We start from the raw sequence: 72,089 nt of genomic DNA on the forward strand, positions 1-72,089 counted from the left end.
TGTTTCAGTACGTAACCCAGACATCTTGGTCATCATCTCATTCATCATATTAGCTGGCTTTGCAGGATTTGATCTATAATTGACTTTTGTGACTGATCCATCTTTGCCTGCCATTCTGTTGTATTCTTAGTAAATCTTCTTGCATTTCTTCTTTAATTGATCAAGCTTGGCCTCCATGGCTCTACTTCGTGTGTGATAAGGATTGGAGTTCTTACTTGCCAGAATCGTCTGTCACATAACCCTTCGGAAATTAATTTTATTGTTCTTTTAAATTCGAATGCATATTATTGGTAATGTGCTATAAATGATATTTTTATTGGTGATGCATTATAAATGATGAATATACTTATGCATAATGAATGATGCAAGTATGAAATGCAAATAAAAGGCGTTGACCCAAGCAGTAACCATTCGGAAATACTTTCATTGGATAAAAAGTTTCACTCATTACAAAGGAGTTCTATTACATATAAGGCCTAGCCCTCAGACTCAGCTCTACAATTTCATTCATATGGCGATGATCTCCCTTGTATATTCAGAAACCGGATTTGTGCGCAGTTGGATGATCTCCGCTCTATTGGCTAATTCGTTCATGTACCGAGCCACTTCACCCATTGAGCAATAGCTTCCCCCATCATGCGCTCGCGCTCTTCTACTAAGGATCGATAATGCTCGTATGTATTTTCCCATCCCTTATTGATGCGTTGATTTCTTTTTCTAACTGGTAATATGAATTCGGCATTTCTGGAGTTCACCTTTCAATTCTCTGATTTCCTTCTGGAAGGATTTGTTTCTTCGAGAGCAACTCTTAGGTCCACTGAAGCGGGGAACTTGCACTTGCAGAAGGGATTGCTCGAGGTTCGATACATGACTTTTGAGCTCATCATTCATAGCTCGAGATTGGTTCATCTCATGTTCGAATCTCATCTGTAATTCTCCCATTTCTCCCGTGAGCTCATCTACTTGCTGACTTTTTGTCGAGAATCTCTGCATCCACGATCCAATCTCTGCCTGCTTTCTATCGAGGAATCGATTCCATCCCTGTCTCTCAGACCACTCTCTTCTTTTTTGCTTCTTCTTCTTCGAGCTCTAAAATTCTTCGATCTTTGTCCTCAAAGTCCTCAATTATACTGTTCATCTCAGTTTTTAACCCCTGGACTTGATTCTTTTCTTCTTCTAATTCTTTCAAGCTGACTTCTTTTTCTTCATTGAGTTTTTGAGCTTTACGAGCCTCAGCTTTACTGCTTGATCAATTCCTTTTTATCGGCCTCTAGCTCGCATACTTTTGCTTTTCCAGCTTCTTTTTCTTGATCTGACACTTGTTCTCAATTTCCAGACTTTTGATTCGCCGTCTTGCAGCTGCTAATTCTCTGGATCCAAGTCTCTTTCACTTGCTGTACCATTCGATAATCCTTTTTTAAATCTTCTAAATCGGCTTCCACCTCCTCTTTCCGTTCTCTCATCATTATAAACTGTCTGGCATGAAATTCAGCCTCGATAGTCAACATGAAGTTTTCTCTCTCCATCTCTTCTATTTCTTGGAATCTTTAGCCTTTTCCATTTCAAACTCAATTCTTTGGATTTCCAGATTCGAAGGGATATTTCTGATTTGTTCTTCTATCGACCTTGATCCCTCTCCAGATGTAAAGGTATTTTATCATTTACCCTCCTAATTCTCCAGGCTTCATAATCGGGCGTCAAGATAACATCCGCTCCAATTACTTTAGTCCTAAAAGTCATCCTCCAGGAATCAGCCACATCTTTGATTTTCTTCTATAATTGCCTTCTTTATAATCAAATTCAGCACCAGTCAACCCATGAGTCACGGGAACAAACTGTCGGGCACCGTACTGTCTCAATATCAACAAAGGAGCGTATCCCACTCCTCCCCACAGTCCCAGTAATATAATCCAGTCCAAATCTCCACACTTGAACAAGATTTGTGTATGCATCAGCCACGGGGTTCGCCATGCTATGTTTGACTCTGTAGATTCCGGAAGAAATCAATCCATTGATCTTTCTGAGATACTTCGCCATTCCTTCGTGAGGTACTCAGCAACAGGAGAATAATCTTTCAAAAAACGGTTATAGTGACTTTTTCTTCCTTCCAGAAATGGCTTCTGATCCACACAGTAAGCAATTGAGCACAGCCCATAAAACGACCTCCCCCAACCTTCTACATATATTCAAAGATCGAAAGTTTCAGCAAGAATGCATGGACTGGATTCATCTCTCTTCCTAATTTCTCAACCAAATCGACTACTGCTAGCTCGATCAATCCCAAACATTTTGGAAGATTACCAGACCATATATACCCAAAGCAAATACATCTCTACGCACGTTTTCATCTACATGTGCTTCAGCTATCTTTTGTAAGTGAGACCACGGCACTCCCTCACTTTCTCCCTTGCGTTGCAAGCGATCATTCACCCATTTGTCGCTTGTGCCCGAGATCTTTGCAAGCTTTGACTTAAAGGAAGGCCCTTTTATCGACCGGGAGTAAACTTTGTCCACTTTAACGCTTGTCAAATTCAAACAGAAATTGGTATTCCTCGAGGGTTGGAGTCATGTCCTCTCGGTTGAATGTGAAACAACTATAGGCCGGATTCCAAAACTGTATTATGCTTCGTATGAGAACCGGGTCTACCTTCACGTATATCAGATGAAATATATCCCCATAAGTCTGCTGAAAAGCTTGCCTCTCAATAAGATTCCAACTTTCCCAAATGGTTTTCAATCCCTGAAGCTCATTCTGTTTTAAAGAAGCTGGCGTATAATCAGACAGATCCGACACGTAGTTCCCTGATAGACTATCTCCCTGCTCTTTCTGCTTGGCCTCGGACCAGTTCCTTACATCTGCTGGATTCACTTCTCTGTTTAGGAAACTCCTTTCCATCGTGAAAGTCTTTCCACTTTATCGCTACTCACAGATCATCGCCTTTTCTAATGATATGTCTATGCAGTATGAGAAAATAAACAAACAAACAAAACAGTTAGTCAAAACATTGTATAAATTTAACATAAAAATATAAGTAAAACAGGAAATAATCTATTCTATTTATGCATTATCTACCTGAATAATATTCCTCAAAAAGGGTCCTACCCAAACATGCTCTCTACCCTCCTAAATTAATTAATTCTAACTGCACCTAAATTCTATTTCATGCTTTAACAGAATAAAATCTATTCTACATACTCAAAAATAAATAAAAATAAAAAGGTTAGAGGGTTTCTCCATTGTGTACGCCTATTTTGGGTACCTATTGACGGACAGAGGTTCAGTATGACTCTACCTAGTGACCGTTCTTGGTTCACTATATGCATGGTTTCAGCTCTAACAGGAAACAAGGAACTCGAATTGTCCTTGATGTCAGTGCCCCCTTGGGCTACCAAACCCTCAATCCTCACCCATTACAGGTTTCAAACGGACCGAGTTCAATTCGAGGGGATTCACTGCCTTATACCCATACGAGGAATAAATTCCTACGAAGGTATAAGGTATGTTCCATGGGTTATTTGCTAAAACTCATACGAAGAATAAATTCTTACGAGAGTAAAGCAATACCCTAACTAATTTGGATCGAAACTCATGTCTAGAGCTCATGTTATGCTAATGAGAGTGATGTGTGTGAGGAGAAACAAACAAACCTTGACTCAAAAAACAGAAAAAAAACACTCAACGAGAACTAAAAATCTGAAAAAATGAAAACAATTAAAATGTTAGTATATAAAAATCAATAAAAATTCAATACGTAGATCATAGTTTTACTAAAGATTCGAACTTATAATTTCCACCATAACGACCATATATAAGCGACCGACAGCCTGACTCTCATTTCCCCAGCAGAGTCGCCAAGCTGTCATAACCATTTTTTAGGTAAAACAATTTAATATTATTTTAAAAAACGATTATGACTTTAATTTGGAAAATTTGGTGATTTTGAAGGGATTTGAATAAAATTGAAAAGAGTCGCCATCGACCTTTGGGTTAGGTAGGTCAAATACCTAAAAACGTCTTTTAAAAACAATTTTAAGAAAAATAATTTTATAAGACAAAAATTTGGTCTACGTTACCAATGATTCATTTAAAACAGGTTCGGGAGTCGGTTACGTGTGGGGAAGGGTAAACACCCCTCACAACGCCCAAAATCGGTACTTAGTCACTTATATATAGTCGTAAATGGTGGAACTTAGAATTTGAAGCAGAAGAAAAAAAATATGATCTATTTATTGAAATTTTTTTTATAATAGAAATACTTCAATTGGTAAGAAATCTCAAGATTTGCAATCCTCCAACGGGAAAGCTATCTCATCTATTTCTTATCTATAAAGTATATTCCATCTTTGAATTACCACTAAATAATATTGACATGAGTAGAAAATAAAATATGCTTAATTTGTCTAAAACATGTATCGTTAATATTAATATAACAACCATTAATACGATAAGAAGAATAAGAATAGAATAATAAATAAATTATGATCTATTTATTGAATATTAGTTAAAATAAAAAACCTTTTCTTGACAAGAAATCCCGAGATTTGCAATCCTCCGTCGGGAAAGCTACCTCGTCTATTTCTTATCGATAAAGAATATTTTCTCTTTAAATTAAAGAATAATATCGAAAATTGACATAAAATGCATTTTATTTTCCAAAACATACATCACTCATATTAAGATTCAATGAAGAAATAATAATAAAGATTAAAATTTAAATATTAAACAATATGACCATCAAATAAATTAATCAAACAATAAAAACAATAAAAATAATTTCTATAAGCTTGTAAAAGGAAGAATTTGCATTTTTTTTATTCAGTTTGAACGTCGTATCGGATTGTACCACTTCGATCCAGTGATACTTTCCACGCCCGTTCTATAAATATGTGTTCTTGAAATTATTCGAATAATATACAATAGAGAAATACAATGGAAATAAATATAAATAAAATATGCGAACTAGAATCTTTACATTAAATGAAACAAACACATTATTTACATAATACAAATAACCAAATAATAATTCATATATAATGACTACAATGAAATAAGTAAATATTATAAACCAAGATAAAATGATCAAAAAGCAAGTACAAAGGACTAGAATAACAAACACATAAACTCAAAGAGCCAAAATGGTAAAATCAGAAATTTAAAGGACTACAATGAAAGAAACAGAAAATAAAAACTAAAATAGCAATTTCATATAAATCAGAGTCCATACTAAAAAAACTAAATAGCATATGTACTAAGCTAAAAATAGCCCATAAATCACGTATAGGACTAAAATGAAATAAAACAGGAACATAAGGATACAACAGCAGTTAAACCAAGTTTCATACGGTGATTAAATTACAATACTTACAAATGTCGTGACCAAAATCGAATGTTAACAGAAATGTCATAACAAACCATAACGGTACTAGATTATAAGTTCTGAAAACTTATTGCTCGAAATCAAAGAAATTAACATTTCATTTAATGGTTTAACATATGATTACAAGACCCTAGGGACTAAAAGTGTAGTTAACCCCACGAGGAAAATACAGAACCCTTTCCCTAAAACACGGTCGTTTCACAGGAGACATTAAAGCCCTAAACGGGATGGCTTCCTCATTCCCTCATTCTCTACTTCTTCCCTTCTTAAAACAGAGAGCAAAAGAATGCTCTCAAAGTTCTCTCCTTCCCCGCCTCTGTCTCCGCCGTGGAGAAAAAATAAAAAGGCCACGCCGCCGCAGCCAGCGGCGATGGCTTGAGAAATCAAACCATGACCACCCTCCTCTCTTCCTTTGAACAATAACCCCTCTCCTACCCCAAGCAAAAACCGAAACCTCTGTTCGAAAACCTAGATCCAACATAAGGGAAAGTTTACCTTCAATACGGCCTTCTCTGCTCTGGCTAGCTACGACGACGAGGCTTTCTACAAGGGTAAGATCTCCCTCACTTTGTTTTTTTTCTCTCTATATTTTCTCTGGTTTTTTTCTTTTTCTTTCATTTTTTTTTCTGTTTCGAAATCTCCCTCCCTTTTGGATTACTCTTCTTTTTCTTTTATCCTTGCTTGCATGTGGATTTCCAATGAGATGATGATGATATCTAGGTAGATAGGATTTGATTTCTCTGATTTGGGTGAATAAAATCCAGATTTTTCGGGATTTTCGGGTGTTATTTTAATGGGTTTTTAGATTTGGGGTAAGCTTAGGCCACTGTTCTTTGATTTGGTTACTGTTTTTACAGGGACCGGTCACTGTTGGATGGATGAATTCCTCACAGCTCCGATGACAGCGGCGGTGAGGGAAGCAGCCAGCTTGAACGGCTGGGAAAATGAAGGTCAAACGGCTGTGGCGGCTGAGTAGGGGATTAGGGTTTGAAACCCTAATCTGTTTTAGGGTTTGAAACCCTAAATTGTTTTAGGGTTTGAAACCCTAAATTGTTTTAGGGTTTGAAACCCTAATCTGACGGGTTGCTGGGCTCCGGGATTGGGCCAATTCTGAGTTGGGCTTCGGGTTGTTGGGCTCCGGGATTGGGCCTTTTGGGCTTCGGGTTGTTGGGCTCCGGGATTGGGCCCTTTGTAATCTGAATTGGGCTTAGGGATTAGGCCTGCAAAAATTGTAATAATAAATAATAATAAAATAATAAGATAACGATAATAATAATAATAATAATAATAAAATAACGGAAAAAAAACCCGGACAAAAACGGGTGTCTACAAAAGCAAGAAGAAAGTCACATTCCAAGGCATCAGACTCTAACCCATATATGCATAACACACATCAGATTGAGTTATATCATCCGTAAACACCATCCATCTTGATTCTCATACATTGTTTTCTTTCTTTCCGATTTCTTGTTATCATATATGGGAGAGCAGAGGCAACCTTTTCGTTTTCGACTCCCGTGGCTGTCATCAGCTGCCACTACCCGTCCTGTAGCTGCTCCACGTCCTGCAGCTCAAACTGAAGCCCCTTCTCAGCCGAACACTACAGTCTCTGTCCAACGACCACCATTTCGGCCTGCGGGGACTGCCCCACGACAGACCTCTTCAACCCATGCTCAAACACACACACCAAAAAAAGAACCTCAGCCAGTATCACCATCTCGGGTACCCACACAAGCAAGTGCTGTCTCTGTCCCTCAATCTCCATCACGTATTGTTTCCCAGCCTCAATCAACAGAACAGGCAGTCTCCAAGCAACAATCCTCATCGCATTTGACCTCTCAGCCAACAGGCCAAACATCTCTGTGGTCCGCTTCTCCATCACATCGAGCCACTCAAGCGCAACCATTGTCTCCAACAGCTATACAAGAAAGGTTCCAAACTCCAAGTTCCAGTCGATCCCCACCATCTGCCTCACCATACTAAACCATCTGGTGTTGCAGTAACGCCTTCACAGGCATCAGCTGAGATAAAGAAGTTGCACCAATTACCGGCTCAAATACGGAAACGCCTTCAGCATCATTAAAGCCAAAAGAAAGGGAAGAAAGGAAGACTGCTATTGAAAAACGCAGGAAAGAAACAGCAGAGGCTTCAACTCATGAAGAGTCCAAGCAGAGAACAGTTGCTAAACTCCTTCCTGAAGCAAAAGATGCTGGGAAGAAAACCAGAGAGCAATTGGAGGCTGCCCCGGAGATAGGAAAACGACACCAGCAAAAGCAAGAAGGAATTGGAACAAAGAAGAGATTGACAACATCAAGCACTGATGAAAAACAAATGAAAACTATGCTGAATCCAAAAAATGAGAGCACGCCAAATAAAGCTCATCAAAAGCATGTGTCTTCAAATTGGGAACAAGTTCCCTTGCATGAAGAGATCAGGAAAGATATTTCTAAGTTTGTTCATAAGCTCACCACAGGGCAACCACAGCTGCATACAGAACAACAATCGATCAGTGTTCTAACCCTAGCAGGTGAAAATAGAGGAGCAACTTTTCACTTGGGTTCAGAATCAAGCAAAAAGGATGGATTAGTGCACATTCACCGGGGTTATAAGATCAACCCAGATGACAGCCCTGATGCTACCACTGATGGAGAAGGAAGCTCGAGGGTAAGGACGCCTAAGGATTCAGCAACCAAAGAAAATCCAGCATCAAGAGCTTATGTCAATAATAACATACAAAGCATCAATAATTCAATTGTGTCTGAAAGTTCTGTGAATGCACGAAATCCAGGTGTTCATCTTGAACTTTTACACAATTTAGCAGAATTAATCAAGTCCAGTACAAAGGCAGAGCATGCAGAGCCACGCAAGGCTGAATTTAATATTACATCAGCAGAGAAGCTTACACATGAGCCTACGGTACGAAGAAGATGCCTCAGAGCGCTCTTTGCAGAATCAAGTGACTCAGACCCAGATAATCCCAAAAAACCTCGACGACATGGTTGCCGCTACAGCTGTGAGGAGAAGAACAAACAAAAGGAGAAAGGGGTTCTATGGTAACATAAATCGCAACTTTGTAATAATTACTTACCAGTTTGCAGACAGAATATGCAAACAAGATATAGAGAATGACTATGATACACACAATAAATATGTCATATTGTCCACAATCAAGCTCCAGACCCATAATGTCTTCTGTGTTTTTCATGATTTATTGTTATTTACAGCAAAATGTACTATGTAATCCAATCTGCAAGTAAATACCCCCGGGGGGGGGGGCTTTGTCATACACTATTTCCCTTGGATATTTCATAACATTAAATATAAAAGCTGTAGAATGTGATAAAGCCATATGCTCAGAGGGGATGTCTGGAGTTTGCCTTCCAAAAATATATACAGATCCTCAAACTTGCATATGTTTGTAGCCCTAATTACAGAATTGCATAGTAACAAAGGCAAGTTGCCTATGAAATGGCTAGCCTAAAGTACAACCAAAGAGAATATTACAAATTACAACCAAATTGTAGTGAACTCTAGCATGATCGTGCCAGTAGAAGGAACAAGATCACTGTTATTCACATACAGGTTTTGTGTCAAAGCTGCTTAAGCAGATTGCAAAGGCTTGGAAGGCAGAGAGTGGGTAACGATAATCCATGGTGAAAATGTCCTTGCCAATCTTCCCGAATTGCAGAATCACGTTTTCTTGTTCAGCCAGTGTAACATTTTGACTTCGCTCCACAGCAGCAACCAACTGGAAATTCTTTACAGAGGCCACCGTAACTCGTCCTTTAAAATTTAGGCACCAACACTGCAACTGTTCATGCCATCTAGGAGCTTTATTTTTCAAGACTAAGGGTGCATATGCCATTGACTTCAGGGTTGTACGATTTCCAGTTGAATCGTATCCAACTTGAGGCCTTATTCCTGTTGAATCTAACAAGTAAGAAGAATGCTCAAGGTGATTTGTAAATGCCATAGGTGTAGGAGCAGTTTCTCTTTCTTCAATGGTGGAGATGGGGATCGAGTGCATGGTACACTGCATTCGCCTTGGGCCTCTCGTGCGTTAGAACATTGAGCTGATAAGATATCTTGGCAGTGTTATAGTTACTCATAGTTTCCCTCGAAGGCACCTTTTCCAGAAGAGTTTTTTGACATGATCGACAACAGGAGCGGACTATAGGATCTTCCGGAGGTTGACTGTCAAAAATGTTGAACTTGGTCCCCAGGAAATTAGATCTGTTAAAAGCTTCACTCTTAAAATTTAACAAAAGAAAGGACCAACCAATCCTTAAGAAAATAACAGTTTCACACATGTAAAAGCTTACCTGAGTTTTCCAACATACTTGTTGCTTGATCTAGAGAAATCATCCCCAACTAAAGATATAACAAAATCAATACCAGTAGCCCTTCTGACCTTTTTTGCTGCTAGTAACAGTTTACTCAACTCACCTGAAAGAGCTGTAAATTCGTAACATACAAATAAATACCAGTTATGAACAAATTACTATGCTAAAATCTATAGTTTAAAGAACCAAAAAAACATATTTTCAAGAAAAAAAATTACCTGGACTGAGACCCATATACAATCGAAATATTGAAGTTGCTCTATCCCTTCTAATAAGCATTGAATCGGCGTATCCCTTGGTCCAGGCTTAAAACAATACGCAAAACACTTAAAGAGCCGTTTTTTTTCAAAAATAAAGGGCGAAAAAAGATATAAAATTTACCTGCTTTAAAGAGATTGGGAAAGTTAAGAAGCCACAATGTTCAGGTGTCTTAACAATGTCTTTAGTAATTTCCCTCCATGAGCGACAAACTGAAGCACAAGCAACCACATCTCTCCTTCCAGGCCAACATCGTTCCCTTGATTCCACTCTTTGAATGATATCTAAGAGTAATTCTGGAGGCAAATTTTCCCACTGCCGCTGCTCGACTTGTACAGTTGAAGAACCAGGTGAAGAAGAGAGAGAAACTTCTGGAGTAATATGGGCTCGACACCGCCGAAGCTTATGTATCGTCCCTGATTTTTTCTTTGACATCTTTCCAATCTCCCGAACAAAGCATTTTAATGGCATTTTCAAAGCTAAACACACGAACAGTGAATCATAGGCCAATAAATGTAAATATATAAATAACTTTTTGGGTTTTGAAAGTTTACCTGAAAGATTGGGGTTTGGAAAATTTATCAGGAATATGCAGAACGGGGAGACAAATTCATTGGAAGACTCGAAAAATGAGACGTACACATTCTCCCATCAAAGTGGGAATCTAATGGGATGAGAAACCTAGAAAAAATTGAACTACTGCTTTGAAGCAGTTTGATTGTTCATTGTTTTTTCTCTAGCTCCTCCCAACTCCGTCTCCGTCGTTGCTAACACCGGAAGCTACTTTGCTATTGCGAGGATCACCACACAATGAATGTTTGCTTTTTCTCCTTCTCTTTCGTTGATTATAATTTAAACACAACTCTGGTTTCGGTTTTTTTTTTTTGGTTAATTTTTAATTGGCGGGCTTTTACATGTTTATTAATTGTTCACACAGTCAGTAGAAAATTGTAGCGGGACCCACCATTTTGAAAAGAATTTATGTTTCTGATTTAATTAATTCGTTTTAATTCATAATTTTCATATAAAAATATTTTTTTAAATATTTTTTTTTATTTTTAAAGGATTTAGAATATTTAAAATGTACTAAGTGTAAAAACCCTAAAATTATATTAAAAATACATTTTCATATTTTATGGCTTGGACTATATTTTTCTTATGTTCAATATATTTTAAAATTTATTAAATTCACTAAATAATATAAAAAATCATAAAAACTGATAGAAGTCCCGTGAGACTAATGGTCGAGTCGTTCAAAAAATAAATATTAGATTGTTTTAGAGTTTTTCACATTTCTATGATTTTTTAAAAAAAAAATCTTTTAAAATAATTTTAACATTTTTATTTATTTTTATAACACGTGCAGACTCTTATCAAACAATATAAAAATTTTAAGGATAAACAATACCAGTTACCACTTAATTATCGTCTTCTTTTAATTTAATATAGATTTTTTAATTTTATCAATCAGAATACTTAATTATTTAAGCATTTGCCGATTGAAGCAAACTTGTTAATCATTCAATTTTCATCTGAGAATTAATTGAATGGGGTTTTAGAAATGGATGTTAGCATGTTGAAAATAAACCTATTATAATAAAATGTTGGCTGCTTAGTTTCCAAACCCCTTAAATTCAGCTTGTGTAAGATTTCAATTTGGATTCATTTGAATAATGAGCCACTAGATATGGACCAAAACACATAGCTTTGTTACGTTGCAAGTGCAATCGAAACTCCAGTTTACCTGGATATAATTTTGATCTAAGTTTGGTATCGATACCAAATAGATAGTTTAAGGATTTAGTATACCAAATTGATAGTTTAAGGATTTAGTATACCAAATTGATATCAATGTTTTCCATGCATATCGATAGTATTTTTATATAATATCAATACTCATAAATTGATATTGATGTCAACCGTTCAAATTAACTAAATTATTCATATCGTCCCTCTATCAGATAAAGTTTGTGATATGACCTTGTAACTTGATGTGATTATATGAATTATTTTTTCAATCACCAATAATAAATTCTCTACATATCAGTTAAATCATAAAATTGATTAATTGTCTATCCAATAATCCAATTAAGGCTAACAGTGTTATCATCATAGTTTCAAACAGTTAACGTGTCATCGTCCATATGGTTCGCAACTTGATCAATTAGAAACGTTAACGTTCCTAATATGGTTTTCACGTTATCTTTGTCAACATAGAGTAAAATAAATTTGATTTTTATTTTAGAAATAATTATTAGATAAGATTCGTGAGGAAAGGGAAAGCTTAATGTAGGGGCCAGCATGATAGTTAAAGCTTAATGTAGGGGCCGGCATGATAGTTTAACTTTTAAAACTTTAAACCCTTGACTGCTGTTTCAATAAATTAGACCCCAATAATAATTTTATTAATGTTATTAGTATTATCAAATTTCGAAGAATTACCCGATGTCGAGATACGACGTCGTAGCTAAAAGTGGTTCCTTGGAACATTCAAGAAGTGTGCGTGATGATGTCGACCCACTCTGTGTTTCCGGTGAGTGGATCGAGTTAATGTTGGAAGAGTAGCTGGGATGACTTGGAACTCATGAGTTTAAGTGTATACTTCTTTCACGTAAAATATTTTTCGAAAAATAAGTTAGTTGTTGTAAATATTTTTCTGGATAATAAATTTAAAAAAAATAATAATTTACAGTCAGATTTTTTTGTAAATTATTTGTCTAATTTTTCACTTTAAAGTATAAATTATCAAAATAATATTATTTTATATATTTAATATTAATACTATATTTTAGTATCATTTTAATAAAAAATATTAATCATTAAAGTATTTAAAATATATTAATTAATATTTTTAATATTATAATAATATACTCAGTTATATTATAATAATATATAATATTATATTCTTATTTTAATAATATATAAAAATTATTAATAAAATTTATATTATTTATGAATTTCCTAACAATAATATTTTTAAATTATTAATAATGAATAATATTTTAATTAAAATACTTATAATATATTTATTAATAATTTCAAAAATATAATATACTATTTTTATTTTAATAAATATTTAATATAATTTATAATATTTTATTTTAATACACTATATTAGTATTAATACTTTTATTTATAAAGTTGTAGAAATAATGTTTTAATAATAATATTGACATAAATAATATTAAACAAGTTATACAAAAGTTTTGTTGGAACTATAGATGGTGGTGTATTTGATGTATTAATAGTTTATAATTTTATATATTATCATCAAATTAAGTAATAATATATTATCAATAAACTTAAATATTTTTATTTTTTTATAATATATCATGATTCCATTCCTTGATTGTGCATAGAGTTATATAGTATTAATGTATTAAATAATAATCTATTAAAACTCATCTAGTGATCTCGATGACAAAATAAATTGTTTTCTTAGAGGTCTGAATTTGAATAATTACATCTTAGGTGCGTGTATTGTAAATAAGTTAAAAAAATTAGACAATATATTATAATTACATCAAACTATTAAAAAAATAATCTATTACAAAGGGTTAGGTAAACTCGTTGGTTTAAAGTTAAGTTACTATAGTTCATGTTATTTAATTTATAAAACTCTTGTATGATTTTAAGTTTTTAGTTATTTCAAGTTCGATTATTTTGAGTTTAATTATTTGAATATATTATTTAAGACTTTTTTGGGTCTAAGTTACTTTAAAGTTGGTCACTTTGATTTAGTTTTTTCTTGGACAATTTCTATCAAGTGACAGAGTCAAAATTAAATATTGACAGAGATCGAAATATTAAATTATTTAAAAAAATATAAAGACTTATTAGATATTTAAACTCGAAATTCAGCATGAACAAGCGACCTTAGTGATTAAGGAGATTGTTGTTATCTTTGAAGTCCCGAGTTCAAGTACTACTTATGTAGGGGTATGAGCGTTCATTGTCAATTAGTTGAAATTCTTTGTACATATACTACCTTGTATTTACCTTAAATTTATAATAAAAAACTCAAAATTCACAAGACAACTTCTAATTTGTCTAATATTTAAATTTACAATGACCTAAATTGTAATTAGACTAAAAATTTGAGAACACATACTTATCATTATTTAGTTCGACCACTACTTGATTAAATATTTAATAAATTTTTATATTTTTATATTTTTTAAATTTAAATATTTATTTTTACATGAATCAAAATACTATTAAGCCAAAATTATATCAAATACACAAATTTTAACAGTGGTCGGGGCCCCTTGGGCCCTAAAGGAGCTTCGTCCCTGTTTCTATATAAGAAGAAAGAGAAAAGAATTTAGCTCTTAATGGATAAGGGTGAGCTAAACTCGATTCGACTCTAAAAAATTTCAAGTTCAAATCGAGTTGTAAAATACAATTCAAAAATCTTAAATAACTCAAAAATTTTAGTAATTAATAAATTGATTTTTAAATTTGAGACGAAGTATGAGTTGAGTCGCTCAACTTTATATGGTATATATAAATTATATATGAAAAAATACGAAAAAATATATATGTATTGTATATGGTTATAAAATAACATTTAAATTGGAATAAAATAATGTCATAATATTTTAAATATTCACAATTAAATTTAAATAGAAATTTTAAATTTTGATTCGACTCAAAAATATTTCATGTCAACTCCGAGTTATAAAATATGACTTGTCAACTCGAATAACTCGAAATTTTTTTACTCGACTCGATCAAACGCTAACACCTACTAATGAATATTAAATTTACAATTTAAGAGAGAAGAGAGGTATTGACTGAGAGCTTTTAATCATATTCTCTAAAGAATATCGACTTGATTTAGTTATTTCTATTATTACGAGTTCAAATCATTTTAGGGTTGTTATTTTAAATTATTATTAGAACTTGACTCTAAAGTTTACATTATTTGAAATTTTAATTATTTTAAGTTTAAATTGAATAAGTCCATGTTATTAACATTTTGCAACTAGATGGGATTAGAATAAAGTTTGTTGCTACTTTAAAAAATAGAACACCCAAACACAAGGGTCCACTCACCAAAAGGCGAAGCTAGATGCACTAGAGGCGACCCTTGACCTGACAGCTGAAAACTGCTGGTAGTGATCTCTAAATACTATTACTCGATATGAATTAATAAAGTTCGGAAGAAGTTATGTTATTGGTAGTGGGGTTTACATTGCTGGCGATGTAAGTGTATACAGTTTGATTCAAGTTTTTGTTTAAATGTAATCGTAAATATTTATAAGATAATCATACGATTTGATTCTAATTTAAAATATTTTTATAAGTGTATACAGTATATATATCTTCATATTTTTTATAAGTTATTCGAGTTATGTTTTATAATTCGACTAACATTTAAATTTTTTTAGAATTGAGTCGAGTTTTGCTAAATATACTTGATTCAAACTACTACTAGATTCTGCATATAATTTATTGGAATATGAAACTGAAAGTGGTCGTCCATGCTCGACAACTACAATGAGCACCGTAGTTTCCAATGGTTTGAAGCTAATTAAAGTGATGGGTTAGGTGGCTGTCTCCGTTCCTACGTTGTAAAGGAAAAGGAAACTGTTATGCTTCAGTTGTGAACCTTGTAGTTTTGGGATATGAAAACAAATGAATGGGGACGAGGTTTAGAATGTGGTCAAGTAGAAGCAAAACAAAATATTAATGTTTTAAATGAACCCATGATCCTTGGGGAACTGAAATGTGGACCCTTTTTCGTTTTTAACTCTTTTCTTGGTGCATCAAGTGTATGGCATTACCATTTGGTGATTTTGCAGTTTGGAAGTTTGCCAACAAGTAGGATGGATGCCCACGTGGACATGATGTGGGTGCTTTGTCCACAACACATTAACTTGATCGGACCAGGATTAGACGAGGCTGTTAGTCTAGGCTCATAACAATATTGATCATGAATTTTGGGCATGTCAACCGCTAATTAGTTCAAAACTCATCTCTGCTACCAAATTATAGCCCCTACTTTACCTAATGTCTTTGATTGAATTCTACTATACGAAACATAATACAAGTAGAAATAAATATATAATCAAAAGATATTAAAACTTAGGGTAAATTATGTATTTAGTCATCCAACTATTTATATAGTTTTGTTTTGATTACTCATATTTTTTTCAAAATCATATATAATATTACGTTTTAGTTTCATTTTGGTCACTCATCATTAAAAAAATAACGGTGATATTGATTTGTTATCATAAGGTCATGTCATGTCATCATTGAAAAAATAACACGTTAGTAGTTCTATTAATTTTGTAGCAGTGAGTGGTAAAAATGAAACTAAAATATAACATTAAGTATGTATTTTTTAAAAATAATTAGATTATGAAAATCAAACCACATAAATAATTGAGTGGCTAAATATATAATTTATCCTAAAATTTAATGCTAAAAACTTTAAAGCAGAAAATTCACGAAGAGAGGTTTTTTTTTTTACTAATATACAAAATAATAAGAATATAAAAAGATTGCTACTATGCAATGGGCTAACTCCTAATCCTAACTTTATTATATATTTAGAAAGACGCAGTCTCGAATAATAAAACTTCGGGGGATATTTAAAGAGAGACAACATTAGCTTGAGTCATCAACAGCGTCCCAGGAAAATGAGAATAGCTGGCTGGTTGACGGATTGTGACAATAGCCCACAGAAAATGACTTGCTGTTGAACCTACTGCGTTATTAGTGCTGAAATTCTGATGGAGTTAGAATTTTGGGCCACACTCGTTCCATGATGTAGTCCAGTACATATTCATGGAAATGAAGATGATCAACGTTTCTAATTTTCCATTTCCTAATCACACTCAAGAATGCAAGAGAGGTTATGATATTGTCTTCCAATGACAGATTTTCATGCTGTAGGCAATGGATAAAAGAGAGCAAGGGGCAAAGAGTTGTTCAATAAGACATCAAATTCACGAAGGTCACTAATTATTAACAGTCAAGAGATCGACCATGATGAGCAGCTAAATACAAGGGTTTTGTAATGAAAAAACAATGATAAACGGTTTGTTTGTTTGTATTTGCTTCAGTAGCATCCACTGAGGCTAAATGCAAATGGAAATTGCACAGTTTTTATGCAACTTGGTGCAAAACCTATGACCTTTGTAAACAATGTAGATGAAACTGTTGAATTAGATATTTTCACTAGCTTTTTTTTAAATAAACTACAAGTTTGACCCCTTTCGTTTTTATTTTATCTAATTTTAATCATGAATTTTTAAAAAGTTATATTTCAATCTTACGTTATCAATTTGTTATATTTTGATCATTGAGTCGTTAGCTCTCGTTACTTTAATGACGTGACATATTAAAAATGATTAAATTTTAATTTGATTTCTGAAATTTAAATAAAATATCAATTTGATCCTAGAATTCGGTCAAAGTCTCCTATCATTGATCATTGTTTGCCACCATCGTCAGCCATTGTTGACTGTCATCGTCTGTAGCGATTGACCTAAAAGTTTTAAGGGTAAATTGTATCCTTGATTACTTAACTATGGATAAATTTTATTTTGACCATCGATCTTTTAATTTTATCAATAAGATCAAGTCACCAATCGTTAACATTTAATAGAGAAACTAACGTGGTAAAAAAAATTAACGGAAAAGAAGTAGGTACCGAAGAAAATCAAACCAAAGTTTTAAGGAGAAGATTCAACAAGCCTAAACTATAGGGTAAAGTACATAAAAGGTCCTATAATCATCAAATTAAGTTTTTTTTTTTTAATTTAAGTAATGAGATTAGCTCCTGGATTTACTGTATTAGGCATCTAGACGATTTTTAGACTAGGTACAATTTATAATTACAATTGTTATAACAGTTGATTTATTAGTTGTAATCTTGGTTGTTAATGCTACAGATTTCTAGCCTAAATTCACATTTTGTGTTGGATTTTTCAGCCTGTAAATATCAAGGCCTTTTGTAATTTTAAACCCATCCAAAAATATTATTTTTCTCTCTCTAGTATTTCTTCTCAGTTCTGATTTTTTTCTTCTTAATTTTCGAGTTTAAAGAGGGGAGTAGTATCGTCAAAACCCGCTTTAATTTTAATTTTTGAGTGTACAATTATTGGAGAGATCATACTAACCTTAAGAGGCGTTTGTATATTATAACAATTACTCACATTGAAACGAATTTACTTCTAATGCAATGATTTATTACGATATAATTATTTGTTCTTGCTCTTTATTATTTACTTAAATTATTTCAATCAGTGTTAATGTCTATGTAGTAATTAAATTCGAATCATTTGTTAGAACTAACAAATCATCTGTCAGCTTCCTCAACTAACCAGATTATGTCAAAACTCAGACAATTCACAGCAGGAAAAAAATCAAGCTCGCCAGCCCCTATAAATGCCTGCTGTCAATGAAAAATCCTCTTTTTCGACTCTCATAAAAACGAATTTGCTTCGAGTATTAGTAAAATCTGGGATTGCAACCCATTGCGTATTGAAATACTTTGCTGACAAAGCTTTCAAGTTCTTGTAGCCAGCTCCAGTTATGGTGCTCAATCGAGGCCGATGCCTTCATTTGAGTCCAACATATGCTTGCATTGCTACCCCTGCACTCAGTTTATACAACCACCAGATAATTGACAAGTTAAAATAATTTTAAAGCTTCAACTATTGAGTTATCAAGGCTTGAAAAGATTTCCAGGGAGCTTCTCCTGATTCATTTCTATCCTTTCTTCACGCCATTCAGGTCAACAAACAACGATGCAACCAAAATAACTTTTAGACATTCTTATTAGCTAAAATAGGGGGAGAAATGGGCTAAAACCTCAAACAGTTAAAAGAATATGTAGTGAGTATTACAAAGGATGAAGCTTGGAGAAAGAAGGTTAACCATTTTTGATGTGGAACATAGTAGTCCATCATTAGGAAGAAAAAAAAAACTGAATTCCCGACATGTATACATGTGATTGATGACTTCCATTCTAAAATCTAAAAACAAAGAAAACTAGAACTTGAAAAAGGCTGCAGCTTTCTGGATTCTTTTCCAGAAAAAAAGGATGTAAACAACCCTTTTAATCTATCGATAAACTCGTGCCAGTGGGAGCTGTCTTCTTCCCAGAATACTTCTGTTGAAACCCAAAGGTAAATCTTAGATATATATATATTCCAATTATACAAGTTTTACCATAGGTGAGATCCAAGCTCTCTGACCTGCTTCCCAATGCTGAATGGAACATATTTGTACTTGATCATATGCATTATCTGACGCTTCGTGGTGAGAACAAATAGTGCAATCCAGTAGAAGAGTAATATGGGCCAAAAGACGGGAACATCGAATATAGAAAAGAAAGTCATCATGAAGCCTATGCAAAATGCTTTTGTTATTGAGTACCTGCCAAAGATTTCAATGGAAGAGGCAAGAATGTTCACAGACACCCCATAGATTTTATTCCTAGTAACAATCAAGAGATCGAAAAAAAGGGGTTATTTAAATTACCAAAACTTGAACTCTGGAAGTCGGCGAATGAAAGGCTTGAATTCATCGGAGCCTCTAGTTGGCAATGAGACTTCATCCAAGTATCCGAGTTCGAGTTCAGGATCAATCTTAGGCGACAAAAAACCAATCAATAGATTCAGGATGTAGATCCCAATAGCGTAGGATACGATATAAAAGCCTTGCAAGAGGTAGACGCGTAGAACGTATATGGTTGCAATGGCAAGCGTTCCAAGCCATCTTTCCGTGATATGCGGCATCGAGCGATCCAAACAGAACTGAAACGTTCGAGAGAACTCGCTCTTCCACTTCGCTATCGGCGCCAATGCCGTGGCAGCATCGTCCCCTGATCCTTCCATTTGAAATTAACTATAATTAAATGTTAACACCCCTAAGAAGACAGAAAGCAAAATCAAATGGGGATATGAGGATTTAGAGAGTTTGTGAAAATGTAAAGAAAATGACTTTGTGTGTTGCCTTTGATTGAAGATGAAGTTAAGGTTAATCAAAGAGATGTTAATGATAAACAAGATTTTAATGCCGGTTTTCACGAGAATAGTAAGAAACAAGAACATGACAAAATTGTAGGTAGTTTACAGTTACACGGGTTGCTCGGTCCGTATCTTAAGCACCAAAACGCACCATCTTGATGACGTTTTGATGAAAAAGTGAATCGGGATGGTGGACTTTGCCATAATGAGCCTTTTCTTTAAGGGCTAATTCTAAAGTAAAACTGGGTAAACTACAAAAATGATCGTTTATCTTTCATATTTGTATACTTTTACTCACCAAATTTTAAAAAGTTAATTTTTGATCACTTATATTATCATTTTATTAAATTTTGGTCACTAGGACGTTAAATGTCGTTAGTTTGATGGCGTATCACATTAATAAAATGATTTAATTTTTATTTTAACCACTGAAACATTGAATGTCATTAGTTTAATGATGTAATACGTTAATAAAATGCTTTAATTTTCATTTTAATCCTTAAATCTTAGATAAAATATTAAATATGAGCCTTTTTGTAAATTGAAAATAATTTAGGGATAAATTTTTAATTTTCCCTTTTCCTAATGTGTTTCTCCATCTATCTCGAAATCTCCCAAGCTCGATTAAGGGAGCTTCAATACCCATAATTTTAAGGGAGCTTCAATACCCATGCGAGGAGAAAAGCTAAATATCATGTCAGCAACATGTGTTGATTATTAATCTAACTTCTAACGTTAAGTATTTTGACCAAAATCGAAACGTTGAAGTTAAAATGGCCTTGATGCAAATTTGAGTACATGACAAATCTTCCTTTACCGCACTGCACATTGGACCTCAAAGAGACTTGCATCAAATTTCATAATTCAAATGGCAGTAACCTTTAAAATACGTCAACGACTTCAATCAGACTATCTCGAGTATAAATGTAAATGTAGTTTAAAGTTACGGCTCCGGCTAGCATGCACTTTAGCACCAATTGATAAAAGACAATTTTGCATATGAAAGAAGGAAATATCCATCACAATGATGTCTACAGTGACTAATGCAAATTTCGAAGACCTTGATAGAAGAACTCATCTATAATGATGGGAAGCTGGTTCGTCCAGCCTCAAATATCCATCGGGGCCACATCCTCGCCAGCAGCAGCATCCTGCTCGGGCACGGGCTCGCCTGATGCCTCCTGTCCTGCAGCAGCAGAATCTTCTTGCTCTCTCACAATCTCGAAGGCATCAATCATTTGTTGAACACTTCCCTGATCCAAAATATGGAACGGCTCTCCAACCCCTACCACAGCGATTGTACATACAGAGCTTTTAGGGTTTCTCCTTGCAGGGTCTCCTTATTGCCATAAGAGCATCCTTGACAAGATCATCACGTGATGAGTCTGTAAAGGTCTCAAACCTGCGTTCCAAGTACGTCTTTGCAGCTTGCGAGCGTGATCCGATGGCAAAAGCCTGGTATTCAAAGTAATTTCCACTCGGGCAGTTATAATAGAGATGAGCCCCGGATTCATCCAAACCAGCCACCAAAAACACAAGCATTTTCCCCTTTTCAATTTCACAAACAAATAACAGTGTTATGCTAGTTCTAAAATGAAATGGTTTAACTTTCAAGAAATCCACAAGAAAAACAGTTTTAGTTGGTTTTACAAATTGAACACCACAAAATAAAAAGCTTGCCAGATAAATGACAGAAATAAATATATACAAATAATATTAGACCTTCAAATATGTAATTGAATCAACAAAATGCTCCTATTACTTTTGGCAAATATACAAAAATTTGAGCAACAAATTGAATATGTAGAGAACATTTAGGAAAAGAAACAAAAGAGAAACGTCAAAGGCTTCCATACCATTTTAAGAAACTATTGAAGTGGCATGTGAAAACAGAGATCATATACCAAACTTACTGTTTACCAACTATAATCAACCACAAAGACTTCACATCATTTAAAGCAGTAGCACGAACAATCTCATCTCTTCATAACAGAGCATACACAATCCAAGTTAAGTTATCACGAGTTCTAGGAAAAATGCTACTAGATCACATAACACTGGCACAGCTAAACATACGTGATGTTCAATTAAAAGTCATTGGCAGGCATTCATAACAACATTCTTTTCAAACCATCCTTCTTATTTCTCTAACTTGCTTTGTACCATGGAGTTTTTGGCCATTAAAAGAAAAGCAAATATGAGCTTTTTGCCCAGGTCACTTGATGGCAAGGTAACTCAACTCTTATCCACAACATTCAAGTATTGCTAACTCAATAATGGAATATAAAACCATAAGATTGAAATTTCCTCATTTGTAAACATTTTTTATTTGCATAATATTAACCCTCATCGTCCATTTCACTTTCCTCTATTCTGTATTTAACATTCGGTTATCATATTACATTGCTAATCATCTACCACTTCAGCAATAATACAATTGCGTAATGCTACTTAACTTTCTAAATAATTAATCTATCAGTCTTTCCTACTGTAGCCTTCTATGCAAGGTAATTTTCACTCAGAATAGTATTCTGGTTAAGTCAACAATCATGATGGGCTTCAAATTTTGAAGGATTATTTTTGTTCCAAAGCATTACTCGAAAACCCCATAGTTGTCAAGACATCAGAAGGTATAAAACATCAAAGCATTTCCCATTTCTAAGAAGCCCTAAATCAACATCACCATGTTCAAGTGTTCAACTACACTAAATGATGGACATTTAATAGAGAAATTAAAGACCTGAGCTTTATCGGCGAGTTGGACGACGAGACGGCCCACAGGAAGCGGCGATTCGTATGTGAAGCTGTAGTTGATACACTCGTTCCGCATATACCGAGAGAGAACGCGGCCTTCGGCAGTGAGACCGGCGATGGTGACGCCGATGTGGTCGTAAACTTTGAAAATCTTCTTCTGGTGATAAGACAACTCGGAGTTACCCTTGTTGACGCAACCCAATACAATATGGGTCTTGGATCGGAGTCCGATCGCTGCCGAGCCTTGCTTCACTGCCTCCATTGCGTAGTCCACTTGGAACAACCGCCCCGCGGGGCTCCATGTAGTGACGTCGGTATCGTACTGGTTCCTGAACGTCTTCCTCTATGAAACCGTCCAGATTTACTATTTGCGTCCACTAAGAAACCTGCTTTCCCCTCTATTTCTCCCTCCCTGGACTGTTATTTTTAGAGGGGTTTTCTTCTTCTTCAAGACAGGAAGAGAAAAGATAACACCTATAATAAAGGGAAGAGGTCCTTTTCATGGCTGGGGTCTGACTGGGCATGGCCATAGATTGGCATGATTTTGGATTGCTCACTGAGATATTGACCCAATGAATATTTAATATTTGGGCCTAAAGTACTTGCCCTTGTAGCCCGTTCTTGACGAACTCAATGTGGTGCCTATTAAATGAGAAATCTTGTATGTAGATAATTAGAGGGGGGATTCTAATTTCTAACTCAATATTTTGTAGTGTGATTAAAGTAATTGAATGGTTAATCTGAGAACAATCTAAGAAAATTGAATTTGATAGCTAACTACATATTATCCGAGGTCATTCTAAAACTTAAATTTTCTTTTTCATACAAAACCACGATGATAAAATGATCGAAGAAAAAAAATAAGAAGTTAATATAGTTAACTTTTCTTAATGTAATTTGATGAATATAAATTTTACCCAAATATAACAATATATAGTGAATGGTTTAAATATAACAAAGCCGAGGTACCTGCGGAAATTCTTCCTTCAACAATACCCCCCAATTAAAACATTTTTTCGTCATTAAACGAAGATATCAGAAATCAAAACAGAATTCAGAACAGATATCAGAACAGAATCCAGATCAGAAATCAGAACAGAATTCAGGTCATTTATCAGAACAGAATTCAAGTCGGAAATCAGATAAAATATTTATATGATTAGGGAACACACCAGAGTTTACAGATATTATTCAGAGATGCTAAATAATCTTAGCAGGCAGAGAAACACGGATTTTCAGTATACCGATAAAATACCGGACGTTAGAAATACTATTGGAAAAGTTCAATAACTGACAGAATCATCAGTTATTCAGAATGTGAATTATCAGGATCATATCTTATTTGGACAGTTTTCAGAAGTTGTATGTAATCAGAAGGGTATTCAAAATACTTTACGTCCATTTCAATTGATCGGATAATCGAACAATCTTGAGAACGAAGATTCAGAATCTTAATAATCTATGTCGACTGGTCAATTCATTTTCCTTTCATGGTATTTACTCGTTAATACCACAAATTCTTGTCCATAGATCATCTTCAGAATCATCGCTGAATAGATCTTCCAATGGTCTTTATTTCGTTTCCAAGCTTCCACGATATCATGACATACTGACATGCTTGATTTGTAGTTCATGTTCCATAAGGACATTACATCTTATAAACTCATCAAGATTTCCAGACTTATCCAATCCACTTACTTAATCCTCAGTCATTGAGGTTACCTAGTTTATTTAACAGTCATATCCATTCCAGTTACTTCGGATTTTTTTCAGAGTAATTCAACGTTCCTAAATTTCAGACACATGTTGCACTTCCGTTCCATTCAATTTGGTCTTCGTGGTTGATTTGTCGAACAAACGTCCAATTCCTAGTACTGAATACGATCTAGATCTGAGCTGAACTGAATACTTCCAAATTTGTCATCGAGCCAACTTGGGAAGACGAACATGTTCCAGTAATATCTATGTCATTCAGGTATTGACATAGCTTTAGGGTTGATCTGCTCACTTAAATTATTTTTCATTACCTTTAAAGGTAGTCCAATACCTATGCTTGCTTGAATTTCTTAATTAATCCAAGACATTTACTTAATTTAGGCCATAAGGGTATTTTGATAATTTTGATGTTCAGTTTTATTCCATTCATTTCAGAGCTCGAAGATATCCAATCATTCCTGAGCTTGGTGACATTCTTGAGTCATTTCCATTACAGGGGTATTTTGGTCATTTTACAGATCCACGGTATTTCAATCTTTTTCCTACATTCGGTCTTATTATTTAATTCCAATTTATATCTTTTTCCTCAATCCGATCTTATTATTTAATTCAATCTCATCATTTGTTTCAGTCCTTTCGAATAATTCTGACAGCAGAATACCCCCGATAAATTATTCTTCAGGTATTTACTCATTTCTCGGATATTTTCGGGTCAAGTGCCTTCTCAGATTTTACAAACGGAATATCATGAATTTTCCTGCTAAGTCAGGATCTTAACAATCAAATCTGTACTTAATCGAGTTAAGTACGAATCCTCTAAGTATTTTCTCATTCAGGGTTAACTCAGACTATTCGATCTCTTAAGGGCATTTCTGTAATTTCTTAACCAAATAATTTCGATATTAGCTTTTAACGAAAATAATATAATTTAGAGATCCTATGATTAATTGCTTTCCCGAACCTTCTCTGATCTTGAAGTGATTCCTTAACAGACTTCTAGTATCTTGCATAAACCCTCTTGGTGTTAAAAACCGGTTATCCATAATTTCCAAGTAAAACTAACATTTCCTTATGCACATCAATAGTTTTAGCAGATCAATAATTCTTTTCAGATTTATTAATCCACTTCTAGAGACAATTCTTGTCATTTTCCACCATAAGGGTAATTTCGTAATTTTACCTAATCGAAATATTCTCATAATTTATCATCTAAATACCTTTAATGAGATAAATTATAATCTACAATCCATGGTTGATTCTTTTATCACTTAATTTCAGAACTTGTAATTTAATTCCAACTGTCCTCCAATTTCTTATAATAGTCATCTGAGCCATATTCAGTTATCTATCTTCTACCGTATTCGTATCTAGTGTAGATCTTTATTTATTACACATATAAGACCAAACATTTCCATTCATGCATTTACCAATACCAACATATTCTATAAAGCATAAAGAGGTAGTAAAGTATTACCTCAATTTTTGTGCCATACTGATCGACCATATAATTTCCATTCGAATGTCCTCGATCTTTAATTCAACTTCCAATATTTTTCTCACGATCCAGGCCATCAAATTACTAACTCGTATCTAATAATTTCCATCGCCATAAAAATAACTTATTAGAATCTAAAAAAAACAATTTGGGGAGCCAAATGGTAAAACTAAAATTGACGATGCTACTAGAATATTTAATTACTAAAATCAGGCTAAAACAAACTAATCTAAACTATCAAAGCTTGGTTGAAATTATACTAAAACTAGGTGGAAACAAATTAGAATCTTACCGAAAATACATGACTGAAGCCATGATTAGCCCTTTCTTCATATTAACATTTTCAAACCCACGTGCTCCCTGAACCCATTTACATTTATTTATTATTATTTTCATTACCAGCTCTCAAACCTTATTTGAGATAGCCAAATGATAAACACTAAACCAACTAGGACAAGGAGAAAGCCGTGGAGATTCCTAACTGCGAGACCAACACATGCATGGTCGATAAATGGCGATGGCTTCCCTCCTTGCCTCCCTTCTTTCATGCTTAATAAACCTTATCATTGTGCTCACATGCACACAAAAACGAAGAGCATTTCATCTTCTCCAAATCACTTCCCAACACTTTGCATTAATTTCAGTTCAAAACAGCAGCACAAAGTATTGGCAGAATCAATTATTTTCGACATCATTATTAAACTGAGCTCCATCTTTTTCAAAACTTGGCTTATGGTGGAATTTCAAAGACGACCTGCAAGACATGAGAAGCATTGTTACGCGATCTCTGCTGTGTTCCTTAATGCCGAGGAGCTATCTGACGATTAAGAGTTGTAAGATCATTGCGAGCCCAAAAAGACATCAAGCAAAGTGTCAAAGATGCACTCTTTAGGGTCATACTGAAACCTCACAACATCATTATGGTTGCTAGTCCCAGAACACACGTAACTCGAATTATCCATGAACCCTTGGGTATACCTGACCTCTATTTTGGTCACACCCGGAACCCTTTGAAACTCCAATTCAACGCCCCAAAAACACCCAGCACCGAACTGAGCAACTGCTGGTCAAGAGCAAAGATGTCGTCATCTGGACCTTTAGCAATGATATACCTCATAACTTATGGGTTGAGCTTGGTGTTAACTCTGAAGTCGAAGCTTTAAAGGATGTTCATGGGGGCCAATGGAGTGATACAGAGCGTTTGGTTTGAGGGAAAGGAAGAGAAAGAGGAGGAAATAAGGGACAATGATAATGCAACTTTTCTAAACTCTTGTTGGAGTTTGAAAATGAAAGCTAGAAGCAATAGTTTCCACGCAATACCATTATCATTCATTTAATCCACTCACCTAATAATTCGTCCATTCTACCTACTCCAATAATTGTTTTAAAACCAATCCTTACACTGTTACACTAAAACAAATCTTTCAGGTATATAGTTTTCCAATTTTTTTTCATATAATAATAATAATAATAACAATTTCGTATCAAACAAAATCTGGATAAATCATGTGAATTCTAGAATAAATTAAAATCAAAGAAGACAAAATTATGCATAAAGTCCTCAATTTTTTCAAAATTCTTTGTTAACCCAACATTTTAATCAAACTACTTATGTAAATATCATACGAAATTTTAACCCCTAAATTGGGGTGCGACAAATGGTACTTTAAATCCAAGAAATTTATTAAATAATTTAGGGTGATTATAAGGTGTTTAGTATTTTTATTAGCCATTGACAAAATACATACCCTACAAACGATGTCACTCGAACCTAAGATCTAGAGAAAACAACAATCTTTTACCTCTAAAGTTGCTCAATGGATTTTAAAAAATATGACTGACTATAATAGAAAAGGGCAATTTATATTTTAAACTTCTCATATATTATTTTTTAATTCGGTCCTTAAAAATTATTTAATTCAAAATTGATCTCTAATTAATTTTAATTTAATCTAATATTATTTTATAATATTATAATATTAGTATTTAGTATATTTAATATTAATAAATTCAACCCAACTATTATCCCAAATTTGGAAAAATGTAAATAAAGTGTAATAAAATTCAAATACGACCATCATCGAAAGGGATGAGATAATGACACACGAGTTATTAATTAACTCCTTAAATTGAATATCAATGATGATTTAATTTAAATAAATAAAATTCAAATATTGTGGGAATTTATTAAATTGAAAAGTCTATTTAATCCTTAATATATTTTTGCTGTATTTTTTCAATATTATCCTTATTAACTCTTTAAGAGCAGAAAATAAATCATGCATTGATTAAAATTTAGATTTAATCTATTTAATTCAATTTCTTTATTTAGTTTTGCTAAGTAATGAAATTTCTATTTATCCAACTATGTATAAAATTGTAGAATACTAAGATGCCAAACATATCAAAATGCAATTCCCATGCACTAACGCCACTGGAAGCGCACTCGGTTTCAAAATGGGAAATTCAATGATTTCAAGCACCAAACCGGGGCACATCATTGTAGGCCAACAAACCAGCACATCATTTTAAAGCCGTACACGTGTTTTCCTATTCAATGATCCGATCCGAAGTTGGAGATTTCAAATAAGCATAATGTTGATGAAATATTGAAGTTGTTCATCAATTGCACCTCCCAAGGATAATTGACAAAGAAAATGTTTCAGCTTTTGGTAGGTGTAGGTCCTTATTGCCTTTGTTTATACGCAGTTTTAGGCCTTGGTGCCATGGTTTTTGTTATCCGCCAGTTGCAAAAGATGCTTCAGCAGCTTAATTGGGAATATTCCAGGACTCATAATATTCCTCCGGGTAGTCTAGGATTGCCATTTATCGGGGAAACTATACAGTTTATGGCTGCCATCAACAGTGACAAAGGCTTCTACGACTTTGTTCGTGAACGAAGTCTAAGGTACGTTATACAAATAGTTCTACGAATGTATTGATTGTGATTATAATTCTGTACTTAAACGGAATAAGGTCCAACTTGATCTTGGCACCTTTTTTTTTTAATAAACCATATTTTGAAGCATCTGAGTCGATAAGGGAATATAATTAGGCAATGAATGTGTTGTTTTCGATGTGTCGTTATTGAACTTTGCCTTGTTGTCAGATATGGGAATTGCTTCAAAACCAACATATTCGGGCAGACTCATGTATTTGTGAGGAGCACTGGATCAGCTAAAACAATACTAAGCAATGAGTTGGGGAGATTCACCAAAAGGTACATCAAGTCAATTGCAGAGCTAGTAGGGAATCGAAGCTTGCTCTGTGCTTCTCCTCACCACCATAAACTACTCCGTGCCAGTCTTGTCACTTTGTTCTCCTCCAATTCCATATCCTTGTTGGTTAAACAGTTCGACCGACTGATTGTCGATGCTCTTAGTGGCTGGAAGATGGTGCCACTGTCATTGTACTTGATGAAGCTCTCAAGGTTTGCCAGTCAAAAATCTTCTTCCCTCAACATGATAAAACATGGTTATTTGATAGACTGGGAATTGAATTGGATGCAGATAACCTTCAAAGCAATGTGCAAAATGTTGCTGAGTTTGGAGAGTGGAGCAGAGCTAGAGTTATTGCAGGAGGATGTAGGTCAGGTTTGTAAAGCATGCTTGCATTCCCTTTGAGGTTTCCTTGGACAAGATTCTACAAGGGCCTTCAGGTAATTAAAATAAAGAAGAAAAACAGCATGTACTTATGAGCACATTGAACCCCTTGAATCCACATCATAATTTAACACTAAGCCTTTGAAATTCCAATTACAACCAGGCTAGAAAAAGAATCATGAGCACATTGAAGAAGATCATTAGTAGAAGAAGAGGCTTAGACCCTGATTTCGAAGACTTTCTTCAACGTCTATTGGCAGACGATGATGCATAGACTAACAGATGCAGAGATTCAAGATAATATATTGACCATGATTATTGCAGGTGGACTTTTTTGCATTCATTATTGCAGAATGAATATGTATAACAAATAAGCATTTGTTTTCACATTCAGGCCAAGATACAACAGCAAGTGCAATCACTTGGATGGTGAAATATCTAGGGGAAAATGAAGAGGCCCTTGAAGCAATCAAGGCAAGTAGAAAAAAACCAAATTTATCTGCCTTGACAATTTCAATCAGATTCTGAATAATTTACTCTTTGGGGCTGTTTTTTAATGACTGGAACAGGCTGAGCAACTCCAACTTGCAGCAAAAACTTGGAAAAAGTCATTTCTCTCTCTGGATGATCTTACTGAAATGCCCTATGCTTCTAAGGTAAACAAAATTAAAATAGAGCATAAAACAATAGATTAACATACTAATGTTGGTGATGAACAGGTGGTTAAAGAGTCACTGAGAATGGCATCTGTAGTACCATGGTTCCCAAGACTTGTAGTTGAAGACTGTGAGATTGAAGGTTCAAAATTTCCAGCACTAAATTTGATGTTGTTTTCCCATACAATATACTAATGTTTGGGCTGTTTTGTTAATAGGATACAAGATAAAGAAAGGGTGGAATGTGAACATTGATGCAAGAGCAATACACCTTGATCCAACGGTCTATAATGAACCCCTAAAATTCAATCCTTCAAGGTTTGATGTAAGTCTGCTGGTGGTATTAATCCAAATATGATATTAAGCTTGTGGAAGAATATGATGTTTTGGTTTGCACGTAGGATGAAAATTGTTGCAAGCCTTACAGCTTCCTAGCATTTGGAATGGGAGCAAGAACTTGCTTGGGAATCAACATGGCTAAAGCCATGATGCTTGTCTTTCTCCACCGCCTACTGACCACCTACGAGTAAGTTTTCATTCTTTATTCATGGCGTTTTATGTATGTATGTATGTATATACATATATTATGATTTTCTCTGTTTTGTTTTCCAGGTGGAAGGTGAAGGACTCTGATTCAAGTACTGAGAAATGGGCACTATTTTCAAGATTAAGGAGTGGTTGCCCGGTGCAAGTGACACGTATTAGCAATATACAATAATATTCATTACAATTAATTAAATACTTAAATAAGGAGTTGGTTACTCTATATATTGTTTATATACATATGTCCATCCTATAAATATATAGATGAAAGCAGGGTTTACTAAAAAATGTTGTCTAATTCTTACCGGTATGGAATCAAAATGTAGAAAAGTAAAGAACATATAATGTTTGTTAATAAAATTGAAGTTTAATTAATTTTACTTTTACGCAGTTACATTCAAAATTCAATTATAATAAAATGAGTGAAGTATACAAGCATTACTCCAATTACAGGTGCTGTTTTGTTAAATTTCTCTACTATTAAAAGTTATAAAATAATTTTTTGATTTTAGAGTGTCGTTTTGTTGAGTCTCCTGACTATTAAAAGTTATAAAATGTTGACTTAACTATTCATATGTTCCAAACTCGTTCTTTTCTATTAAAAGAATGACGTCGTCTAAGATGAACGTTAACATGCTGATTGAGATACAATTAAATTATATTTTAATGATGTCTACCGGCGGTGGCTTTCAAGTACTAGCTCAACGACACAATGTTTCAAGCACTGACTTGATGAAATAATGTAAACGAGAAATCGGTCCATAAAATATAACTCAAACAATTATGAGATCAAATTTTATCATATGACTGCTTCACTAAGCTTTCTAAAGTTCATTATGTTGTTCTTGGTTACGTTCATAAGAGTACATAGTCTCAATTAGATCGGATTGCATCATCCTTGGGGTTTACAAAAATGAAAAACTAGTCTGTTTGTTACACTGTTAAACCTTAATTTTAAATCGTTAATCTGAAATTAGTAGCTCAACAACTCATGGGTAGATTTGTCCACTAAACTTGTGGCATAATGACAAAAGATAATGCTTTAGTCTTGGTTAACATTAAGTCCTGGGGTTAGATTCCTGAACAACCCTCCCCTCCCCTCCCTTTGTATATAAAAAAAACAATAATTTGCATAACAAATTAACAAAATTAGCTCTTGAGGTTATTTGTGTTTACTACCAACATTATGACTAACCTGTTTTTGGTGGAGAAAAAGTATGAAACTTGGATCTTAAAATCTGTTGTCAAATATTAAAAAAGAAAGGAAAAGGAACACATATTCATCTAAAGCAAAAGAAAAAAAAGGCATGCAGTAAAAGAAACACAGCAACCCATAAAATTTAATTATGTTAATCTTAATCCCACATAACCAGGGAATTAATTTATGATCCCAGAAATCAAGATTAGTGTTTTCTAGCATCAGACTTCTCTAATTAACAGCAATCGACGTCCAGTTTTCTTTCCTCCCTAGTGTTTTTTAGCATCAGACATTTCTTCTTTTCAGCAATGAAACTATCTATTATCAGCTGAAACTCTTCACTGCTCATCTCTTCCATTGATTTCCTTGGTGGCTCTGTATCTGATCTCCCAAACTCCCGGGGAACTCGTTGGCTTTGCGATTCCGATACCAATCGACTTCTTCGATACTCCTTTGATTGTTGCGGTTTAATTTGTGAAACGGAACGCTTCGTCTCTGTAATTGTATTAACTATAGTACTACTTAATTGTTGCTGCTTGACTGGGGAGATAACAGCTGCATTTTCCACCAGAACTATTTGTTTCTCCATCGGCGTCTCCTCCTTATCCGGAACGAGATGGATACTCCGGCGAGAGCTAACGTATTCATGCTAGATATCAGTATCATGGCCGGTGGTTTGTTTTGGCTAGACAAAACATAAACAGCAAAAACGATGGTGTTTACAACCTCGAAAGTGAATAAAGGATTGTTAAAAGAGGAGATGAAACGGCGAAAAAAGTTTCCAACTACATGGACGGTGTCGGGAATCAAAGTAGGGAACCAAGAACACGACAGCAAAAGCAAAACAAGAAAAATCACAATGAAGCTAAGACTATCCCTTAGCATCTTCTCCATGTTGTATCTCCATACAGCATCTTCTTTCTCTGCCTTAACGTTATCAGAATCAAAGGAATCCATGTTTGGTTAACAAGAAAATGAGGAGGGGAAATGAAAGTAGAAGGTTCAAGGTCGCTTTCAGAGGTTATTAAAACAGAGAGAAAATGGAAGAGAAACCAGAGTTTGAATCTGAATGTAGCAATAATTCTTGTGGGTCTGAAAAAAGTTTTTTTTTGGGTACGGGAATCTGAAAACTGAATGATTTTAGATTCGTAGGGCGGTAGGGGCTTTGTATAAGTGCTATCTCCAACGTCCCTTCCCATGAAAAATATATAATCGAAATGATTACTCAGTTATATAGAATGGAAGGCAGGGCAGAGATCCACGCTTGGGTAGGGTAGTGAGGGGTTGGGTTATTTCCTCAAATGATATTTTTATCTTTAGGGTAAATTACATAGATATCGTCGAATTTTGGGTAGTATATCATTTATATCATTAAACTTTTAATTTTTTTAATTATAGCATTGAACTTTAATTTTAACTTCAATTTTGTCATTGAATCGTTAAAATCCAAAATGGTGTAATGACGTGGACAAAATGACGGCGTTTTGACAATGACTATTGATGTCTAAAATGACGTTATTTTAGATACTAAACTTTAGGAGTGTATTGATTTTGCTACTAAACTTTTAAAAAGTTTCATTTTTTATACGATCATTTTTCCAGACGTCACCGGCAACCAATCATCGCTTGTCATTAATGATCTTTTGTGACAAGATCGGTACCAAACATTCACATTTCACTTATCTTTCTTCTCTTATGATTGATTTTTCACGAAACTCACTCAAAATCAATAAAATTACACACACATCATCATTTCAGGGGTTTAAAGACTTTCTTAGATTTGAAGATTTGATATGGTTGTTTCGAAATTCAAATTATGAGAAGCATTATTCGAGAAGACGAACACTATACCTCAAAACTAGTCTCGTCATACGATCATCGAAAGATATAATATTAGCACGTCAAAGTTTAAAATGGTTTCATCAATTTTGAGTATTTTTCGTGAAAAATCATCATAGAAGAAGAAATATGATTTAAATACGAACGTTTTGATAATAATCTTGTTGTAAAAGATGACTGATGACGAGCAATGATTGATTGTCAACAATGGTCCTCGATACAGCTTTAATGTTGAGTGCTTAAAATGACGTCGTTTTAAGTATCAATAGTCGACGGAAAAACGACGTCACTTTGTATAATGAGACTCATAAACTCGAATAATTTAAATTCTAAAATATGACTCCTAAATTTTAATAATTCAAAATTTTTAATTCAACTTGACTTAATCAAACACTAACTCCTAATATTTAAGATATATATTTACTCGAAGTTTGCTTGAAACCAGCCTAATTAGTTTACCATTTTAGATTTTTCTGGTTGTTTTTGTCTTGGGATTTGTGACCAAGAACAATCAATCACTGCATACTGTTGATCTTATTAATAGGTCAAGAAAGGGCATAGGGAGGGGGCAGTCATATATATATTATATCAAGGAATTATTCCCTAAATTAATAAAATAACATCTTTAATTTATTACCTTTTTTTTTAATATTTAATTTATTATTTGTTAAAATAATATATTTTATTGGGTGGACATGTAATCTAGGATAGAGATATCTTAACCTACATACTTAAAAACACAATCGATAGAGTGGTGCATCTTTACACTATACGTAGTAAATTTGCTACGTAAAAGAAAATAAATTAAATGGTGGAAAAAGAAAGAATGCCATTTCATTCGCATATTTATTAGACTTTACTAAAAAAATTAAAATTGTATTTTGAGGCTCATACTTTTGTTGGGTTCAAAATTTTAATTAGGAAAGCACGATTTGTGGTAACAATACGGTGAGACCTAAAGACTGATATTTATTCCTAACTCAAAAAATTTGCCATTAAACTAATACAATTAGGTAATAATTAATTAACATAGTCTTCTTTTCTGGACCAAAAATTAATATAATCACGCTCGAACAAATGCACTAGAGAAATAATTCATCATTTTCTGGTAGTTCTTCGGTTTTCAGATTCTGGCAATCATTTTATATTTTTCTTTAGGTACATTTGTGAAAGCTGAATAAATAAGAATTTAAACGTATATTTTATGTTAAAAATAAACTTATAAGATTTAAAGAATAAAATTATATTATTCATAGAAAATATAATATTTTTTAAATAATATAAGAATTTATTTTTTTTATTATAAAAACTCACTCAACCAGTGTCCCTCAATCCATTTTTGTCTTTACCCACAACAGCTCACAATTAAGTAAATTTTCAGTTTAAGTATGATCCAAACTCAATGCATTCGATTTGAAAGTTGGATTTTCATTTCGAAGTTCGATAGCTTTGAATTTGAATTATGAATATATTATCAACTGACCAAGTAAAAGGTTAAAAAGTAGAAAGGGATATGAATTTCACGTGTGGCCTGAACTAATTGTACGAAGCCACCTGACAGTCTTAAACGAAAATAATAACAAAACTGTCACCATTTCGATTCACATCTGTTCATTGCAGACCAACAGTGAGACTGTAATTTGTATAGAAATTTCCCATTCTCTTTTTCATTTTTTTTAACTTTTTTTCAATTTCTATGTTCCAAGCTTTATATTTGTTATATCTTCCAAGATCATTTTCGGAAACTATCAATTCCTTTCCTCTCAAGATTTTTGTATAAATATATTTTTTCATCATAAACTTTAATAACCTTTCATGTTAGTTATAGTGTACGAATGGAATCTCAAGACAAAACCTCTGACAAATAACATATCGTATGAAATTTAAAACAAATCCAATTTTCTCAACCTAATCAACTTACAAATAATCATTATGATCCTACGATTGACATGCATATTAAAAATTATTATAAATACTCTCCATAGAGACTAAAAAGAGGACCCCAAGAACCCTTCTATTATCTCTTATATATATATTACATCGATCAACGATCATCCTCTCAACAGTCGTGATTTTTCCTCTAAATTAGAAAAGATAAATCACTAACAACCGATGAGCCACATTTCTTTGCACCAACAATATTCATTTTTCAAATTATAGGCCAATAAAATCAGAAGATTTAAGTGATTTTTCGTAGCTAGTTTCAAGGAGTGAGCAAATACGTTGTATAAAGTTGAGTGGTGAAGTAAGGACGAAGAAGTCAGTGCCGAAAGAGGTCAATGTCTTTTAGTCGAGGATAAAAATATACTCCAGTTAATGTATATCACTGGAACTTTCCTCACTTTTTCTTTTAATTATTTTGTTAATTCTCTCACTAAACCAATTAAAGTTTGTAATTTGATGAAAACCAATTAAAGTTTGTAATTTGATGAAAACCAATTAAAGTTTGTAATTTGATGACAACGGTACCGGCAATAATGTTTTTTATTTATATATAATCACAACATTAATTCTAATTAAAAAAAGTCCTAACATTAATCCAAACGCAGTAAAGAAGTTGTGGAATTGAGTTTTTTTGGGGATTTGATCCATTTAGATTGAATTATTTATATGTTTATATCATTTTAAATTTAAGGGTTATGAAGGTTGGACGAAGTTATTTATTTATATATAATATGAATATTTTTCACAATTTATATAGATATAATATAATATTTTATAAGACACTCTAATAAGGATATGATTAATATAAAGTACGATCTTCTCTTACATATTATTAGAAAATCCATAACTTAGTAGAAAACAATCATCATTTGTTCTAGAGTTTTATTTTTCTTTTTTCTGTTATGTCATTTTGTTGTGGAGTGCAATGGGTAGTAAGCGCATGAATGATGTATTCTTTGTCGTAACCTTCTTTAAGAAGATTATTCATATATTCTCATTTTTTATCAGCTCTAATTCTTTTTATTATTATTTCGAGTTGATTTTCGATTTCTGCTTTACAAATTAAAATATTTTTTAACTTCATCTCTAAAAATTCTAGAATAATTATTAACAAAAATGATTTAATATTATTTTCACTTTTACTCTTTGTAATTTTAAAATCTGTTAAATATATACGTACCAACTCTAAAAGCTCAGTTTATCTAGTAGTAACAGAGTTAGAAGAAAGTCTAGTATGCTTCATCTCAACACATTTATGTTTGTTGAAGTTTTCATCTAGATTATGAAGTGAAATCATTTGTTTGTCATTTTAGAGAGTGAAAATTCACAATCATCTTTTAATTTGATTTAGTCCATAATCATCTTTTTTTTTTAATTTAGTAAAAAATTACTAGGTCCAGCTATCAATCATACATGCAGGATGTAAGAACCATTTGTTCACATTCCATGCCAATAGTTGTCATCCCGTGATTAGGTTTACTTGGTTTATTTCAGTATAATTGCATCATTGCAGCCACTGTTCATAAGAAGACTACAAATTTTAGGCGAAACTGATCATATTTCTAGCGATTTCGAGAAAATATAAACAGATTCATACCGTTTTAAAAGATGCGGATATCTTATGCTATTTCTTAAAATGAGATCTTTAAAATATTTTATAATAAAATGAAATTACAAAATATCAAAATTTATCATATTACGATTATTTACTACAAAATAAAAAAAATTCCAAACACATGAAATTAATTTTTCTTCACCGAGTTTTCTTCACACGTGTATGTAGTAAGAAAAATAAACTTTCTGTATTAACAAAATTTTTCAAAGTGTGAAATCTTCAAATTTTAAGTTCCTATAACATATCATAAATTGCAATTGTTAATGGATGGGCCTGAACATATCCTTGCCTTAATCAAAGGCACCTTGATAAGTAACGGTGCAGGAAAAAAGAAGATAGGCAAAGGAGTGATGTTTGCCCTAATCCAGGGCAACGAGATCCTACATATCCTTAAAGAATAATTTTTTTTTGAATATTCTCACATCCAAAATATACTTTCAAAATTTAGTCTCGAATATTCTGTGTGATATTTATCCCGATTTAGTAAATAAATAAATAAATAAATGGTATAAAAAAATCGGAAGGGTCATTGTAGTGGTATCCACTATGAGGACAATCTGAGTCAAGATTCGGCGTTGGGATTTTGGTTCCGGAGAAGGATATAAGGGATCCTTTGAACTCAAATTCCTCTCTCTGTGGTAGAATAATTTACATGTTCCATCTTCTTTCGGCTTTTGATGCATATCTACTCTACCACATATATATTAATTTATCCTTGAAACTTCCAAGCAAGACCAAAAGCCGAAAAGAGTCTTTAGTGGTGAAATATTATAAAAATTATAATATGAATACGTTACTCTTAAGTCTTAAATTTAAACCTTAATTTAAATCCTAAAAATTTAGATTCTAATAAGATGTATGATTTAAAATTGATAAATTTGTATTAATTAAAATTTTTATCGATGTTTTTTTTAAATACATTAAAATACAAACATGACAAGAACATTGAATGTGCAGATTTTAATTTAGCCACAGGTAAAATACAACTTTTTTCTTGTTATATTCTTTGTATAACCAGAAAAGGACTCTTGCAATAATTAAATGGGTTGATTTGATTTATGTTATTTGAATTTAAAAGTTGTAGATGTTATATATATATCTAATACATATATATATTCACAAATTTTTTTATATTCACTTAAAATCACTTTTTTATATTTATTTGTAAAAGTCGAGATCTAAATTCATGCAGATATGGTATGAACCTGAGTCATAGAGGAAGAATAAAATTCCTTTTGAACACCGAAATCACTCCAAAAGTTTCACTAAAACCACTCAAAAGGTTCATTAACATTTCAAAAAATGGAAGCGTAATTATGTGGGCAACAATGTATTAATTTTCAATATATTATATATATGTAGTACTTAATTTGGTGAATTTTTTGAAATTGAAGTTTCAACAACTTTCTTCATCCCTATCCACATATTTGCTTTTGGAAAACTTGTGTAAATCGATCCGAAAAAATGCAAACATGGGAAGGGATTTCTATTGGAATTGAATTTGATTGCCTCTAATTAAGGACGTAAATTAAAAAAAATCCAAAAGAGAGAGAGCCTGTGGAAGGATTAAATGGGTTGGGCAGTTTCATTAGTGTATAGAAAAGAAAAAGAGGATAATGATGCATGAAGAATCTAAACTCTTCAACTTTATTTTGTAATGTACCAAATTCACACCGACCTTCACACAATAACTTATTATATTCCCAGTCAGAGGAAAGGGAAATTCATATTCAGCGGACAGTTGTAAGTTTAATAAGTCAAATATAATCAAATCATATATAATTAAGGTTCGAATAGTATTTATATATGTATATATTGTTAATATAATAAAAAAGTTTTAGACAAATATTATATGTAATAACTCCAGACTAATAAAAAATAAAAATAAATATTTTTTTCAATAGTAGATTTATATGAATTAGGCCCATTCTCCTTAAAGCTCAGACCAAATTCTCCATCATCATCAGGTCAACTCACTTTTCTAGTCCAACGAGGCCACAAGCTGCACATAACCAGGACTTGTATCACAGGCCAGAAACCATGCACTAGAACCCCCACAACCGGTCCACATTACCTCCAAATCGACAACTGCTGGTCATCTATTATCAAGCCGTTCATTCCCAATCTATATAACCCCTAAAATTAATATTTTCGGGGTTAGACATTGGACAGAAAGACTAGGTTAGTCAAAAACACATTACAGGACTCTCGACGTTGGATAACTCAATGATCTTCGTATATACTTGGATAGTCTTATTAAAAATTATACTATTAAATGACTAGTATTCTTTATAGATAATGTTTTAACAAATTGTAAACCGTAATTAAATTGAGTTATTTGTTCACAACTTATAGAATAAATTTAAAAGCTTTCAGTTGACATCTCTCTTTTTTCTTAGATTGTGAGTTCAAATCTATTAAGAGTAAAAGTTCTCATCTCTCCTAGGTAAAATTTATTATATCATTTAAGAAATAGATTTGTGATAAAAGTTGTGTCTAACTTTCTGAAGATTATTGTAGTTGTGGGCTTATTCTATGACGATCGGCCTTTAAAGTAAATATAATGTAGGACTATTCAAATAGTAAAAGTTCGTGTTTGATGTGTTTGTGATTTCGGATATCAATACCTGATTATGTTTATTGATTGATGTAATATTTAGTATGTAGGATGGACCTAGAGGGATGGGTGGGAGGGATCGCCTCCTAAAATTTCAAATTCGTATAGATTTTAGATATTTTTTTGTATTTCTATTGAAAAATTATTTTTACTCCCTAAAATTTTTTAAGTTTGCTCATTCTTAAAATTTTATAAATTCGTCTCCTAACATAAAATTATATGTTCATCCCTATGCATGTGTGATTCCAAATACCACCTTTCACCTATACTACTTGATGCATTCTTTATTTCTAGGTAGCATAGCTATTTCTAATACCTGAGGCGTTAGTTATCCTTCGTAAAATTAAAGATAAAATGGGGGAGTTGTTTTGAAAAGTTGTAAAATAAAATATGAAAATAAACTAAGATAAAAATTCAATTATATAAACAACCTCGAGCTTTTGCTTTGCCTCAATTTCAACCGATCATCGAATAAAATTTTCACTTCGGATTACTGTCGGTACATCTATAGGACCCAACCCCTGTTACTTGTTTTCTCTCTTGTAAATCGACAATCCAAAAACTATCTTGAATTTCAATCATTATGTGGACTAAATGATGATCGGCGTCAACGCCAACTTAGTTTTAAGTTTTGGAAAAAAACCGACTCGGACTATGTTGTCTTAATGAGAATTGAGCCCAATCTCAATTTCCCTTAGCAGACCGCCGTTAAGTGTGTTTCATAGGAAGTCGAACTTACCACTGATTCTTCCTCCAACTTTAAACCAGAACAACATCCAAACCAACGATCATTTTTGATTTTAAAAGCGTTTTGATTTTTAAAGGAAAGACCGATTGTCAATCCTATTTTCAAAAAATTAAGAATAACCCGAATGTATTAGGTCTTTTCAATTCTTACAATTTGAATTGAGTCATCGCTTCAACCTTTGGCTTATTGAAAAATTAGCTAAGTATGAAAATCATACTTAGCATTTTAAAAACAAAAATAAAAAGCTTGAAATAAAGAAAGAAAATAATTTTTTTATAAACCTCAAAAGCAAGGAAAGAAGATAATCTGAATGTTTTCAAGCTTACCCTGAGAGAGTATTTATAACTTTCTAAAACCCTAAAAATGATGGAAAGATAATTCTTAGAAAATATTCAAATTAAATTCCAAAAACAAGAGAAATTCCTAATTCAAATTTCAAAAATGTGATTGATTTGTTTGTCCTTCAAGAAGCATTCACTGGACCTTCCGGAAGCTACTGACTGGATGCCACGTCAGGCAAGCCATGCCCACTAATCCAGCCTTGACTCCAAAATAAAAAAAACCTATAGAATTTCGCCCTTTTAATACAATTTCTAGAATTTAATGTCTTGCACAAAAAACGAACAAATCAACAACATAAAATGTTTTTAGGCTTAAATCTTACTAAAATGGGTAACATGTACTGATTCAAGATCATCTCCATCAACAAATGCACAAGTTATGCCAATAATCATCATGCAAATTAAGTTTGACAAAAGCATGGCCACGATCCAAAAGGAAGCTAAAGTATAGAGTAAATTTCAAGATAGACAACAAGAAATTTCAACAGATCAACATCAGAAAAACAATTCCAACCAATCGAACAAGCATGTGATAAATTTTATAGGCAAATTCTACCCCTCACTTAAACCACATTGTCCCAATATGTAAATAAATTCACAAAAGATGAGAAAGTAATACTCCCTGTTCTAATGACGATCGATCGTAAATTAGTAATCATTAGAGGATGTATCATGTTAAAATTTCCTGCGCCGCCTGTGAATAAAGTGATGTCTACAATCGTAAAACAACTGCAAAGTTTATATTCAATTGAAATTGAAATTTGTTCAAAGAAAATTTAAAATAAATAAAATAAGTACATAATAATAAATAATAATTAAAATAAAATAAAATAGAAATGAAATTACTAAAAAATTAAATGAAATAAAATGAAATGGTTTGCCTCCATTTAACACTTTTGTTTAACGCCGTTAAGCTCGACGGACCTAATTCAGACTACAAGTTCTAAGAGAAATACTTAATCCACTTCATACATTTTCCAACTAGGAAACTTCCTTATGAGAAAATTCTACGATCGTATAATTCTTTTATTTTCCCCCCGTAGATTTTGGCATTCTCATAAGCTTTTCTTTGAATATTTTTCATTATCCGAAATAATTACTGGCAAGGTATATCTTTTTCTCAAAAATGTGTTCTTCAAGTGTTTTGGCAATTGCTTCAAATCAATTTGAGGAGCATGCTAAACAGAATGTAACATTTTTGGATTTGAGGAATAAAGCATGAATCAAATGAACTGAATTCCTCAATTACTTGAGTTCATTGTCAAATTCCTCCAATTTCCATGCATAGATTATCAATAAAGTTAGATTGTATAAATTCTTCATGGACTCAATAACATCAACAAAATTTATACTAGCAACATTATCAGGATAACACATTGCTTTGTATACATCAATTTTACGATCTCACCGTCAAACTCCATTGTAAGAATTCCACTTCTTAATCGATTTTTGTATTTGTTATGGTAAGGATCGGACGACCCAAAAGTATCTCTGAACAAGTATTCATTTGGTCGTTTTCCATGTTAATGACATAGAAATCTACCAGAAATAAGCTCATTTACCTTAACTAGACACCTCCAGGATAAATATTGATCGATCTGTCAACTGTATTGTCACTCTTGTATCCTTTAAGGGCTCATTAGAAAGTAAGTTGTACCATATAAAGACATTATATTTATAGAAGCTCTTAAATCGCATATTGATGTTTTATTCCACTTTGCCAATTTTACAAGTATAACAAACATACCTTGGTCTTTCACTTTGGTGGAAGCATTCATTGGAAAACGATTGAAACATGATCTCCTAAATTGACCTTTTCATTTCCGGTAAGTCTTCTTTTTGTCATACAAAGGTCCTTAAGAAATCCAACATACCTTGGTATTTTTCGGATTACGTCAAGAGATGTATGTTGATTTCAATATACCAGAATACTTCCAAGATTTCCTTCTCTTCGACTTGTTGTCTCTTTTTACTAACCTTGAAGGAAAAGAGGCGGAGTGGCATAAGGATGGTGTTGAATCGGGTTGTGAAGCTTTTTCTTCTTCCTCTGGTGATTTGCGTCAATCTTTTTTTCCCTTCTGGGGATCACCGTCAACTTCTTCTTCTTCTTTATTGGGATTTTGGTTCTTTTTATCTTTTGGGGATTTGCGCTAACTGCTTTTGGGATTGGTTGTGCCACAATTGTACCACTTCGGAGAGTGACGTCGCTTTACATTCTCTCTCGTATTTGATTCCGTTTGAGAGGGTACTTCCTTTGTAATTCTAATATTCCCACAGTTTGAGCCAGTTGGCTCATTTGTTTGTCTAGCTCTTATGAATTAGTCTCGGTTTGATTCTGTAATTTTTCTAGGATAAGGCCAAAACGTTCAACAATGGATTCCAGAGAGGATTTTTGCGGTTGAAATGTTTGTGGGTTCTTGACTGATAGGTTTGATTCTGCCTTGGGTTTTATCTATAGCTCAATTTGGATGATCTCGCATCCCGGATTATATTAAAATGTGGGTTATAGGCCTCTGGGGAGGTCCTGGAAAGTTCCCCACAACATTCACTTCTGTGCCAGTTTCCTCTTGTAGCATTGGACAAACAGTCTGTTGGATGATCTGACATTGGGCATATTCTGCATACTCTTGTTGATCCAATTTTCATGCGACAAGAGAATTAACAACGTCAGTTAACTTATTGATTTTGTTTTCAGGGAAATAATACTTATCTCATGAACTCGTCGGCTGGTTCACTTGAAGAGCTAAACTGTTGAGAGTTGGCAACCATTGTTGAAATTAATTCTCTTACTGTAACTGGGGTTTTGTTGACGAGAGCTCTTCACTAGAAGCATTTATAGTCCTCATTTCCATAGGAAGCAACCCTTCGTAGAAATACTAGAGAAATGTTGCTCGGATAATCCGTGTTGCGGACAACTTTCGCAAAGCTTCTTAAATCGCTCATAGTAGTCATAAAGCGATTCTCCATCTTTTTGTCTTATTCCTAGAATGGTTCTTCTTAATTCACTTGCCTTTACTGCTGGGAAAAAACTATCAAGAAAAGTTTGAGTTAAGTCAGCCCACGTATTGATAGAATTAGGAGTAAATAAATAGTCATTATTTAGCTAAACCAACAGAGAAAAAGGGAAAGCTCTTAATTTAATTTGGTTTTCAGATACTCCCTAAGGTTTCATGCTTGAACAAACCATGTGAAACTCTGTGAGATGCTTATGTGGACTCTCACTGGAAAAATATCTTTGAGAAAATATACATTATGATTTTTCACAATTAGAACAAGTAATCAAGGAAACATACAATGATCCATCAAATTGACTATATAGAAAATTTTTGTTGAAAAGAAATGATAGGAATAGTTTAGTTCTGTTAGTATTTGACAACTTTCTGCAATTGAGAACATATTTTTGTCACACATTATGGGTAGAGAGATAACTTTAGATAGAACTTTATCTCTTCATGTTAACAGCTAACCTTTCATGTTAACATCATATTTCTTCATTTTAACACAATATCTTTCATGTTAACATCCATCGATATGAATTAAAATATATCTCCTTAACTAACCAATAGAATTTAAGCATTAGTATTATTAAACACAACTTATTATCACCAAATATAAAATTACCCAATATACACACCACTTTAGGGGGAAAACAACAGGAAAGTATGTCGACTTTTCTTTTATTAAAAAAAATCCATACAAAATCATCAAAATAAGCGATTTTATCTAATCGTCGAAACTGTACGTTGACTTCCGCAATCACTTTAAAAACAACTTCAAATCTCTAAATAATCTAAACAACCTTATTTTTCTTAGTTTTTTAAAACCACAATCTTTCACTAAATTTGCATCTGTTTTCTTCTATTTAGAGATAAGTTGTAAATCAACAATAAATGACGTATTAAATATAAAGAAAGGTACATAGCGCATGGGACATTGAAGTTTCTCAGGTCAAAAGGAATGACTGGTTGGTTTAGTACGGTCAAATTTTATACTATGTATTTTGTATTATATACTTTTTATACCTTCTTTTATTTTTCTATAATCACACACAACATATCTCCTATAATAATATAACAAATTACCGATATTCAACAATTTTGTTCATTAGTTTGTATTCCTATATTTGTGTCATCATCGTTTTATTCATATCGAATGCTTTTTTTAATTGTATATTGTTTCCATGTATTATATGTTGTTTGTTAAATCATTTAAACTGATTTAACCAATCAAACAATAGTGTTAAATGGGCCTGGTTAGATTAATTAATAATTAAATGGATTGATTAGGTGATTAAGTATGAGCTTGGTGATGAGTGGGTTTTTCAATTGTTTACTTCAACTCAAAAACCGATTGGTCTTCCCTACAAAGAGACGCAACTTAAAGCGTGTGGAAGTCTCCGAGAGAAGATTAATGCCGAGAAATGGGACTGGTTCCTTGTATACACTCACCCATACCGTTGGAATCGAGAAATGGATACTAAAGCTTTAAAAGTGGCATTAGCTTCCGGGTATATGTAAATTTGGGTCGACATTAATCTTATGGTTCATAATGATAGATTCGAACAGTTACGTTTGAAGAGCATATGTGATCAATAGTTAAAAAATATTTTAAACAAATATTATCTTATAATTATCTCAACTATTTAAAAAAGAGTAAAGTATACAAATGGTCCCCAACTATAGAGTATTGCTTGTTTAAAAATTACAAAACGGTCCCTTGACCATAGAGTGTGTTTTGTTGAGTCCTCCGACTATTAAAGTTACAAAATAGTCATTCGACTATTCATGTTATCCAAACTCCGTTAAAAATTTGACTATCGTTTAAGTTGGACGTTAATCAGTTGATTGAGATATGATAAAATATGATCTCAAAACCATTTAAGTGTATTTTATTGATCAACTCTCTATTTATATTATATTGGTGAGTCAATCTTAAAACATTATGTCTTCGAGACAATACTTGAAAGCAATAACAGTGATAGTGGACATCATTGAAAAATGATTTTATCATATCTCAATCAGTAGATTAACGTCTAGCTCAGACGGTCGTCAATTGTTTAACAAAAAATGACAAATTTGAAACATATGAATAGCTGAGTGATTATTTTATAACTTTTAATAGTTGGCGACTCAACAAAGTAGCCCCTGTAGTTGAAGAATCATTTTGTAGCTTTTAATAATTTGAAATTCAACAAAGTATCTCATCATAGTTAGAGGATCATTTATGCATTTAAAAAACGATTACCAACGTTTTAACGTGCATAGTTTAATGAGTATCTTCTAGGTAAATTATACCACTTATATATAATTGTGTTATCATATTTTACAAAATCATAATACAACATAATAGAATAGCTTGTACTAGTATAAATTACTCTCTTTGCGTTCATTTTCTACCAATATTGTTGTTCCGAACGAGTGCGCTGCCCTCCTGCCTACCAAACAGTCAAATGCAGAAAAACACGGAAAGAATGAAGACCTTACTCCCCCAATAAAAATATGTACGAAACAAGTCTATTTTTTGAATTAATTATTGTATTCGATAATTGATCGACTTTCAATTCGAGTTTTATAGAGGATTATTGTGAGGAAGATCATTCCAATCCAGTGTATTATATTCGTAAATGTCAGGGTTCGAACCTTATCTTGCTTAAGGAATCTAGTTTCATCTCACTAAACCAACTAGTTATTGATAATTCTACTTTATTTATGAAATGAGTTACTAATAGATTGATTAGAGCATTTTTATCGAATTAATCTTAGTTCAATATTATAGTTGCTATTACAAAATTCAGGAAAATGTAGTTTTGAATGCATTTATGTAACATAGTTGTCCATAATATTTTGTCATGCATTGAACATTTAAATGAATAAACAAAGGTATTAAAAATATATAGTTTTTTTCACCCAAAAAAAGTTTTTTTCTTTTTTCCTCTGTCAGTTGCAAGTTTTTTTTATTTTTATTTGTCGATAGGGACATTAGTTTTTTGTTAGTCGTCTACTGTTGGTGTTCATTTTTATCATTATTTTCACGTATCTTATTTTGATTTGTTATTCATTTTATTCTATTTTTAATAAAAAATATTTTGTTTGGCTTCTTATTTGTGCATATTTGTATGCATTTTTGGCACGTTTTAACTCTGTTCTTTGTGACATGTTTTACTATGCTCTTGTGGCACGTTCCCTCTGCCTTATGGCACATTGTTCGTCTACCTTTATGGTAGATATGCGACTTAATAGAGATTCTCACGTCACTCGTATCTGATTCGCTATTGTCTGTAGTCTTCATTTGGTTAGAATATTCTCTTTGTGGTTGTTTGTCTATTGTATTCAGATCTATTTTACGAAGCAACCTGTAAGTTTGCTTTGATTCGCTCACAACTCTTTCATCATCTCTAAAGCGTCTAGTCGGTAGAGACAAATGGGTACTACTGACGATTATTGGGTTACTATGAATGATAGACGTTAGATTCAAGAGAAGACTTTTACTGCTATTACGCTTTTGAGTTTTCTCTTTATTTATTTTATTTTTAGTTTTGTGTGGACATAATCCCTAAACTCTCTTTGATTGGTTGCATATTTATTTTATATTTTAGTTTTTGTGTGTGGACATAATCCCTAAAATTCTCTTTGATTGGTTGCATTATTAAGATCCTATCTTCTTTTGTTTTAATAAAATTCTTTCTACATTTTAAAGAAAAAGAAATATAAGACTAGGCCTTAAACACAAAATATATCATGTAGTCAATATGCAACTAGGAATTATTTTTTCACAAAAAATACACTCAAGTGAATTGTGGTATTACAGAGTTTAATATGTTAAACACAGGATGAACAACAACACACTAGCAATAATAATATTTATTAAAAATGTTAATTAACCTATAATCGTAAACACATGGATAGATCGAGGGAACAGGTGGACACAATCGTCCCACTAAAGTTTTAAATTTGTATATTTTTAAATATTTTCTTTTGATAATATATTTTTGTTTCCTAAAAATTTATAAGTTTGTCCCTTTTTAAAATAAAATCATGTATCCGTCTATATGATGAATATGATTCCACCACTACTTTTTATTAATATATGCAAATCATATTTTCTATTACTTGAATATATTGTGAGAGGATAGCTCTCTACTGAGTGCATTGTGTTCTTTGTTAATCGTGTCTGTCAGTTTTTACAGATACCTCTTGATGAGACTTTCATACTGTTAAGCGGATTTTGAAGTATCTTCAGGGTACGATTTTAACAATAGTCGATTTTCTATTATAGGGTTTATTGATGCTGATTGGGGTTTATATGTTGATTATCACCAATCAACTATTGGGTTTTGCATTTTTTTGGGACAATCTTGTGTCTTGCAAATTATCTCTTGATCTGCTGAAGTTGAATATAGGAGGTAGCTTGTGCTACTGCTAAAGTAATGTGGCTTGAGTTCCTGTTAAAGGAGTTGCATGTGGTTCCGGATGGTAAACCTGTTTTGTGGTGTGACAATTTCAGTGAGTGAAGGGGTCTTACAAAGTTTTGATATAGATGATGCGACAAAAAAATGGTTACCAACTTACCAGGCTCGTGCGGAACGGTTAGATAACCACGTGCGTTTAACTAAATTGTTGGGAGAGCATTGTTAGGTGGATCTACACGTCAATTTGTAAATGGAATTTTAAAGTCCTCTCCTTCTAATCCATATCATTGAGACTTTTATTATACCTGCATGCATATGTCCAAATCTTATATATAGGTTATCACCCTCAAACTTTACTACAACATACAAGGAGAACAGGAGTTGTTTTAAGATAAAATCAAATCCTAATTTGTCCATTTCATCCTTAGAAAGATATGGGGTCGGATTCTAAAACCGTTTGTGTCACTGGAGCATCCGGCTTCATTGGATCATGGGCTCGTCATGAGGCTCCTCGAACATGGTTATACTTTCGAGCCACCGTCCGTGACCCCAGTTCGTTTCCTTCTTTCCCCATAATTCATGTTCATGTTTTAAATTTATATTTTTTTGCCCTGAAATTCTTTTTTTTTCCCCTCTCTTTATATATTAACAGATAACGTGAAGAAGGTGTGAAGCATTTGCTTGATCTGCCAAAAGCCAACTCCCACTTGACTTTGTGGAAAGCTGATTTATCTGAAGAGGGAAGCTTTGATGCAGCCATTAATGGCTGTTTTGGAGTGTTCCATGTTGCCACTCCAATGGATTTTGAATCCAAGGATCCTGAGGTTTATTCTTTTATCAGTTGTTTATAATACATAATGTATGTATGTATGTATGTATGCAATATGGAATCAACAAATAGGGAAATCAAGGTGCATGAAAAAAGTTAAAAAGATGATAACTTTCTTTCTTTCTATTTTTGTGCAAATATGGGTTTGGCCATGCTAATCAACATCATCGTAAAAAGGGTGCAAAGTTTTTTAACTGCAAAAAAAACAAGTTTTTCTCAGAGTAATTTTATTATTTGAGATTTTTGCAGATAAAGTGATAAAGCCAACCATAAATGGAGTTTTGGACATAATGAAAGCATGCCTCAAAGCAAAAACAGTTAAAAGTTGGTCTTCACATCATCCGCCGGAACTGTCAATGTTGAACACCACCAAAAACCCCTTTACGATGAAAGTAATTGGAGCGATTTGGAATTTGTCTACGCCAAGAAATGACGGGATGGGTTTGTTTTTTTTTTACCATATTTAACTTGTTTATTTTTCTTTCCAAAAACATTTTTTCAACGTCCCTTTCTTTATGGTTTTCAGATGTATTTTGTCTCCAAAACTTTGGCTGAGCAAGCTGCTTGGAAGTTTGCAAAGGAGAATAACTTGGATTTCATCTCTATAATCCCAACTCTCGTCATTGGTCCATATCTTATGCCATCAATGCCACCTAGCCTGATTACAGGCCTTTCACCAATTACTGGTACGCACTTCGGCTCTAACATTGTCTTACATATTGTTGATGAAAATAAATTTACCCTCCTCAGTCGTTAGAAGAAGGATTATATATTAATTATTCTATAGCTTACGTAATGCAGGGAATGAAGCCATTACTCGATCATTAGGCAAGGGCAGTTCGTTCACTTGGATGATCTCTGCATGTCTCACTATTCTTGTTCGAAAACCCTAAAGCTGAGGGCAGATACATATGCTCCTCCCATGCTGCTACCATTGTTGAACTCGCCAATATGCTAAGAGAAAAATACCCAGAGTACAATATTCCTACTAAGTAAGCCAAATATAACGAAAAATCTTCAATTTTACCACTTTTCTTCCTTGGGATGGCTAATTATATAAATGGTATTGGTGCATGCTCAGGTTCAAAGATGCAGATGAAAACCTAGGAAACGTAAACTTTAGTTCAAAAAAGTTGCAGGACTTGGGTTTCCAGTTTAAGTACAGTCTGGAGGACATGTTTGTAGGAGCTGTCGAGACATGTCGAGCAAAGGGGTTGATTCCAGCTCCTATTAACCCAAGTGGTCCTGCCTCCACTGACCAGGTTGTCAATGGTTGCACCCCTATTTCTATTGAGACAACAGTCAATGGAAAAAGTTAGAAGAATATCCACCTTGGATGCCATCACTCTCCGGCCTTTGGTTTTGATTGAACAAAAAATATTTCTCTTGATTTCTGGGTTTGATTGAATCTGTTTATGATGGGGTTTGGATATTATTGTTGCTGCTGGAATTGCTATTTTCTTGTAATGTTATTCCAAATTTACAGTTAAATTAATATTCAGTTAATTGATAATGTCGAATTTAATTAAAATGTTAATTATTGAATAAATAAATGATAAAACAAAAAATAACCCTCTAATAAGAAAATGACAGGTGAAGACATGTTGGGTTGAATTTTGGATTCATTATTCAATGCACCTGACAGTGGCAATCAAAAATCAAAATAAAACAGATGACTTTAATTAAAGGCTTGTTGATGTTGGTATATGTTAGGCTTTGTTTTAAATGAGATGATCGACAAGGTACTAAGCTTTCTTAGACTGGAGAACTTTAACTTAAGAAATCTTGATATGAGAGAGGGAAAAAATGGCTGGCCTCAACTTTTGGTGCAAATTTTTATTAATTTTTTGTACCTGAAAGAGAAAGAGAGGGAGAAGGAGCCAAAGTAACATTATCAATATCCATAAATATATAAATTGTTGATAAATAAATAATGTTATTTAGTCGGTCGGTGTATATGCTTAGGCTTTTAAGTTTGCAAAAACATTTATATCCGAAGTCAATGTTTTTAATTTGTGGATAAACTGTACGGAATTTATTATAATATTTAAAGTTTATATCAATGATGTCAAAGTCTTCAAACTACTTTATCTGCGAATAAACGAGAGGTAAGAATTTCGTTGATAAGAAAATAGACGAACTCAGTAATTGATAGCTCACTAGAATGTAAGGAGTCACTCTATTAGGGAAGATCATTTCACGACACCTCTATATGATATGGACTCTTTAATTGCCCAGGAAACTGCTTTTTCAATTTCTTTATATTGAAGTCTATTTTAACATTAGCTATGTCTTCTGAGGTGCCCAGAGCAGCAATTATTTGCTCTTGTTGACGTCTTTGTTTAGCATTGGAAGTTCCTTCATCCTCTTCTCCTCGATGTTCATTCTTTTACTATTGGAAGATCAACAGTTCTTAAAGAGATTTTTGGATTAATTCTTGTTTATTGTGATTCTAATGTTACAGTTGTAGGTGAGCCTCCTGGAGAAGCTTGAAATTGTGTTTCCAAACTCCTCAACTCAGCTTTCAGGCCATGGAATGTAAGGGTTTTGGTCCAGGGGTATATGTATTGTTAGTAGTGTTGTTGGAAAAAATGGTGATTGGATTGGTCAGCACCATAATAGGTTTGGTACGATCCATAGTATTTTGGACCGTATGTGTTTTGTTGCTATTGGTCAGTGGAGCTAGATGTGTAAGACGTAATCTGAGATGAAGATGGCAAGGTGGATCGGTTGTCCTAAGATGGCTCCTGGGGTTCATCGTGGTTGATTCTATAAGGTCAGAAGTGCTCCGCATTCATCATATCAATTATTGATGGAAACAAATAGATTATGTCAATTGTTGATCGAACAAATAGATTATGATGGCGGTAAGAGATTTGCTCTTTTTAGTTTGGACAAAGAGTTATAGTCGATTGTGAAGGCGGTGAATAAAAGATTTGAGAGAGAAAAAGGATGAGAAAACTCAGAATAAGAAAGTATCATCTCTTTCTTGATAAAGAGGTTTATACTTCATATACTGACCACTTGTATGTATTGGTGTCAATCATAAGATCATGATTGTTATTCGTAAACCAGTAGTGTATAAATATGATCGTCTGACAATAGATTTAATGTTGACGGGTCTCTTGAGCATGCCAATAGTCTTGTCAAAGATTTATGGTTGAACATCTTATGAAAGAGTTCCTCTGGCGACTTTATAGGCGAATAAGTTATTTTTTTTGAATTAATCATTGGTATCGATCTATTGACCGACTAATCCAGATCGGATACTGCAAAGTCGATGACGGATAAGTTATTTGATCATGTAGATATTTGTTACAAATGAGTATCTCCAGATGTATAAAAAATTTAATCACAATTTTGGTAAAATATTAGTTTGATTAGAAATATAATACATAATTTGATTAAGTAATTAAATATCGTACCTTTTACGGTGGTCTGAAATTTAATTTTAAATTCAATGAGTGATCTTGGTAATAAAGGAAATGATGTTTTTCTTAGAGAACTCGGGTTCAAGTAATTGTATCTGCAAGGTAAGTGTGTGCTGTCAATAAATTAAGAAAAATTATTCCAACAACTAGTTGGTTTAGTTGGATGAGGCACTATATTCCTTAAGCAAAGTCAGGGTTCGAACCATAGCGTTTGTAACAAACCTAGAAAAAAATATCATATCCCTGTTTTAATGTAATAAGGAAGTTCTTTTGGGATGAAATCGAAGTTCTCTATGACAAGGTTTATTGCTTTCTTCTTATTTACATGTATATCTTATTTAAGCTGCAAATTTTAAGGTGTATTTCATTGATCTGGATTTGAAACCTTTGAAGAAAATGGGAGGACTATTACAAGTTAGATAAGAAGATTGTTAACTGCTATTGTCATAGGGCAAAAACTGAGCATAAAACAGAGAAAGCTGCTAGAAAGACACATATGAATAAGTATTGAGATAAAAGATGTTCCTTAAAACTTAAAAGACAGTTTGTTTTACCGAAGATTGTACTGGTAAGTGCAATTATTTTTTATATGTTTCCTAAACTGTTGTTGTAAAGTAAAGTTGTAAGTGAAGATGAGAATTACTCATCTTTAGGCTCATGTTCTTCCTTCACCCCATTTTGGAACTTTTGGATTTCCCTTTGAGAAACTACTTTATTGCTGCATCTTTTGTTTAAATTATTAAATATAATCAATAGATGTAATGCTTACCATACATGCGCATCATCTGGTTTCAGGAGTGCTGGTTAACATTCCATTGCCTGTGGGAGCTTTACAGGAGAAAAAGAGAAAATGACAGACTGCAAGGTTTGGGCTAACAGGGAAACGATGTATCAACTGTCAACTACTCACTGCCAATAATCATGAGGCCACACAGCCAATTAATTCATACAGCTTGATGTTAAAATTGCTGTTTTTAGTTAAACTTTGATGGATTTTGGTGGTGAAAGCTGAAGTTATTAGCAGACTTATCTTAAATGCACTCTTCCTTAGAAGCTAATCAAAGCAATATATATATATATATATATATATATATATATATATATATATATATATATATATTTTGAAAGTGTAATTGTGAATTCCATTCTTTTTTTCTAATAGAAACAGCTGGAGTTATGATTGAAAGGAAATTAAAATATGTGAAGGGGAGCTTGATTTTCAGTTTACATTCATTTTCAGTGTACTTCGTTCTGCACTGTAGAAGTACTGTTGTCTTTTTGTTTTTGACTGATATCTTCAGACTTCAGCGCGTGTTTAGTATGGTCCCTAACATGGTCCATGGTCTCTTCAGCTACAAGCCTATAAATAGAAAGGCAAATGATTTGCAGAAATGACCACTTGATGAAAACACTGCTATGTTTTGGGATATGTGAAAATAATTCTGATTCTTAATTTGAAGTTTATGCTAACTGAAATTATTAGCTTTTGTAGACCTTTTTTCCAAATGGACAATTGGAGGGGGGGGGGGGGTTCCTAGAGTTCTATGTCGGCAATTTCCACACATTTTTGGTTTGCCAGGTATTTGTTCAATTCTTAAATGTTTATTATTGTTCAGTTGATTCCAGGCTTTCTTTTGAGAACAACATTTCAACGCTTCTCAGATTGTTTATTAGCTTTCAGCCCCCATTCTGAGGAATTCCTAGACTACCCTTGAGTCATGCCCTTAAACTTGGCCTTGCGGGTGAAGACAACTCAAACTTCTAGGCCAGTACCAGCCTAACAACCACCTGTGCTTTTTTATTTCGCTATGGTAACAGGAAAGGAATATTTCAACATCATACCCTAAAGCCACAAATTTTTTAGTAGGATAAAACAATTCGCACTTCAGGTCCCAGCTTCATTAGTTTAGAAGTAAAACTTTTGCATTAGTTGCTGAATGTCCATCTCAACCAAAGCTAATTGTCCTTAAGAATTCCCTCGTTTAGGGACTGTTGTGAAGGCTTGCTCGTACCGTAATTGTATAGTTTAAAGTTTGAAGGCTTGGGAGGACGTAAATGAATAGTACAAGTCTGAGTTTTGCCCATTCAGCTCCGAACAACCACCGAGTTTGTATTTGAACTCGCTCTCACCGCTTCTCCACGATGGCATGTATAGTTGATTTCAATTTTAGCAATAGAAAGGATGTTCCTTAATGACTTGGAGTTTGAGTTATTGGAAGAGGTGTGAGCCAGATGAACTGCTATATTTGTGTTCCATACAACTGTTTCAAGGTCATTGAATGAGAACTCTCAAGTCATGTTGTTACTACTCTACTATCCTGTCAGTAAAGCTGCTCGGTCTGAAGTTCCCGGTACAAGGTAAATATAGTTCGTATCATCTATGACCCAGCCAAAATTACAGTAACTGTGACCAAAGGAGTTGGCCTGGTTAAGATCATTGAAGTTCAGAGACTTCTGAAAACACGCATCATTTTAAAGTTTAGGGCTGCAAGTGATGGGAAGTAAGAGAAGCATGGACCTGAAGATGTTGTCATTTAACCTCCAAAGACATGGTAGAGGATGATGGTATGTTGTGGAGGATATCTTTATAATTATGGTTCCATTCTGTGATTAAGATCTTACATATTCCAATTTTCTTTGTAGTAGTTGGATCATAAGCATATAGCATTTTTCCTATTATATTCTAAACCGGCCAGTGTTATAACATTCTAAATTGTCTAGAGTTATTCTGATCTAGTTCTGAATATATTCCGATTATTAATCTTTTGATTCTGGTCGTATAATTATATGAATGTATTGATTTAGTTGCATTCTTTTGCAGTATATTGATTGATTCTGGTCATAATCATACAGATGTATTGTTTATAATCATAATTATAGCTTCAAAGGTTTCTTTTCTTATAAAAGAAACATGAATGTCGTCGGATACTGTATATTTAAACACAATTTAGTTCGATGTTCTAATTATTCTATGTAACAAATTCAGAATAAATATATGATGAATCAGATGTTCCATATATGATGAATTGATAAGGCATAAATCAACGTGCTTAATTGAAACATATCACATCCCCGTTTTCTTATGTATATGTGCATATTTATTCACAGACTTGCATTACATACATATTTAGCAGAAGATACCATAATATAACTGATCTAATCTGATTGCCTCGCCGCCATATGTCACACCACCAAGTTTATCAGCTTCCAACAATAATTCCTATTTACATTTGATGTTGCTGATGCAACAACTGAGACAAAACTAATGGTTTGTTAACGTTTTGATTGGCCGGAGCTGGAGACTGATATATGAACACAATCACACCTTAAAGATACATCCTAATCAAGTTATTAACATCACCTGTTATGTATATTTCTTCATGTGCCTTTGAGCACGAAACTCGCCAAGTTTGTCTCTTAAGTCAGCTGTAAGGTAGTATTAGAATCTTAAATATGTTAAACATCAGTCAACAAATGAAGTTCAGTTGATTTTGGATCACAACTAAATAGATAAGAGTGATGTTTTGACAGTCAATGAAGGGGAAAGTGAGGGACGTACCAGCATCCTTGTAGCGCTCCTGACTAATAGCGCTGTTTAAGTCACAGACAATGTTGAACTCCTCCGTATCGAGACAATACTGACCACTTGGCCTAAACCATAAATGAATTACGTTCTAGGTCTGGAAATTCAGAAACAAGAATCTCCTGCAGATGCAACTTTTAACATGTTTCTACTCTCTCAATAAAGGAGCAAAAGCAATCTCCTAAAGGGTTTCAAGACTAACCGATCCAGTTCGGTGAATAATAGGCCACCTGAAGCTGGAGACTGCGTTGACAGCTTCCCAGATCCAATTACGCGCATACCATCACTGTATGCCAAGTACTTGTTCACTTGTATAGGTACCTGCATAACACATCATGTAACCACCCAAAAAAAATTACAAAATAATGTTTAATTGAAATTTGAGGTTAATTATGAAAATTGGTGAAATTTGGGGACTAAATTAGAAGTTCTTTAAACTTGTAGCTTGTTTTAGAGTTAAAGGAAAATTCAGAGACCAAGCCCTGAATTTACCCTAAAATATAGTATTGGTTGTTATATACGTGAATTGGTTTCTGAAAATCAGAAACCAATTCCTCCCAAATTTCCCTCTCCCAACCTTCACTTCCGACGACGATCCCGACGTCGTCCGAATTTCGATCGCCGTTTTGAAAGCACCATCATATTCGTTATCGAATTGAGAACAATCCCCTCAATTTAATTGAAGCAAAACGCTGCCAAACGTCGTGAATTTCAAGTCAAAGTATCGACATTTTTTTTAGCTCAATCGCCTATAAAATCCTAAATTCATCGCCGATCGTTGCTCCGTTTACGACACCTCCCGCACCATCGTGTTCATTGTGCCGTTCCGAGTCCGCCGGTGTCATCATCGGTCTCCGTCGACGGCGGCGCGTGGGGAGGTGGATCAGTCAAAGATTCGGCCGAGTCGAAATCGAGCTCTCCGCCGTTCAAAAATTTGAACCGATCTTTGTAAGTATTTCGAAATAGCTCAAAATAATTTTTAAAAAATTTTCCGTGATTTTTAGAGCCCCGGAGGACGTTGCACGCGCCACACGGGCCGCCGTAGGGCGAGTGAAATCTGGAAACCGGTTTAACCGGTTAAAACCGGTTTTGACCGGTCATGACCCGACCCGTTGACCGACCCGACGACCCCCCCTACCCTACCCGTTGACCCGGTCGTTGACCGTTGACCGGTGTTATCTGGGAATTAATTCGGTTTTAGTGCTATTCTGGAAATTATTCGAAATATGTGCTATTTTGGTAATTTTGTTCGAAAAAGGTGATATTATGGGAATTAATCCGAAATTGGTGCTATTTTGGGAATTAATTTGAAAATAGTGCTATTTTGGTAATTATTTAAAAAAAAGGTGCTATTTATGTAAAATATTTGACAATTTGTGACCTCCTTTCACCAAAATTTTGACCGGCTTTGACCGACTATTAAACGACCGTTAATCTTTTTCGAAAATACTTATCCTGACAGTTTTCGACGTCCGAATCTGTTTTTGAGGTTTTTTTTGCTAAATTCAAACCCGAAAATCTCCAAATCGTCAGTCAAACCTGTTGACTTTAATTTTGACCAAGAATTTGAAATTTCGAAAGGTCATACTTTATGTTTTTCGACGTCCTGAATTTGATTCCGAAGTTTGTTTTGCCAATTTCTGACCCGAAATTCCCGAATCAAGCTTGTGAACCCAAAAAGGCTTAGTATTTTAGTATTTTGATTATTTATTTGAGATATGGTTAAGGAATTGATTAAGTAAGATATTTTATGAAGGTACTCGTGTTTCACCTGAGCAAGGATCAGTCAGGTCCGGTGTTGTCCGTTCTTCAGATCATTCCGAACCGCGTATTACAAGAACTACCCGATCTAGGGCTGCAGCAGAGCGTGATCGACAAAACCAGTAATAAGCTTCCCTATTTGATTTCTCAGACTGTTACAGGTGTGTTTCCCTACCAGTGTTATCTTACAGTTATAAACTATATATCCGAACTGATTTATATTATGAGAATATAATATACTTTATGAGGAAATATCCGGTATTTTGAATAATGTTTATTAAATGTCTGATTTACCGTATAACTTTTATATGGTTTATAGTTATAGTATTTTTGGTACATGATTTCTAAATATGGAACATTTCCATATTTAATGGATTAATTACTGTTTTTACTCTAATGCATACATGTTTATTTTGTCATTTGGGGTACGATTGAAGGAAGTATATCAGGTCCCTTTGCTGTGTGCGAAGGTAAGCCTTACAGTTTACCAGGTCACTTTGCTGTGTGCAAGGGTAAGCCTTACAGTTTCCCAGGTCTCTTTGCTGTGTGCGAAGGTAAGCCTTACAGTTTACCAGGTCCCTTTGCTGTGTGCAAGGGTAAGCCTTACAGTTTCCCAGGTCCCTTTGCTGTGTGCAAGGTAAGCCTTACAGTTTACCAGGTCCCTTTTGCTGTATGCAAGGGTAAGCCTTACAGTTTCCCAGGTCCCTTTGCTGTGTGCAAGGATAAACCTTACAATTTTCCTAGGCTCCTCTGCTTTGTACACAGGTTAAGCCTTACTGGTGTATAGGCGTGTACGTTCAGGTGAACCTACACAATTTGCTGATTGGATGGGTAGTGTGCATGTTATTAAAATATATTGATAAATTGTTTTATCTTATCTAAATTATTTTGTTATGTATATGTTATACACTGTATAGGACACACTGGGCTTTTTAGCTCATTCTGTAAATTTAACCTTTTCAGATAACAGCAGACCGTAAGCTAGCAGATTTGACATCAGGAAAAATCAACTACTTTTTTTGTACGAACATATATTTCTATATGTTTTTCGGTTATGTTTGGTGACATGTATTTTATTATCGTTTTAGACATATTTGTATTATTAATATTATGTTCTATATTATATTTAACGTTCTATAAGTTATATATAAAAAAAACCTCTGAATGAGATATGTGACCCGCTTAGGTTTGGGTCTATCTTACAGACCAGGTCTGGGGGGTTACACATCAAGTAGGCTTCCAATAAACTCAAATTTTAGGTAGGAATTTAATATGGTATAGACGTTCGTGTCGATACAAACCGTATCTTAGGTATTCTTTCTCCTCAATGATGAGTCTTTGATATTATCAATTAGCATACGAACCAACTAACACATAACTGTTGAAAGTATTTTAGCAAGATTTAAAGCAGTGTACCCGATGTAACTAGAAGATGCATTCTAAAACATATATAACCGATTCAAATGCTCCAAAGACTATTTGGCAGAAGATTGGAATTATACTAGAGACTAACACATAAAAGGTACCTTGCATCTCACAGCAATGTTGATGGCATCAGAAGGTCGAAGATCAAAAGTGACCGACTCCGTCTCATCACCCACCTGTGAGAACATCCAACATGATTCAGTGAGGAGTACTCTACATGAACATCTCAGCGTTGCATGTCAAACAATTTTGCTAATAGTGGAAGAGAGTAATACCTTGGTGAGATAGAGCTGTGCAAAATAGGCCTCATGCACTCTTTTAGTAACTCGGACAAGTTTTTACCTGCAAAAATAAGAGATAAATATCATGAATTCGCAATCGGATCACAAAGGAGCGAAGACAAGTCCAAATATGGAGATGAAAACGAATCATACCGAGTAGCCCATCTTGTCAATCATGTTCTTTACTACTTGATACATAGTAGGTCTAGCCTGGACACAATAATTTAAACATATAGCATTCACATTCAATACAAAAACCAAGTGATTCACAATCAAATCCAATAATCCAACATGCCATAAAAATACGAATCCGGACTCAATGGGATACAGAAGTAAAACATACGATTTGAACATTACGCACTGCTGCCATGAGCAACGCACTTGGCATCTCCACTGCAATCAAAACAATAACCAAAATCAACCATCTTCCATCTTCCATCTTCCATAAAGCTGATAAACAGAGTCGAGTGATAGCGAAAGATGGTCACATACAAACAATGATTGGGAGAAGAAGACCGGTCCCATCTTCCATCTTCAGAACGATGGCAGGATGTGGTTCATAATCCGACATATGCCCACCTTGGGGATTGTTATGGACGCACCTTAATGCTGCCATCCCTCATTTTGATCATAAATCCATCAGATCCACTCCTCACCTCAACTATATGAAAAAATTACAACATACATATCATATCAAAAATTCTCAAGATAAATAGAACAAAAAACATATACTAATTCAAAGACCCGAGGATGGCAATGACAACGACGACAATGAAGTAATAATTGGCTAATCCACATACCAGCCTCAACCACACTGGAATTAACATAATCTGCATTGTTTTCATTGAAATTATCAGCCATGCTTCCATTCCCATCTGAGGATGAACTGAAAACACACTGCACGTGGTGTTGCACTTCCGCAGCTTCAGGTGACCGGAAACGCCACGCGACTTACACTTTCCGTCAGTTGTTCCTCTATAAACCCTAAATCACTTCCATGCAATCTTGCCCTCGGAAAAGGCCCATTAAACGGCAACGTATAGACACCAACTTGCTTGCTACGAACGGCAGGGCAAATCACCGGTCCTTGCAATACAACCATCTTTACCTCTTCTATCACCTGCACCACAATTTAAAACAAACCAGAATAGAAACACAGATATTTACAAATCGTAATTTCATTACAATATTTTATAGGGAATCCAACGTGCCACCTAATTTATAAACTAAACCCATCCAAAAACGAGATCGGAAGATGTGTACATATTTAAGACTTCGGGTGGTCCAATTATGAGAATTAAAGCATCAGTTCAATTTTTCAAAAAAAAAATATTAATCAAAACTTAAACTATTACTATACAAATGAAAAATCAAAATGATCGATTTTGAACAGCGATCAGTCTAGAGAATTACGGGTCTTTGAAGTTACAACAGAGCTTGTAATATGAAGAAGCCTTTTCGAAGATCAAAATTCAAAATGATTAAGGGGTAAAAGAAGGAAAAGAAAAGAGAAACAGAGCTTCGAAAAATGGAGAGCAAGCAAATCAGCCAAGGAATGAGAGATTGGCAGAAGATAAGAGCTTTTTTATTATTATTATTTTAGAGTAAACTATATAAATGATTATTAAAACGTAGGTAAGTTTTCATTTTCAACCGTACTCATTACTATAGTTGCAGAAGTCTGAGGTCACACTCTATTTTTTTTCTCCTAAAATTCCTCTTTCTCTATTCTTTAGATAAAACTAAAATTAAATTTAGAATTATATAAAAAATTAGATAATAAATGGTATTGAGAGTTAGTAATATTATTTTACTCTATTTGATATTCTTATATTTTTAAGAAAAATGTGTAATAACTAATGAAATTTAGATCGTTAGCAATCCATCTTAATTAGATGTAAATCACGTTATATGTATATTCTTTTAAGATAATAATATTAAATATCTTTATATCATGAGTACAAGTAAATAGGTCTCGTACTTAATATATGTCTCATTGTTGATCTATACAAAATTTATAATACTTTAATTAATATAACAAGAAAAGAAAAATCTTCTTTTTATAACCGTGTGTAATTCATAAAAGAAATTATATAAAAGATAAATATCATTAGGCTTACTTTTATTTTTTTCACAAAATATCTATAGATATATGAATGTAATCAATGTATAGTCTCTACTCTGAACATATATTAAGAATCCTAGCCGTTTCACTCCCAAAAGACAACAAACAACGAAAAATATCAAGATTTTATATAAAACGACATGTGTCTGATGATTCTCCAGACAATCTGGATAAGCCTCGTCGTCTTTCATCCAACAACAATAAATATCTAATTTTTGGCCTCCACCCCCAAAATATCTCATCATTTTTTTTAAATTGTAAGATACATATTTTTTTATTACCAATAATAAGTTAATTCGATGAGAGGAAATATTAATTTTGTTAAATAAAATCAGAGTTCAAATCTTCAAGTAATAAATTATACTAATTTTATTTTTAAAATATTTTAAAAAGTATGGAAGGATAACAATATCCTTACTTTAATATTTATTGCGCTTTATAAATAAAAATAATCTTATAATTTATTGAACTAAGTTGACACTCTGTTAAAATTTTAAATATTAGGATAAATTTAATTATCTAATTTTCAATAACATATTATAATATTTACTAATTGTGAATAAAATTATTAATCACAAGTATAAAATACAAACCATAATAAGTCTGGTTACCTAATACGATTTTTCTTTAGGATATTTTTGAAAGACTTGGATCAAAATCAGGGCTCTTGTTGGATCCTACCATCCTAAAACAGACACAACTACCACACAAGCCCAAATGGTGGATCCTCAACCAAACATGAATGAAACATATAAAAATTAGAAAGGGGGGGGGGGAATATTTATTTAGTTGTAAAGTTAAAAAAACCATCAATGCATATTTTTTTTTTTATAATTAATAAATATACGTGATTTAAATCCTGGACAAAGAAATATCAATACCATTTAATCGCTAATAAATGGGCTATTAGCTTAATGTGTATTTAGTTGCTTGCTCTTAATTTGTTACTAGAGTTAATGCCTGTAGGGGGGCATATAATTTTCTAATAATTTCTTAATTCAAAAATAAAATATTATTAATTAAAATCTTGAGAATGTTTAAAATGTCAATTATGAAAAACATCTTTTTATTTGTAAGAAAATAAATTTATGATAATAGTTTCGGGCACTATATATGAGTTAAGTTTAAAAATCAATTCAAACATAAAATTTAAGTTTCGAAAAATTACTTAAAATAAAAACTATTTTCTTAGGTTGATCATGAATATTGAATGCATTTGTAAATGGATTTAGAGAACAACTCTTTGACACATGTTATTATAAAAAGGTTGGGCAAGAGATCTTACATCTAATGGTATTAGAGTTATCAGTGTAGTCGATTCTAAGATTAAATAAAATTAATTATGGGTCGAGTCATTTATATAGGATATTAGAAGGTCGTATATGTTTACAAATTGTGTTTGTGACTTTGATGTAATTTCATCCCGATTTGCTTAACTAATTGATAGAGAGCTCGTTGATTTTTGTCAATTCGTTAACAAGAAGGCTTCAAGTCGACATTTAAACATTAATAATGGAATTGAGATATATGTGAATTAAAACGAATTAATAAGATGATATGAATATAAAAAGTTATTCTAAATAATAAAATGAACTGGAACAAGAAGCTAGTGTTGAGTTTTACGAGATCAGATACAAACAAGATTAAATTTTCTTTTTTGAATTAATAACTAGAATTCGATTTATTGGTCGAATAATTCAGATCGGGTATTGCAGAGGCGATTGTGACCCTCCCAACCTAATTTGCTCCATTCGTAAACATCAAAGTTTGAACCCTGACATTGCCTTAAGAATCTCGTGTCGCATCCCGCCAGACCAATTGATTGTTGGTGATAAGATTAAATTTGTACTCACTAATAATCAATTTTCAAAAAATTTACGATATAACCGAGTACTATATAGAGTAAAAACAACCTCAATAGAGATTAAAGGTTAGTTTTAGTACATAATTTGTAATGGCATATATAAGAGTAGTCTCGTACATTTTGATATTTATGAAAACTACTTTCTATTTATGCTTACCATGCTATATTATTTTTAAAACCTTGTATTTTTCCAACTTTTCGTATTTATCAAAAATATCCATACCTACTTATTTAAGTAAATTAAAAGGTTGTAAATAATTTCTTTTCCGTTTCTGTTCTCAAATATAGATATCTGATTCATGTATAATTATAATATCAAATTGGAGGTGTTACAAAATATTCTAAGATTACTAAAAATATTAGACAAGACGAATAAAGTACAAAATAAATAGCTTGAGGTGTGCACAATACATTGTCCCTAAAAACATTATATTGTATCATACATGATTCAACAAGACTTAATAATCAATAATAGTTCTCGACAAGAATACTTGGCTAACTCAACAAGAACCGAGAGAACAAGTGAGAAGAGAGATTTTTTTATGTGTTTTTAATGATGGAGTGATTTGATACTTATGACCTGTGTACAAATTAAAAATAATATAAGTAAATGAGAAAATTAAGATAAATTATTTTTTACTTTACTAAAAATTAGTTTAAGTAAATTTAAATAATTTAAAATAAACTAAAAATAACTTTTAATTAATTTTTTACCACAATTAAATTCAGATTTTTTAAGAAAATAAAAGAATCATACAAAAATTGAATTGATTTTTTCCTTCACCACTACATCAACATCATTCCTTTTCTGAATAGATTGAAATGATTACAATGAAGTATATGTTTAGAATTCTTTTAATTTATTGAAAAAAATGCACCCTATAAACACGGTTGTTCGAACTCAAGACCTTTGGAAAGAATAATCTTCTCTTTTACTACTGAGACCACTTGATGGATTTTGATTACTGTGAAAACGTAATCACATAGAAGCATCTTCATATTTATGGCCATAAATCTAATCTAATCCCTTCGCCCAACTAAATTGACTTGTATTAACTAGGCTCCATTCAGTTCATGCATTTGTGTTTTGGAATCGGCATCGCAGCCATGTCTTTTCAGAGGTTGGAATATGATACTAGTGATATTCACTGTATAGCATTACATTATTTTAGTTGACAATTAGATTAAATTAAAATATCTTAGCATTTAAAGACCAACTTAAAACCTAACCTAAATGTCAGGTGGAATTAACCCAGTAAGCATAAAATTCATTGTGTATAGAAAATCTACATGGATCATATAGCATATACTTTAGAATTGGATTCCCTTTGACCCCAACGTCAAATTAGAGTTGAAAAAGAATATCGAATGGTCTGATTATTTTGCCTATACTTGGAAAGGTGAATTAATCTACCAAAAAGTGGATTCCCCAGAATATTACACAAACTCAAAATTTAAGATCCATCTACTTTTTATTATTATTATTGGTATTGAGGAGGCTCAATATTAAATGATTTAACTATTGGTATCCACTGTCTCTACATGCCTATGAAATTATTTTGATCTTTGATTCACATGCTCTACCACTTTTCTGTATTTTGCATTGCATGTGTTCTGTTGATGTGCAAATCATAGCTTCCATGTGACACTTAACCTAGTTGGTTCGGATAATACAACCCCATTGTCTCTGATCTTGTTCTGCATCGCATGTCATTATGTTTTGTTGCATTTGGGTGGGAAATTATAGGAGCAAGTATTGGCGGTTCACTGCCCTTTGATGGTTCATTCATATCCTACCAGTTCATCGCTCTCTATTTTAAAATACAGGTTGGATTCGAGTACTAGAGAATTCAATCTATGCTACTGGTACGATTATGTACATAGGGCTTACTACCCTTCATCCACATTTGTTTGTCTGTGCGCACTAGTTATGAAATCTGATTTGTGTCATCTGTTTTTTTAACCCCCAATATGACTGAAACAGTTCAATCCAAACACCGGATTCTAAATTAGTCATTGAAGTTCATTTTCAATTTTATTTGTAAGATTTAAGAATTAATTTGTAAAATAACACTTATTTAAATACTATAGACTAAAAACTAATTTTATATGATTTAAAAGGAAATTTCGAACATTATTGCATGATTTCAAACATGTGGGATTGATCCTATCTCCCGAGAGAGCGATCTTTCTAGAAAAGGAATCGATCTTTTCTCAAAGGGATTGATCCTTATTCCGGTAGCACATGGATCAATCATTTTTCTTAAGGGATTGATCATTTTATTTTTATTTTTATACATTAATCAACTTGAACATGAATATGAATGAACATACTCAAATCATCTTAAACACAACAAATTAATAATTGATCATGCTTTGAGAATAAAAAATCCGTTTATACATTTTTAAGTTGTTTTTTAGGAACTCATATAGTCATTTTTGTATTCAAGGTCATTAACTTATTCTAACAAAATTAACATACTAATATAATGTTTTGTGACTTGTTCAAACAAACTAAACAATATTATCTTACGATTTAACAAATTTAGTCATTTTACATACTTGACATTAGTCTAAACATGCATACTAACATATTATCAAAAAAAAAATCAATCATATCATGCATTCCACACGTGATCAAACACATCAAAACCTTATTAAAAAGTTCATAGTCCATGCACAAATCCAAAACAAACATAGCATTAAGTCTATTCTCAATGAACTTTCACATTGCCTCTAATTCATTTTAAAAATGAATCTTATTACATACTTTAAGGTAACTTTGCTAAGAGGCAATCAATTATTTTCTTATCAAGTCTTCTAAATTCTATTTCTCTACGAAGAATAATGAACAATTTAGTGAATATACAATAACAAAGTTTAAGAAAGACCGTTCCACGTGCAACCTTAACTTATTGTTTAATATATTATAGGCTTCGTATTCATGTTTTCATAATGCAAATGGAATGACACCTTATTGAAAATTCAGAACATAAAGAAGGTATTTTGGCGGGGAATATTGATGAGAGTATAAAAGAGTCAAGAAATTGTTAGAAAAAAGAATTTATAAAAAATTATAATAAAAAATGAATAAAAGGCACAATTAGGGGACTAAATTGCAAAAAGAGTAAATTTATTGTTAAAAATGAATTGAAGTTATATAGATATTATATAGTGTTACATGAACATGTGATTCAAATTTGATCAAAATGAACTTAAATGATGAATGAATTAGGAGTGAGTATTTGAGTTAGCTAAATTGAACCGAGTTAAAATATTTCGATCTAGTCAAATTGACAAATTATATTTTATCATTCAAAATTTATTTAAAAAATTTTAAAATTAAATTAAATACTTAAAAAAATCGAACCGAGTAAGTATTTTAAATCTAAACAAATTTTACTCACCTCTAGATATTTCAATTCGACCATAATTTTGAAGAAAAAAAATTGTGGCATTTTCGACCAACTTTAATCGAGTCTAATTGGGATCCATTGAGATCGAGGAATATTGACATCTTTAACCTTTACTCTATATGACATGTTGAATCGGTAAAAATAATTCTATTATTTAAAAAAATAAATGAAATGATTATCAATTTAAAAACAATTATTTTAATAATAATAATTAGATAAAAAATGAAATTAGAAAATTTAATTATGTACCGCTCATTTCCTTGTACATAAAGAAAAAGAAATTTCATAAAGACAGAGCACATGAAAGCATGAAAAGGCCACTCTGGCTGCTGACAATGTAAGTTCCCCAACACCCAAACAGGAAACAATGATATTCAAAATGCTTGGTCAATTCCTTCATTTGGATTCTTTTTCAGTTTTTTTGTTCTTTATCATGGCATATACTTTGTTTTGTCCATAAAAACAAGTGTTTATAGGACCACTTTGGCCATTCATTTTAAATTTAAATGAGCCAACATGAATACCAATGCCAATAGAAACGGGGGAGGAAAATGCCCCTCAATCATCATAACTAACGTTTGGGTTACACTTTTTCATTTTTCAACAACTTTTTTTCTTTTATAATCAATATATTCTTTAAATCTCTTTAGAATAAACTATATAATCATTCACTTATTCTCGTGATTTTATTTTTGATCGCCCAACTATTTTCTTAAATAATATCTAACGTTACGTTTTAATAATTCATCGTTATAAAAAAGATGATGATACTGAAATATCACCATAAAATAATACCATATCATCATCGAAAAATAATAAGAAAGAATCACATCAATAGTTTTGTTTTTTTTTAATGTTGTGTGACCAAAATGTACTATTGGATATAATTTAAAAAAAATAGTGAAATGATTGAAACATAACTGTAAAATATATGAATGACTAAATACATAGTTTACCCTTTCTTAAAACTAGGTTTTGTTGGGATGGGATAATAGTTTGATGAGAGAGTCCATGTATTGCCAGATCACATTCCAAGACCCCAAAAAGAAAATTAGTCACAGAGCTAGCAGTGTGCCTTTCCGCTAAATAAAGGCAAATCAATGTCTAAATGAAAGTGCTAAACAAGTGGTAATCAAAACCAAATAAATTAAAAAAAAATAGCCGTGAGCTTATTATATGCACACATCTTCTCTCTCTTTCTCTCAGCCCTCCCCTAAAGGAATCTGATGGTACGATCACCATATCCATCGATAGATCATCGCCTACCCCCACTGTATTTTCCTCCCCACCTTCTTTTAATATATCTCACCCTCCATCGTTCTTTCTTGCAGAGAAGAAAGAGACATGTTAAGATCTGAAGAACTCCCAGATTGCTTTTACCGGAACAAGCCAACCTCGATCTATCCAAACACCGCTACACCAAAGCATTATTTGTATCTCTCCAACCTTGATGATCAAAAGTTCCTTAGATTCTCCATTAAATATCTCTACCTTTTCCAGAAAGCTGTTTCCGTAGATACCTTGAAATATTCCCTCTCCAAAGTTCTCGTAGACTACTACCCTTTAGCTGGGAGGTTAAGACCTTGCGACGATCACAAGCTCCAGATTGATTGCAATGGCGAAGGTGCCGTTTTTGCCGACGCTTTCATGGACATCACCTGTGAGCAGTTTCTGCAGCTTTCCCGGAAACCAAACAGGTCTTGGAGAAAGCTCCTTTACAGGGTTGAAGTTCACTCATCCCTCGAGATTCCACCTCTTGTCGTTCAGGTACCGTAAATATCCCCACAAATAAAACTTTACTAAAAAAGGGTTTAATTATAGTTTTAGTCCTTATACTATGTTAGCATTTAATATTTAATTCACATTTTAAATTGATATAATTCGATCTTTCAACTTTTTATAATTTTATTATTTACCCAAGCTATAAAAATAGGTAACTTTGATAAAGTGCTAACCTGAATTATTTTAGAAAAATATCGTTAAAAATTAAATTTATATTTAATTTTTTATTGATATTAGTTGTTTGATTGAGTTTTTCTTAAGAAATCTTTAGCGACGATTAATAGTTTTATAAGTATAGATTAATTAATTACATTAAAAAAAAGAAATTCAAATTATATCAAATTAAAGGTGTGGGATATATTTTACATTTTAGCATATCAGAGGCATCGACATGAAAATTTAACTAAAACAGGTAAAACCTTAAATTGAATTTTATTTATTTATGGTGCAGGTAACGAATCTTCGCTGTGGAGGGATGATCCTCTGCACCGCGATAAATCATTGTATATGTGACGGCATAGGTACATCCCAGTTCTTGCACGCGTGGTCGCACGTTATAACTAAACCCAAACTTGAATTTACCATTTTACCCTTGCATTCTCGCCATGTGTTGAAACCCCGAGATCCTCCTCAAATAACCCACACTCATCTTTGCTATACCAAAACTACCCTCAAAGACAACCACACCCACGTGGACATCAACCAGTATGTACTGTCGCAACCACTGGTAACCACGTCCTTTACCTTCACCCCAGCCCACGTCCTCCGCCTCAAACGACAGTGCTTTCCGTCTCTCAAATGCACCACCTTCGAGGCATTGGCCTCGCACACGTGGCGGTCGTGGGTTCGATCCCTGGACTTGTCGCCTACGTCGCTTAAGGTCAAGCTCCTGTTTTCCGTCAACGTTAGGAAAAAGCTAATCCCGGTGTTGCCACAGGGGTATTACGGGAACGGGTTTGTTCTAGCTTGCGCTGAGACCGCAGTAAAAGACTTGGTCACCTTGAATTTACACCACGGCATAAAGTTAATCCAGCAAGCCAAATCAAGTTTAACTGACGGGAACGTTAGGTCAATGATTGATTTGTTGGAGGATAAAAATGTGAAAATGGATACTTGTTCGAGCTTGGTGATTTCTCAATGGGCGAAGCTGGGGTTAGAGGATTTGGATTTTGGGGAAGGTAAGGCATTGCATATGGGACCCTTGACAAGTGATATTTACTGCTTGTTTTTACCGGTGGTGGGTAATTTTGATGCGGTAAGAGTGCAAGTATCAATGCCAGAATACGCAGTTGAAAAGTTCGAGTATTACATGATGGATGGGTTGGATAAAGAAGATAATGGAGATATTCATGGGTTTCATTAATGGAGGACAAAATGTTCTCATTTGAAGATGCTGCTTCAGTTCCAAAGCCCCCCCCCCCCCCCGCCCCTTTAACCTTTCCTGGTAACTATCAGAGAATTTTTTCTGTAATTTCAGTATCTAAAGGTAAATATCTCACTGTTTTTCAAACAATAAGATATCGCGTTGTCTTACATTTGTATGTTTCAAATATTTAATCATCGATACGTTTATTTGATTGGATGTAATCAGCATTGATGAAAGATTAGAATATAACTTTGTCAATATATGAACTTAAAATTTTAAAATTTAAAGGATCACAATAATGTTTCTACCATTTTAGGAATCTCCCCCTAGCTGCGTCTCTGCCTCTCTGTAAATCAGAAAGTAATAGAGACTGCATGCAACTTGAGAGCTGAAAATTAAATCATTTAAACAAAAATCCAATCTCAATTTCAGTGAACTAGACAGGCTCTTACAGGCAGCAAATGTGATGATCTATTCTCGATTTTTTTTTAAACAAAAACAAAATCATGCTAAAAATAACTAAATTGAAGAAGTAATCTCCATGACTAGGAGGGACCAAAAATATAATTTTAGATTTTATCCGGAGCTTTCAAGAAAAATAAAGGTCGTTATTTTTCTGAGACTCTCGCGTGTCGTATAAAACTATGGATTGTGACTAGATATTTAGGCCAAAATGTCAAATATGTCGAGTTAGTTGCTAAAAAATTATTATAATTTTTAATTAAATTAATTATATTGTTAGTTACTATTATTTCTTTTACATTCTACGTTATATCTAGTTCCACACATTGCATATGTCGTTGGCCAAATTCAAGATAATCTTTATTTGAAATGTTCTTAATTATTTAATAATAAATACTTAAATACTCTTGCAAATAATATGCTTTAACTCGGGAGCTTTGGAAGATAACAATCATTCTCTTAACCATTGAGATCGCTTAATTTATACAATTAATTATTATTGTTAAAGTGATTTTTTTTCTTACAATTAGTTTGATCACAGATTAGAGATTCTCATTAAAATTCAATCATTCATGTTATTCATTTGATGTTGGAAATGAAAATATACAATTGAGCATTTATTCAGCAATTTATGTACATGCAGTACAATGTTTTCATTCTTATTCTTTTAAAAAATACAAGTCATCGATACAAAAATATTTAATTATAAAATTATATGATCAGGAAAATGAATCTTACAGAGAACTATAAAACTATCTAAAATTATATAAATTTATATCTTTGAAACTATTGTTAAGTTGGATATCATCTCAGCCCACTCGAATGACCATATATTAACTGACCCTATTCCCATATGTAATGAGATAAGGGGGAGGTAAGGTAGTAGGCTGCCCCCAACGCAAGGTTGAGAGCAGCTTCCGTGAAAGACCTCCGTTATGAACTGCCCTCAGTGGGATTCCAATGACCATTTTATTCTTAATATGTGTCAATTTTACAAAATTTTTTGGACATTTCCTCAATGCATTGATGATTATATAGAATGAGAATTAAAAAATTGTTCTAAAATCTTTATCATAGTTGAGAAAGAGGATATTGACCTCTGGAAATTTTCTTCAGTAACTTACGTGTGTATGTTGTTAAAAAAAAAAAGATGTAATATGCATAATTTTTAATAGACAAAATGAGATTGAAAAAACAATCAATCAATTTGACTGATTTTAGAAATCTTCACATATCTTCATTGTTATTGTGTATGATCTATCGCTACAAATTATCATAAAGGATATAAAAAACGATTATCAATGTCAACCAGTGACCTAT

The 72,089-nt window shown here is 33.1% G+C and overlaps 5 protein-coding genes, 1 long non-coding RNA gene and 4 pseudogenes across 6 annotated transcripts; 6 read left to right on the forward strand and 4 right to left on the reverse strand.

The window, feature by feature from the left end:
* The first annotated feature begins 6,768 nt into the window (after positions 1–6,768).
* Positions 6,769–7,390, forward strand: LOC120185782 (putative uncharacterized protein DDB_G0290521). Its single transcript, XM_039189899.1, has one exon. It carries the CDS (start codon positions 6,858–6,860, stop codon positions 7,359–7,361), a length of 504 nt encoding a protein of 167 aa, XP_039045830.1. The 5' UTR covers positions 6,769–6,857; the 3' UTR covers positions 7,362–7,390.
* A 107-nt stretch (positions 7,391–7,497) lies between these two features.
* LOC120185771 lies at positions 7,498–8,658 on the forward strand. The gene has a single exon (XM_039189896.1). The coding sequence runs from the start codon at positions 7,710–7,712 to the stop codon at positions 8,433–8,435; it is 726 nt and encodes a 241-aa protein (XP_039045827.1). The 5' UTR covers positions 7,498–7,709; the 3' UTR covers positions 8,436–8,658.
* Positions 8,659–8,665: 7 nt separating this feature from the next.
* On the reverse strand, positions 8,666–10,457 carry LOC120185761 (tubby-like F-box protein 6). The gene is given in 6 exon segments (XM_039189892.1): positions 8,666–9,438; positions 9,440–9,611; positions 9,701–9,833; positions 9,940–9,996; positions 9,999–10,026; positions 10,103–10,457. Coding segments are annotated over 6 exon segments (1,230 nt in total). The 5' UTR covers positions 10,451–10,457; the 3' UTR covers positions 8,666–8,946.
* Positions 10,458–18,576: 8,119 nt separating this feature from the next.
* LOC120185800 (protein RER1B-like) lies at positions 18,577–19,836 on the reverse strand. The gene is made up of 3 exons (XM_039189912.1): positions 19,481–19,836; positions 19,195–19,375; positions 18,577–19,109 (listed from the first exon to the last, which is right to left on the reverse strand). Exons 1-3 carry the CDS (start codon positions 19,834–19,836, stop codon positions 19,056–19,058), a joined length of 591 nt encoding a protein of 196 aa, XP_039045843.1. The 3' UTR covers positions 18,577–19,055.
* A 1,025-nt stretch (positions 19,837–20,861) lies between these two features.
* LOC120185790 lies at positions 20,862–23,190 on the reverse strand (annotated as a pseudogene).
* A 5,372-nt stretch (positions 23,191–28,562) lies between these two features.
* Positions 28,563–31,047, forward strand: LOC120185650 (annotated as a pseudogene).
* A 17,748-nt stretch (positions 31,048–48,795) lies between these two features.
* Positions 48,796–50,779, forward strand: LOC120185810 (annotated as a pseudogene).
* A 2,418-nt stretch (positions 50,780–53,197) lies between these two features.
* Positions 53,198–53,767, forward strand: LOC120185659. Its single transcript, XR_005522147.1, has 2 exons — positions 53,198–53,272; positions 53,500–53,767. It is a non-coding gene; the product is annotated as an uncharacterized LOC120185659 (long non-coding RNA).
* Positions 53,768–55,733: 1,966 nt separating this feature from the next.
* Positions 55,734–61,301, reverse strand: LOC120185821 (annotated as a pseudogene).
* A 7,054-nt stretch (positions 61,302–68,355) lies between these two features.
* LOC120185665 (alcohol acyltransferase 9-like) lies at positions 68,356–70,304 on the forward strand. The gene is made up of 2 exons (XM_039189834.1): positions 68,356–68,926; positions 69,393–70,304. The coding sequence occupies exons 1-2, from the start codon at positions 68,504–68,506 to the stop codon at positions 70,302–70,304; spliced, it is 1,335 nt and encodes a 444-aa protein (XP_039045765.1). The 5' UTR covers positions 68,356–68,503.
* The last annotated feature ends 1,785 nt before the right edge of the window (positions 70,305–72,089 follow it).

The sequence above is a fragment of the Hibiscus syriacus genome, unplaced genomic scaffold (genome assembly GCF_006381635.1).
Source record: "Hibiscus syriacus cultivar Baekdansim isolate YM2019G1 unplaced genomic scaffold, ASM638163v2 tig00004004_pilon, whole genome shotgun sequence".
Classification (NCBI taxonomy): Eukaryota; Viridiplantae; Streptophyta; class Magnoliopsida; order Malvales; family Malvaceae; genus Hibiscus; species Hibiscus syriacus.

Excerpts from the sequence above, each read along its gene's own strand:
- LOC120185782 (XM_039189899.1), top strand. The coding sequence starts at position 6,858 with ATGGGAGAGCAGAGGCAACCTTTTCGTTTTCGACTCCCGTGGCTGTCA.
- LOC120185771 (XM_039189896.1), top strand. The coding sequence starts at position 7,710 with ATGAAAACTATGCTGAATCCAAAAAATGAGAGCACGCCAAATAAAGCT.
- LOC120185800 (XM_039189912.1), bottom strand. The coding sequence starts at position 19,836 with ATGGAAGGATCAGGGGACGATGCTGCCACGGCATTGGCGCCGATAGCG. Across the intron at positions 19,376-19,480 it reads CTTCCAGAGTTCAAGTTTTG|GTACTCAATAACAAAAGCAT; the intron begins GTAATTTAAATA and ends AATCTTTGGCAG. Across the intron at positions 19,110-19,194 it reads CATTCAGCATTGGGAAGCAG|AAGTATTCTGGGAAGAAGAC; the intron begins GTCAGAGAGCTT and ends GGGTTTCAACAG.
- LOC120185665 (XM_039189834.1), top strand. The coding sequence starts at position 68,504 with ATGTTAAGATCTGAAGAACTCCCAGATTGCTTTTACCGGAACAAGCCA. Across the intron at positions 68,927-69,392 it reads TTCCACCTCTTGTCGTTCAG|GTAACGAATCTTCGCTGTGG; the intron begins GTACCGTAAATA and ends TTTATGGTGCAG.